Source organism: Sceloporus occidentalis, unplaced genomic scaffold (assembly GCF_023333645.1).
Source record: "Sceloporus occidentalis isolate IW3139 unplaced genomic scaffold, rSceOcc1.0.p SCAF_97, whole genome shotgun sequence".
NCBI classification, from domain to species: Eukaryota; Metazoa; Chordata; class Lepidosauria; order Squamata; family Phrynosomatidae; genus Sceloporus; species Sceloporus occidentalis.
Window position 1 is genome coordinate 3,744,214 of NW_028317077.1, and position 72,089 is coordinate 3,816,302.

Consider the following 72,089-nt stretch of genomic DNA (forward strand, 5'->3'; position numbering starts at 1 on the left):
TCTGTGTTACGCGTTTCCCTGGTCACGAGAGCGGTGCATAAGACAGACGGCCCTTTAGTCCTCTTGAATGCCCCAGATTGGCGAAGTAGAATCAGGTATTCACTGCTGACCATCTGCAATCCTACGTTTTACCCAAATCCAACATCCGACTCAGAGAAAGCTTCACCCGCTAGATGCAAGGAGTACGTCAGAGACTAGATTTGCACCTTTGATGCTTTTTCCGGGACCTCAAACAGCAGGAAGGAGTGAAAAGCTACTATTGTCCAGTGAATCGTTCAGGCAGTTACTGAGCGTGCTCCAGGAGTTCGGTGGGAACGGTTTGGGCAGAAAGAGCAGAGACTGCTCCGGATCAAATTTTGAAGTCAGCTACTTGGAAGAACATAGACACGGTCACCGAGCATTACAGGAGACATGTGCTTTCTTCAGCAGATGCAGCCTTTGGGAGGAAGGTCCTTTAGGCGTCTTTATGTTGACCTTTCCCTTTTTCTTTAATATATACCTATGTTATAGCTGTCAGGGATAGCAAGGAAAAGTTAGAATTCTACTTAGCAATTCTACGTTCCTTGCTCATCCCCTGGCAGTATATTTCCCACCCAATAAATGTTTTCTTTTGCATTATTCCCAGTGTCCACAATTTCACATGGGAAAGGTAGAACACCCCAAAACTGCCCTGTAGCTTCAATAAAAGAGTCAAATGCTCAAAAAATAAAGGTCCAGCCCGACCTCCAAATTTATTGGTTTTGCTACCAACAGCTGGACTAAGCTCTGGGTAACAAATGCTCTTGGGGAAATCTGGAGCTATAAGGATCACCAGGCTCCCTTCCCGTTTCATATTCCGCAAGACTGGATGAGAAAAGCAAGGGTCGAAATGCATAACTCATCCAAGATCCACCGGAGACAGAGCTTCAGAGAGAAGATCCACTTTATTGTTGCATTGGCATTTCCCAAATATTCATTATCTCTAAAAATGGGCATTCCCCACAGCTCTTTATCTCTTAAAAGTTGTCCAAGTAGGCTCTGTCCAAGACAGGCCCTCAGCGGCTGCCACTCTCACAGGAATGTGGCAATTTTCCCCATGGAGGCAACAAACCGATCCTAAACAGTTGGGAGTTGCCACATACGCAGCGGTATCCATGGCAGAGCTTGTCTTGATGAAATCATGAATAGCATTATCACCTTTCTCACATCTGAGCTCCTGTATCAGAGGTTGTCAATCCGACCAAGCTCTGGAATATCCAGCAGGGATGGAATGGACTTAATGCACAGGAGGCATGCAGTCACAGCACCGTACTTGAATTCACTGAGCTATTCAAAACAACCCATTTTTTTTTTTACAAACGTAAATGCAGAGTGCATGGCTGGGTGCTTTGTTTTACACACCTGGAGGTGCGTCCCAATACTTTTGTCAGTATAGCGTACTTGTCTCCTTGAGCATAAATGCCGTATTGCAGTGCGCTCCCAACAATCTGGATCTCTATCATTTTGTTCCAGTAAGCCTTTATCAGCAGTCCCGGGGGCTCCGATTGTCGTCGGTCACGTGATATTTTGGATGACTTTCTCTACTCAAGCACCACGCTTGACCAAGATAATTCCTTATAGCAGTGCTTATGAGGTCTGATAAAGCGTAGCCTTGCGAATTGCCTGGGGTGCCCGAGCCAAAAAGGTTTTAGGTAAGGCGTACAGATACATCATATATAGCAAGTTTCCCAATTAAATGGCAATTTTTTAAAATATATTTTATATAGTGGGCTTAAGACAGTAAACAAACAGATTGCCAACAACTCAGGTTTATTTCACTGCAGTGCTGTGACAACAAATGATCTGTACCAGAGCATACATTAACATTATAATGCAAACTACATTACACCACCGTCTTACCGCGCCTTTAACAGCAAAATAATGGAGGCCAAAACAAAGTATTCACCTGTAGGTTTTAATACTTTAATGTTTGGTTCCTATGATTAGACATCATGGCATTAATGAAATGTGCACTAGAAATTAAAGTGCAGACACACCAGTCAGCTGGTGCCACTTGAGGACACTATTAAATCTATCCAGAAGACATTCATTGTCATCGTTTGTGGTAAGAAAACCCCCAAAAATCATTTACAACAAACAGCAATGTGTTAGAACAAGAACATCTGGTTCTGAAGGTCCAATAACTGCTCCACGAATCCGATGGAGCACTTACTGGCGGCTTATACGATAGATGCCCAGTTTTAACACCGCTGCTTCATAAGGCATAAAAACCTTAAATGTCCAGAACATTATTATATGGAGAATTCTGGACTGGAATACAAGCAGCTATATAACATGCATGGTGTAATATTTGGCGACAGAAGCCGATGGGGACACTAGTGGATCGGTGTGTATATATATTGGCTTAAGTTACAAAAATCTGTCTACAGGAGAGTGACCGGCAAATGTTTTCAGAAAACAGGGAACGCCAGGTATGTTTTAAAAAAAATAAAAAAAAAATTCCACCAGCATCTTGGGGTGGTTACTCCTGCTGTTGAACCTAAAACCTCAATGATGCAAATTAAAAACGGAGTAGAGAACTTAGTAGTGTCTTAAGAGAATTTGAGTAAGTATAAACCTTTTAAGTTCTTATAGCCGGCCGTGTCTATAGAGCAACGCTAGGACACATATAGAGAGCATCGCCTTTAACAAGCCGTTGGTCTCCAGGCTGACCGAGCCACACTGCTCTTCAGAATGGCCTAATGTATCACAACCTCTAATTGTAGAAGGTTTCTGCGCTATAAAGTCTGAAATCTTACCAAGAACCCTGGGAGGATAAACAAGCTCCAAAACTAAAATTCTTAAATAAAAAGGTTTTCATTATTTATCTACAAATCACAGGGACACATCAGCTCTACATTAATGCCTTGTTATAGAAAGTTTGGTAGGTCATCGGAAAAGTGAAATTGTTAACTCACAAATATGATTTAAAATGTATCCACCTTGCTACGGAACGGTTAGCAAATGTAAGTAGAATCGGTGAAAATAAAAGCCATGCGGGGATTACATAGAAAACAATTTTTCAAAGACCATACCATAGTTATATATTAGGTTTTATTCTGTGGCTAGCACAACTAAGCGCAAAAAACATCATAAAAAATATATAACAGAATGTTGCCTTAGCTACATCTATATATTGAAAAGAGACAAATGTCACAACGTTGTGGGGGAAAAAGGCCTGTGTTATAACCTTAACGCATTAATGTACAGAAAAAAAAATATAAAATAAAACAAGGCTCATGCCATATCTAATACAAATTAACTTACAACCAAAGGCTCTCCCTCGTTATAAACAAAAACTGCACACAGAACTAAGATTTTTTTTAAATTTTTTTTTTTTTACTGTTTAGTCAAATTAAATCACAGGGGCGAGCTGGCAATACCGTAGCCTATCATTTTTCCTCTAATATGGAGGACTCCAAGCCAAACCAAAGGACTGACACTTGGGGAAGTAGCACAACCGCCCTCTGGAGAGGGACACCATAGACAATGTTAGTAGTTCTAGGAAGGAGAAGGGAAAGAAATGCCTAACTCAAACAACTATACACATACTAATCTTAACTGGTATGAGGGTCTCTTAGAAGGTCTGTGGCAGGGTTACCGGGGTAGGCCCAAGTGGCAGTTTAGTAAAGATTTGCCCCACAACAGACTCAACTAAAGCCCTACAAGTGGAAATTAGTTTTTTGGGGGAAGAGCCGCATACAAGGTGTCTATCTTTTAGAAGCCCTCGTAATCTTTTTTATCTTTCTTCCCTTCAGCCTCAAAGCTGTCCACTCCGTCGCTGTCACGTCTTCTCTTGCGGTTGTTGTGAACATTGAAGCGCTGGTTCATTTGGGACAGCGGGTCCATGCCGAGTACCTTGTGGATCTGTCTGAATGCAAGCAGCCGGAGTGCAAACTGGCATTGAAGGGGAGGAAAATAAATAAATAAATTCAGGCATTCTACTCATAGTCAAACAGTTTTCAACTATAGAAATCTGCTTCTGTCAATTTAAGAGTCCCCACATTTCTTCAAAAAGCCCTAGTAATGAAAGTCTTAAGATTTAGAATCCCACAAAATCCATATACCTATCTTGGAAGAAAAAAAACAAAACTTGATAGAGAGTTTTCAATATACTGGGCTCGTTCACATTAAGTATTGGATTTGACTTAAGGTTGGAAATCAAAAGTACTTTTTGCAATAGGAATTATACAGAAAGCTACAATGCAGGCCATTCTCCCTTACCTGTGCACTGGAAGTAATATCTTCCCGCTGTTGATCTGTCATTGTAGCCAATGTATCATAAGGATCTTTTTCACATGGGTCCAGTAAACCAGGCCCGCCTGCAAGTCAAACACACAGATCAGCATCTCTATGAAACTGAAGGCGCCCCACTATTTCACTGCGGATAGCAGTTTATATCCGTACGCTGATCACGTTCACACTGACTTCTTACTCAGCACACCTTAGAATTATCTATTGCTTGCCGTGGCTGTGACAGGGCAGACGAGAAGGGCCGTGGAGGCAGGCAGGGTAGGCGAGAAGGGTCATGGAGGCAGGCAAACAGGATGTGCAGACAATCTGCGACCCGTGCTTGCATTGGGAGAACGTTAGAGGCTCTAACAATCCTGTAAATTAACCTATTTGCCTGGGTGAACCCCAAGCAACCACCTTAGCATGTATTCCAACAATCCAGCATGCACAATAATTAGATTTTCTTTGCACTCATATGTAATTAAAGTTTCACCCATAAACACTACTGGACTTTACAAAGGTCGAAAGAGAGATATGCCGAAGGCAATGCTTCACAAGAGCAAGACAGTTTCCTTTTATGAGAAATATATATATATTATATATTATATTATATATCACTTGCCTTTTAAGATTATACCAGACGAAATGCACTCAAAGACTCTTCTTAAAGCATCGCCCGGACTTTGCGGTCCTGAAGAACTGCTGATGGCCTTCTCGACTAGTAACTCCATCGCCTGCAAAATAAACATTTTTAAAAAACAGTGGAATCTTTCAAACCCTAATTAAGGGATACTAAGTGGACAAGCAAAAGATACAAGGGGCTTTTGTATTTTCCCATGTTTTATACCACCGTAATTGTCCTCGCCGTTAAACAAATAAAACGGCTTCCAACGTTGGCTTTTAAGCCTTCAACACAAATTGCAACATTAACCGGAATCCTGCAGGAGTGTTAATTCTCTGAAAATCGTTACAGACACAAAGCAAGGAGCACCTATTTAGCGCAGAAGGTAACGAGATCCTGACACACTTGTACATTAAGTAAATTTGCAAGCTCATACGAGCAGGGCCATCGTCTCCTTGCGCAGCCAGAACGGCTAATGCCATTTTCTATGTTAGTTTGTTTTGGCTCTGCTCTATAATGCATTCTATGGAATATTCTAGCATTATAAAATGTTCTTACGTGCAAAAGCAACCACCATATAACTACTGGGTCACTATTCAGCCCAGAAGAACAAAACTCCATGTCTGTGCACTCTTGTCCGAAGCAGTTTAATTTAATTCAGGTGGCAGTGAGCAAGCTCAAATATCGTGGCCCTCAATGCCTGTTAAACACGACTCGCTGACCGGCAAGCCATTACTTTCATAGCTTATGTTGCCCTCTATAAAACCATTAGTATTTGCTTATTAGACCAAACTGCACTACAGCCAGCTTACCAACGACTGGCATTACATACCCAACTGGGGAAGTCTGACCACGTGGGCACACGCTGGCACAGGTCACGCAGGATACGGATGATTATGACACAGGACTGCAGACCGTTGGCTCTAGCCTTATGTAGGACAATAAAACGATATTAGTTACATCGGCCTGACGTTCACAAAGGACATGTTAAAATACCAAGTCGTTGGAAACCCAACGAACAAGCTTCCAACTACACTGGTATTTCAAAACTTATGCTAGAAAGACGTTGGGTCAATGCGTACAAACTACGTATCGTGAGCTCCTGGAAATGACTGGCAAGAATACATTTGCGAAAAACCTATTAGATAGGTTTAGAAAAACAAAATAAAAAAACAAAACAAAGATATTGCATTGAATGAAACCCGTCGGTAGGGACTGAACGGTTGTCCGAATCTGTTTGGTGCAAATGTTACTTTGCCGTAGCGCAAAGTCACAATATCAAACAGTTTCATTAAACCTTTCACTTCCTACGGTGGAGTTTAAAAAACAGGATAAAAGTTTTAAAAGCTAAAAACATGAAGCAGTTTACGTGTATCCCGTTTATTAAGCAAAGATACTATGCAGCCTTATGGAATATTACAGATCCACAACATGGTATATGATGGGGACAATGGGGGGGGGGGGAATAATGAGCAAGTCTTTACAATTAATGACTACTCAATGACCAGAAAAAATAAAATTAAAAATTAACGAGAAAAGAAATGAAGAAAAATAAATAGAGGACCTAATTTGCATTTAAACAGCACAGAAACGCTAAACATTACATTATTTTTACGTGTAAATTTTTCTGGTCATTTAAATTTAAGAAGGAACATATTACCACGTACAAGCGTGTTAACTATACAACAAATTCACATCGATAGTGCTAATCTCGCATAAGGCTACAATAAGAAAGTAAAATGATGTTGCGAACCTGGAACCACTTAGCGTGGCGTAGAGCAGCCAGAGCGTCAAGGCATTTTTGCCTGTCCAAGACGTCCGGTGGGTCTTTCACCATACCCGAGGTTACATCTAAAATGAATTGAATTGGCAAAGTGCAGTGAGGGACGGGTGTTTGACCAGGCGAGCAAGACACATCTTTTTTATATAGCTTCAGTGTCACACAACCCATTGAAAAGTGTTCAGCCCATTGATGCTGGCATTTAATTAAAAAAAATATATATATAAAAAAAAGAAAAACAAATTGAGGACCCGGGGCACAGAGTGCAGCAAGCTCAAAAAATGAAAATACAAAATAAAAAATTTGCCATTAAGCTGTTTTGTATAATGTATACGAGTCTTATTCTGTCAATGTATTGACAGAACGGAAAACAGAAGGAAGGATGGTTGGCAACAACGCACCAGGACAAAGTACACGAGACAGAGGATGCAGAAATCCACTTTTCGTTATATATGACTCAGTTTAATTACTAACCTGAACTCAGCCATACTACATATATGCACAGAACGGGCAAAACAATTTTGGTAACTTAAACCCCCCTTTATTCCGCCAACATGTCAGTTCGATAGATGACAAAAAGTACCAAGAACAGTGATCTGTGCGGTGGATTTCTGCACCCATTGTATGGATCAACCCCTTAAGTGCAGTTCAAGAACAATTTCAGAAATAAAAACACTTATTAGCTGTAAGCAAGGAGTAATCATTTCTAAAATACCCCAAGGGGTTAATCTCTTCTGCGAAAGAGGAGTGCCCACATTATTTGGTGCGTGAAGCTCACCCTGGTACAAAAACACCAATTATCGGCTTCAATCTCCGGCGCGCGGGTGATGGCTAACCAGAAAATAGTGTGAGCACTGCGTACATTTTAAAGAAAAGATGAGGGGGAGGACCAATAAAAAAAAAGAAAAGAAAAAAAGAAAAGTAGATGTCTGGACTATGCAACCAAACCCCCTCCTCAAACACAATGGCTGGTGTGACACTGAGCTAGAAAGACCTTGGTCAAAAATCCTTCCGATGTCTCGGCAGTAATTCCCGGCAGGAACAAATTCTGTTAAAAAAACGATTTAGAACTTCATAGCTAAGGATGGAGAAACAAAAACAGAGAACAGAATACTTGCTGGTGGTTCGGCAGCAAGGGTTAAACAAATCTCAATAAATCAATCCGAACAGACACGGAGACTGTTAAACGCACAACTATATGAACAGGTTGCGATTAACAGTTCAAATTCAGTTTTTTTTGTGGGTTTTTTTGGTAGGAGCACGCCTCGGCTGAAGAGCTTGCAGATATCCTCGTAGCTGTGCTACCTGTCTGAGTGAAAGCGAGTCACTTTCAGACAGTGGGACACACAATGGGATTGTGGATTAACGAACGGGAATGTTCGCAACAAAGATGTAGATTATAGAAAGAAAATTCTTAAAAATTTGTGTTTTCATTATCGGAAGCATCCGAGATCCAAATCCGCTGCCCAGCTCACTCCAGAGTGCGGCATCGGGACTCCTGATCAAAACCAGGTCAGACAAACGACGGCTTTGTTTCCTTGTTCGGTATTTAGCATGCAAAGTAAACTTAGACCATGTAAGTGTCTTAACGAGCAAATTAATATACAACAGCATAATAGACAGTGAATGGACTCTCGAGTGTCACTGCTGCCCTGATCTAACCATAGCGAGAGGCTGAGCCGGCTTCCAACTCTTAACGTTATCACGGGATAAGTGGTTTCTGGACCAGCTACTGCTCATGACGGACTTTACGGAGTAAGTAGCTTCCTTGATAAACACAGGGTAAGGAAACAAACGTCATTCCATCTGACCTGCGGAGCGACAAACCTGGCTGTATGCAAACGCTGCTCATGCGGTCTTTGGCTTGAAAGCTAGGAAAGCCTTAAAGTTGCAGAACAAACCTTTTCAAGGATGCTGGCAACAAAAGCATTTCATTTAAAAAGATGCAAAATGTTTCCCTCCCCAATTATCAGCTGAAGTACAGCGAGACTAGTCTCTTAAACCTTTCGCAGACAATTCTCACATCGTAATGAGAGTATTAGAAGAAAGGGGAGCGCTGGAGATAAAGCTTCCACGGGGAACGATTAAATAAATCTCGGTTAAATGCAGAATGGAGGAAAAAACCCTGCTTTTCTACACTTTTCATCTCAAATGAATACCCGTGCCAGCACGTTTGCTCAACAGAATATTGTCATCCAAAATTACGTTTCACGCAAACAGCTATGGTATTAAAGATAATGTTATGTTTCTTCCAACCTCCATCTCTCATGTTTTCTTCGCGCATAACAGGAGAGGTCAGTGTTATTGTAACTTGCATTTTGGGCTCCGCACAAGAATTTAAAACAATGGCTGCTTCCTGGAGCGAGCAGATCACCTCAAACTTCTCGGGACTTATTACCTGCAATAAGAAGTGGATATTAGTTAAACGAGAAATCGAAAACTATTTCAAATGGCATAAAAATGACCTTTTGAGTCAAGCTCAGCTTTCAACTACCTAACAGGAAGTAGAATCATTCTGAAGGTCTGAAAACATTACGCAATAATGTTTAATAGTGTTTTTAAGGCAATACTCTTTAGAGTATTAGATATTTAATCTCAAACAGTTAAATCTAGTTATTTAATAGCACTTACTGCCAGCTGCTTGGGCAGGTTTTCAGCTATACGACTCAGCAGAGCTCTAGTTGGTTTCTCGGCACAGAGCAGAACCAAGCTGACGTTCCGGTCCCCGCGTAGCAGCAGTCCTTTAGCGAGGACACCAACGCGCAGAACTCCTTTCAGGGCCCTGTCACAAAACAAGTCACACACATTAGGATCATTTGCCTCAAAAGAGAAACGCAGTATTGCATGAATAATTTAAAATATTTAACACAGATCAATATTAAAATGAAAACGAAAGCAAAAAAGTGACCTTTTAAAAAAAAAAAATCAATGCCATGTAACAGATAAATATGGAGCGACATGAAACACGGGCACAACCCGCGGGGCAGAGAATCCTGACGTATACGCCATGACTGATGCTTTAAATTCTGTGTTTGATACCCAGATTCTTTAAGGGACCTTCAGGGCCCCCTTTAAATATTTACATGAGAGGTTCATCTGAACAGTTTTCCATGCAGGCGATGCTTTTGGTCGAATGCATCTTCTCCGCTGTTGGCTTGCATGGGAGATCCATTGAGCTTAATAAGAGCACCAGCACATACGTCCAGAAAGAGCTCCCATCGATTTAAGTGGAAACTTTCCTACAAGTGACCGGCTGCTACAATCACAAAACTTTAAATCTAAGCCAGACCTTCACATACAGCTGGCTTTTGTGCAGAAACCAAAAAAATAGTTGAACATGCGCAGTCTGGGAAGGGCTAGTGCTTTTCCATTAAACGTCTAACACATAACGAAAAAGATTTAACAAACACATAGCATTACTAAATGAGCTTATATGCCAATTTATGACCATACCTCTCTTTTGTAGGGTCCTTCTTATCATCACTCTCCTTGTTCTTACTCTTGTCTTGGTCAGCCATGGAGTCAGAAACAAGCTTCAGAGCTCTTTCGGTGAGCGACACAATTTTTTGGACAGCCTGTAATTCCTCCTCTGTTGGGTAGATTGTCGCATGTTTGGTCATAACATAACGGTCGTCAGAAGAGTCTGGTCTGCGTAACGGCTGCAAGGATGTTAAAAAAGAATGTTAATGTGCACCTAACATGTAAATCGCATTAATTTATCATGAACCAAAAGCTAGTGGAATTATCTTGTGTTTAGAAGCTATGAAGAGCTCCCGATTTGTTGCAACTATTACACTATACAAGAGGGCTTGTCAGATCATGCTGTGAGCCAGGTGGGGCATAAAGAAAAAAAAATAGAGGAAAAGGTGACTGATAGGAAGAAAAAGGAGCCAAAAGCGATAAAAAAAAATTCTGGCATATATGCTAGTTGGGATAATTTGCTTGCTTTAATTGCAAAGATAAACTGTTTTAACTAAAGACTTTTAATCTTAATGTTATGGCATGACATGTAAATTCTCCATTTAAGCAACTTAATAAAAATTAAATACACGTTTATGAGAGAAACGACACATTCTGAGATATGAACAATCAGCAGAGAGCACTAGGCAAGCAAGCAAGCATTCTTTAACATGCTCTCCAGATCATGACTGAGTCGCTTACTGTAGAACTACTGGGTACCCAGATCATTGGCAAGCAGACAGGACCAGTCTCTGAGAAAGCAACTTAAACATTTTGGTGAAAATAACTGGCTTTCACAAGAAGCCAAATGGTGATTTTACAAAGAAAGTTACAAAGCATTTTAAGAAATATCAGAAAACCAACTTACTGCTGGCCCTTGAGGCTGAGGTGGCATTCCCGGCCTAACACCCAGTAATCCTGGTGGCCCAGGAGGACCATGAGGATAACCTCCATCCGGTACCCTTCGTCTATCATCCCAGTGATGTTGCTCTTCCTCCATCCGCCGCCAATACATATCCTCTTCGTATCGTCTGAAAAATGGAATTGTGATCCTTGTAGTTACTGTAAGGTCTATCACAGTTTATCAAAAGCTGTCGGCTTACATGTTTTACAGTAGCTGCTGATATTTTCAAATATTGTTTTAAAAAACGGGTAGATAATTTGAAATTATATAGCTTGGGAAATAAGTAGTTCAGTGTAAAAATATAAAGATGCTGTAAAAAAACCAAAAAGTGTAACCAGCGTAGCCACAGCCTAGCCATCACTAGATGAGCTCCATTAACCCCTTCAATCGCCTATAGACGTCCGGGACGTCCAAAAAACGCCCACTAAGAAACCCCTATGGACGTCCCGGTACGTCCAGCGTCAGGAACACATCCCTGCCGCTGCACGGGAGACCAGGCTATCGTTTGACAGCCTGGACTCCCCACTGACAGCAGAAGCCGGCTTTCTGCTGTCCGATCGCCTGTAACAGCTTCCGGCATGAAAGCCGGTAAGCTGTTACACTGTAAACTGCCCGATCGCGCAGTTTCAAACACGCGATCAGGCATTCCCTGCGGGGATATCCTGCCCTCCGATGAGGCACAGAGATGCTGCGATCTCTATGCACGTCTGTGAGGACCCGCATAGAGATCACAGTGTGATCGGTGCAGGGGGATCGCGGGGAAACCATCTCTCTCACTCCCCCTCCCGTCCTGAAACAGAAAAGCTGAAAAAAAACAAAAACGGTTAGTCATTTAAAAATATTAAATAAATCATTAAAATATAAATAAATAAAAAATTATAATGTGAGCTGTGATGTCATTGTGACATCACTGGCATGTTCAGGAGGTCCCTAGGAGGACCTCTAACCATTACTGTGTAAAAATAAATATATATAAAAAAAAAAAGAATTAAAAAATTAAAAAACCTTACTTCCCATTGCCGTAGCATAACATCTAGCCAGTATAACCCTCCTGCCCCCGTTCACAACCCCCAAACCCGTTAAGCCATAGGCATAAAAATTATACAAAATTGTACACCTAATAGTATGCTCCCTGGTGCTGGGAAAGTCTGGAAAATCTATATAAATTAGGTGTTTCTGAAATCAGGACACCTGAATTGATAAACTTGGAGGGGATTTTCCATCACTTTACCTAAATTTGTGAGGATTCAGAGGGAAAATGTAAAAAAAAATTAGTTTATTTTTCTAATCTTCGTTAGTTTTTACTAAATTTCTCATTCTAACTTTTCAGCTAATCATCCAACTACGGTATCAAACGAAAGCTCTATCTCTCCTTGAAAAAACAATATATAGTTTATATGGGTACACTATTCACAGGAAAAGAGAATCATCGCTAAACCAACATACTGCAAAAATGGCAAAATTGCTCTGGGCTTTGAGGTACCAAAAATTGAAGGGATTGAAGGGGTTAATACAGTGGGATCGCCGAAGAGAGCAAACAAAATGTGTTGTCGGCCTTTGGTTCTGCAGAGACGCCACAGTTCGGTCGTCTGTTACGATGTGTCTTATTTGTCGTGTATTACCCCAGAAGTTGGAGCGCACCCAGGAAACTGTATTGAGGGATTACACTCTGAAAATGCTACTTTTCCACACAGTTAAATTATAAAGTTTATTTCAAGGATACCTCATTTCCATTCTCCATCGCTCTTCTTCCTCACGCCTTCTCCAGTATTCTTCTTTCTGCATTTGTTTTCGCATTTTCTCCTCCTGAATCTTTCTGGCTCGAATGCTCGGCTTTACTTCCACCTGCAATTCTGGATTCACTTTTTTCTGTCGAAAAGAAACAAGATACCCTTTAGGTTGGCACCTTCCAGTGATGAATACATTTATATTATTTGGACCGCCTAAATATTTCAGAGAGCACGAACACGCGCAAAAAACACATTCAAGAACTCTTTAGAACTAACCTTGTACTGCAGTCTATGTCTCCGTCCTTTCAAATGCATCTCCTTGGCGTTAGGATCATTGAAGCTGCACTCGCAAAGCTTGCAGTGAAAACGGATAACTTTTCCTTCATCGTTTCGAACCTGCGGCGTTACAGAAATAGAACACTAAACGCACGTGTCTGAAATACCCGTCTGCTCTTCTGGTGTCAGTTTTGGAAGTAAAATAAGTTCATATGCATGTCACTCAGTTCTACACTTGCTGGCCTTCCAGTTTTTAATACATCAAGAGTATCTCTACCCATTTCAGTCACGTTTGCATTAGTTTGACCACTGCCATTCAGCTGAGTGCCTACATGTAGAGACTAAAGTAGGCCAGAAAAACGAAAAGTAACTGCTACAAATCATTCTAAATGTGATTCAACATAAAGCCACAACGTGCTACTTACTGAAGTATGAAATACTTTTTTTGGCCTAACATTCCATTTCAAGGATGAGCTTGAGGCTGCCCATGTCTTACACGCACGTTTTGTGGTTAGCACTGATTTTGACTCGGTAAAGGGAGGATGATACTCTTGAAAGCTCATTTTTAAAATAGAATGTCAGTCCAATAAAAGTATTTCATACTGCAATACTCAGAGAGAGACTGAGATCTTTCATTCCTTTCAGCAATGTGAGAACTTAAGATATTTTTGGGGTCCTGGCACAGCACACAAATGTTGCTACCTTTACAAAACTTGATTCAATTGAATTACATGAAGATATTTAGCATACCTCCTCAACGTAATCATGGCCAACAGGCTGCACGTCGCTTTGCAGCGCTGCGAGTGTCTGCGCGGCCTCAGACATTGGGTCAATCTTTGTTTCTTGCGGCTGCACCGTGGCAGTAGTCACCGGCTTTGTGTTATCATTCACCTTGCACTCATCTACTTTATTGCCAGTCGACTGCAGCTTGTTGCCACCTAAAAAAAAAAGTCAAATTTTACTGTCAAAAGAGATTCCAATGACAAATATTGATGAACGGGGAACATTTGCCACAATGATCACATGGTTATCTTCCAGGTGTTTTTTTTTTGTTTATGTGTTTTGGTACACACTGTAGCATGCATTGTGGCACTAAAATGACCGATTTTGATACAAACAAGTTGACTTGCCTACAAACGTAATTTTTGGCGTGGTAACTTTCTTCACGATACTGCTAGAAGACAGAGCGGAGGCCTTGCCACTGCTTGTGCTCAGCGAGGAGCTGGAAGAGGACGAGAGCAGTTTCACAGTAGACGCGGCGACAGAAGAATTCCCGTTAGCGTTTGAACTGCCCAAGGAGGCAGATGGTTTGGAAACAGCTGCTGAGGTTACAGACTGGCTGACAACATTCGGCTCAGTTGATGGAATGGGTTTGCCCAGTTTGGTGTGCAACTTCACAACCTTAAGAGAAAAACAAATTAGGAAGTGGAACAAGAAAACAAATAAAAAGTATGCAAGACAAACTGAACACAAATGTAATTTTATAATTCAGGATAAACAGGACAGAACAAGAAAGTGATATTCAAGCTTATATAAGTAATAGACAAAACACCAATAACTGGGAAATGATAAAAGGCGTATCCATCTGCATTGATGACATTTGCTGTACTAACTAAAAAGTGTCTATAACATTGTTGTAAATAGTTTAACACGGCTAATTTTATGTTAATGTGCCAGTGTGCTCGTGAACTTACTACAATAAAGGAAGGGACATCAAGAAAGTGATGGGTTAATTTTACATGATTACCAAATAAGCTACCGTGTTTGTATGCGTCATCTCCCTGCTGGATTGAATGTACTCCCAACAGCAGTCTAAAGAGAAGTATGTGAAGATAATGCAACACTATGGGTCACTCAGCAATCCAGCAAGTAAAGCTATAACAGGCCTGGATTGTGTACTGCACACCGATAATACAATGGAAATACAAATACATTTGGTGGCAGAAAAAGGGCAGAAGAGCGCTGACAGTAGCCAAGCGGCAGGGAAATGGACTGTCTGTCATGAAGAAATGACATGCAAAGAAACTGTCTTCCGTTGCATAATCCATTCTCCCAGCAATTCACTTTAGCAAACGTGTTCCCCTCGCCTCTGCAATAGGATGCAGAGCCAGTGATCTGGTTTGTAAACAGATGCATGAGAAAGATGAAACGAAACCTAAAGTACTATGTGTTCTGATCACCATAAAACAGCCTGATACAGACAGAAGAATGCGTCATACGGCAGCCCACAGGCTCTGAAGGCTGATCAGCCTACGTAGCAGTTGTTCTAACTAGGAACACACATTGAGTGTTAGCACAATGGCTTAATCATCTAGTTAAAAAGATGAAGCCATCCCCCCCAAAGGTCAAATCTTTCACATAACCACTTTTAAAAAGGGATGGAGATAAAAGCATGATTTCCAGTTACAGTATTCTACATTAACTTACAATGCAGATTACACGTTTCCGAACACACGAACAGCAGATGTACAAACCTTCTGGTGCTTCGCCCCTCTAATGTGAGCCGCATAGGCATCTGCCCCTGTGCAGGAAACATCGCAGAGCTCACAGCGAAGCTGGTTCTGGCTCCCGCGGACAGCCGTGTTACTGCTGGTTGTGTTCTGAGAGGCCTTTAAGGCTGCTTCTTTTTTCTTATGTTTCTGGCCTTCTAAATGCTCTTTGTACGTCTATTAAAATGCAATGAGAAAAAGTAGTCATATACAAATCCGGTATAGTACAAAATGTTTAGAATTGATCTCATAACTCTCGTAATCAGAAGGAAAAATACGCTTTTTACGTTTTTTTTTTACACAGCAATCCGTACAAATGTAGATATGTTGGATACGTATATAATACGGTTTGTGCTGGGTAGTAACAAGCAGTGAAAATGTTTTCTACTGCCTTTTAGTCCACACAGCAGTTTAATTTAGCAAACCTATTCCCCTCACTTCTGCAATGGGGTGCAGAGCCAGTGATCTGGTTTGCAGACAGACGGGGTTAAAACATAGCAAGTAAACAGGACTGGTACCCATGTCTGGAAATGCCCAAGAAACATGTAATTATTATAACAATATCCAATGAAGAAATACATTGCTCATCCGATAAGGGCTAACGCGTTTGAAGTGCGGCTGACCAAAATCTGGCGCATGAGAGTATAGTAAGCAATAGTTGGAACAAATTCTGGCAACGATTCAGATACCGTGTATGTAGCAATGAGCGCAAACTGCCCATTAAGCACACTTGTCTCTCCTGTAGCGAGGAGCGGATTCCAAAGCGGCTTTAGATTATACGGCTGGCATACAAGTCATTACAAGGTGCCGACGACAACAGCTGCTTGGAAACACAAAGGCGAGCTCAGAAGACACTAGATGTTTAACTTTTTGTACAAAAAAACTCACCGACATTTGTACCACCATAAAGCCCGGGCCTCGTTATCTTACATGTCATACATTTGACAATGGGACAGCAGTGGCCATATTTGTTTTTACATGCATGAGTGACACGCGGTTACAAAGAAACACTACTTTATTATTCTACTGACAGGCTGCTGCGTAAAAATAAAACCAACTACACGTTCAGATGCCTATAAAGACGCAACAAGGATTAATCCGCACAGGAGGCTTTAGTGCGAGCCCACTCCGCATTTACTATAATCCTTTGCATATGTACCTGCGGTCCAGCACAGCTGATCTTACACACATCACAGTAGTGGATCTGAGGTGGTTTGGGGGGCTGTTTTGGTTTCAGTTGCTTATTCTGAAATTGAGGCTTTTTCGTAAAGTTGGTCCCGGTCCAGGCGGCGGTGGCTGCTGCTGCAGCAGCTGCGGCCGCTTGCTTCTGTTGTTGCTGCTGCTGCTGGTAGTAAGAGGATGCAGCTGAATACACCGCGGCTTCATAGCCAGAATACGTCGCACCTGGAGATACAAAGTAAATCTTTACCCAACAATGTTACACCAAGCATGGGGCAGGACAATTAAGAATGGGAGGTAAAAACAAAACAGGTTTATAGCCTCATTTTACAAAGCATATCTGCATAATTGAGAAGATATATTTTGCTTTGTCTCCCATATTAGTATACATATACACACACACACAAAAAAAGTACATACATACATTATACATACATACATACATACATATATATATATGATCCATATTTGGAGTCGGGAAGGAATTTTCCCCCTGGTATGGGGCAATTGGCATCTGCTTCATAAGGGTTTTTTGCCTTCCTCAGGATCAACACAGTAGGGACACAATATGTACCGTATTTGCTCGATTATAAGACGAGGTTTTTTTCAGAGCAAATGCTCTGAAAAATACCCCTCGTCTTCTAATCAGACCTCAAATAGAGTCTGATTAGGAGACTAAGATCCAGATCCCCCGCACCGCTGCAGGGGACCTGGATCCTCCTGTCTCCCCCCCCCCACACTTACTTACCGGTGCTTCCTGCTGTATTGCCGGGGCAGCGGGTTGACGTCTACGCGATCCGCGTAGACAACGTCCGCTGCAGCCGGAAGGAGGTGTGGCTAGCAGCGGGGGTTGTCTGCGTCCGTCGCGGATACCTTCCCCGACTGTCAGAAATCAGAGTTCCCCGCACAGGTGCCGGAACTCTGATCTCTGACAGCCGGGAAAGGTATCCGCGACGGACGCAGACAACCCCCCGCTGCCAACTCCACCTCCTTCCGGCTGCAGCGGAAGGAGACGTCAACCCGCTGCCCCGGCAATACAGCAGGAATTTGGAAGCACCGGTAAGTGTGTGTGCGTGTGTGTGTGTGTGTGTGGGGGGGGGTGTTAAATGGGGGACATAGGGCATTTCTGGAATGCCTTATACCCCTATATGCCACTCTGGCACTTAGGGGGTTAAAAGGCATATTATGGGGCAGAGTGGCATATAGGGAGTTATAAGGCATTTCAGGAAGCAGAGTGGCGTTAAGGGGGCATTTAATAGAGCACTCTGCCTCCTGAAATGCCTTATAGAGTGCTCTATACAATGCCTTTTAACTCCCTTAATGCCACTGCCTCCTGGAATGCCTTATACCTCCCTATATGCCACTCTGCCCCATAATATGCATTTTAACCCCCTAAATGCCAGAATGGGATATAGGGGTATAAGGCATTTCTGGAGGCAGAGTGGCACATAGGGGGTCAAAAGGCATACCATGGGGCACAGTGGCATATAGAGGGTTAAAAGGCATATCATGGGCCACAGTGCCATATTGGTGTGGCAAGCCTGGGGGCAGATGTGCGTAACTGGGGGACAGGTTGGAAAATACAAGGAAATAAAAACAAAAAAAATATTTTTCTCAATCATAGCTTTTATTTAAAAAAATAGTTTACATGAATTAACATTTACTGGTAAAACTTTTTTCCTTTAGGGTCGTCTTATATTCAGGCTTTTTCTTTTTTTCCTATATTCAGATTTTGGGGGGTCGTCTTATAATCAGGGTCGTCTTATAATCGAGCAAATACGGTATATAGGTTGAACTCGATGGACTTTGGTCTTTTTTCAACCTTATTAACTATGTTACTATATTAGAGATTTAAACAGAGGAACGTACCGGAATAGGTAACAGCTGTATTACTGTAGGTGGCGCTTTGGGTGTAAGAGGGAACCACGGTGGCTGCAGCCGCGACAGGTTGCACAGTGGAGGAAACGGGATAGATCGAGAACGTCGTGGTGGCCGGACTAGGGTTTGCAGGTTTGATGGCTGTCACTTGCCGAGTCTGTTGCGCTTGAGTGTACTGAGCAGCACCCTGGCTGTAAGCAGCCTTGGGGGCAACTGGAAGAGACAAGGCGAAAGGAGCTGGTACATAGGAGGAAAAAAAAGATGTGTTGCAGAAGAAAACAATGGGATTTAGTTAGAGTTCTGGGTAACAGTTCACTTAATTTATATTCTTAACAGCTTCTACAAATATTCAGGTGGTCCATACTACACCGAAAGCGGTAAAAGAAAAAAAAAAAAAGTTATTTTACAAGAACATTTTTATAAACTCAGCATTATGAAAAACATAGCAAGGATGTATCAAGAACCACATTATATTTTTACATTAAAATGTCAGATTTGTTTCTGGTATTAGAATTAGCTGTTTATCATGTAGAAACGGCACTAATGTATCATGGCTACCAGCACAATGACATGCCAACTTGCCAAGGAGGCTAATATGGTATATCACTAAAAGAGGGGGTGACTTTTTTGTTTCTCTATGAAGCACATTGACATGTATCAAATCTAAACATTAAGAAAAACAACCATTTGTTAAGCTATAGTGTTTCTACCACTGGGTGGCTGCCACTATCTCTTTACAAAGTAAACAAGTTTTCGATCCAGTTGGCAAACGCTCCAAGCTGCTGGCATCCTACTGGGCGCCTCCGCAGCGAGAGAACAGTTTTCATATCGCTACAGAGGACTACGTAAAACAGTAGAGTATTCGATAACAGAATAGCATAGTTTACGTGGGGACCTCTAACCAAAATTCTGAAGGCCCTCATGCCCAACAGATTTACAAGGCGAGCCAATGCTTCATAAAATGAATGTTTAAGGTGAACTATAACGGCAAACCCCTAACTCAGGGCTTGGCAAATTTGTTGTGAATCTCGGCGCCAGCTAAAAAAGTTAGGAGCCAGGATTTTTTTTTAAACTAACAGTTGGTCAGGAGTGATCCGATCATCACCAGCCCACTTACTAAACTCACTTTCAGGTCAGTGCTGTTTTTTTTTTAATTTTTTTGATAATATATATATATATATATTTTAATTTTTTTTAACGCTTTCAACGCTGATGTTCCATTGAAGCACAGCATTGACTGATATTTAGTCCCCACAAGCTTGTGGGGACAAATGTTAACCCCTGCAATGCCACGAATGTGTTATACACAATTGTGGAATTGAAGGGGTTAACGCTGCACTGTCGCTCTCATGGAGCGGTCAGGCAGCAGGGGGGTGTTGGGGCTGGTCTCCACACTCATGTGGAGACCGAAGAACCCTCTCCCCTGTCCCTGAAGCTGCCTCTGGCAGCTGGGACGCAATTGCTGGTCTATAGACCAGCCATGGCAGGGGGAGTCTCTGATGACTGCTGTAGGCTTCCATGCCTACAGGAGACATCAAAGGGCTTGGGGGGGGGGGGGGGGCTCGTTTTTGCTGTTGCTGGCCTGCCTGGGCTTCCAGGCAGACCACCAGCAGCAGAGCCCCGTACAAAACTGGAATTAACCCCTAAAAAATGCCGCATTGAAGGGGTTAACGCTGCCCTGTCGCTCTCATGGAGCGATCAGACAGTAGGGGGATGTTGTGTCAGGTCCCCAGGGACCCAATCAACACTGAACCCCCTTTCCTGAAGCTGCCTCTGGCAGCTGAAAACGCTATTGGAGGTTTTCCTGCAATCGCGGTTTCAGCCTACAGGATCACTCCGTGGGAGGGATCTCAGGCTCGGGGCGGGCTCTGAGTGGCTGTGCTGTCTGCCCAGACTCCTGGGCAGACTGCAGCACCAGCGCCCCCGCATGGTGACGCGTGGGCATTTTTTGTGGATGTAAGAGGCTGACAAACTCCTAGGCGCCAGGACAAAATTCTGAGTCGCCATGGCGACCTGGGATTTGTCGAGCCCTGCCCTAACCGAAACCAGCCGTGAAAGACATATCTCCAGCTATTTTACATCAGGTTAGGTGAAAAATATCAGTTTAATAATCGGTGGCAACCCGGACCGAGATTATATTCCCTTTAATAAATTGGACAAGGTTGTAACTCATAAGACGTGCAGGACATGGCTGTGTAAACAATGGATTGTTTACTAAATATCAAGGGAATATTTTTAATAAATTCCTACAAAAGTCAAACAGGAATAGGTTAATCCTTTATTTTATTGACGTGGGATGTATTCAGTCTGCTTTTATTAATCCATTCCAATCAAGCTGTTCGACGGACACTAAATTAAAGCATGGGCATGGACCCGTGACCTGACATGCGTGTTTCCACAATCCATTTAACAAGTGGGGACACAACATGGTACAGTATCCAAGCATTATATCAACATATTATAGAGCAGCATGAAGCAAGCACATATCCAACAAAATCTCTGCACAGTAAAATGCATATAAAGACTAAAAATACTTAAAATATAACAAAACGACAAAGCGAGCAGGACATACAGAATTACTAAATCCTCTTAATTATACGCCACTATGAAGTGTTCCAAACCAGGCAAAAGGTTTAGAAAGAAACGAAAATAAAATGGATCGCATACCTGTCTGATAGTAGGATTCTGCCACAGATGGTTGTTGCTGTGCAGCTACAGCTGCCGCAGTTGCAGTTGGTTGCTGGTAATATTGTTTGCTGTCGTACGCTACGGCAGGAGCCGTGGATCGGACATAAGAATATGAATCCTAGAGAGGGACGCGGTGCAAACCTTAATTACAGTGTACTGAAACAAGTCAAAACAAAGCTTTGCAATATTTTTATTTTGTCCATCTCGTCATACTAACAATTGGCTGTCTAAAACCACCATTATTAGTTCAATTAAAAAAATAAATAAAAAAGAAAAAGAAAAATGTGTTCGCAGCACAAGGAAAGCCAAACCTATGTGCAAAATCTGAGCATACAAATACAGCAGTATTGTACAAAACGCACAAACCTGGTAATTTTGTGTAGTGACCGGAGGAGGGGGCGGTGGAGCTTCCTGCTGCCTCTGGGTATAGCCGTAGTCTGTTGCCGAATGTGCCGCCGGGTATCCCCCGTAAGCTGCCGTAGCTGCAACCGCCACAGGCGCAGGACGAGCAACAGCAACTGTGGCTGCTGCCGGAGCATAGGCTGCCGTAACCGTGTGAGCAGCTACTGGAGCCTGGTGAACCGTGTAGCTCGCCACTGTAGTCGGATGGGAATAAGCTACACCTGATGCCGGCTGTTGGCTACAAATCAACAAAGCATTGGGAACAGATTCACGGACTGCAAAATCAGATCATATACAAGACATGCAACGGTTGACTGTATATCCCCAACATTTATTGGTAACAACACAAAAGATACTAGGAGTTTTTTTTTTAAAAGAAAAATGTTTTTGCCCATTTGTGTTCTTTAATGAAATTCTAGAACTAAGTGTGTACACCAGATTGAGGATTTGGATAGCCAAGCACACTCAGGGCCAGCAGCAGGAAACATTCACCTGCTCCATAACAAGGTGATCACTGGGTATCTCTACTGAACATCAGGGTAGCCTCCGCTGAGAATCAGCTCCTTTCTTACTACCAACACTTAGTGTTGATAATTGTAAAGATTTCAATGATCATGTACACATGATTTTACATACTGTACATTTAACTTAATAAAATAATTTAAACATATGTGTTGAAGGACCCCTGTGATGTTTAGACATTTATGTTCCTTTAAGACATGATTTCATCATCATCATCACCCACCAACCCCTGTATAGGATTAGTTGTATAAGTTTGTACTGAAACAGAAGTTGCGGTCAAAACAATATGATTTTTTGCCCATACACTTCCATCATCAGAGTTAATTTCGCAAACATGTTCCCCTTGCTTCAGCAATAAAATACTGGGCTAGTGATCTTGTTTGCAAATGCCTTTCCTCCTGGAAATGTTAAACTAACAGTCTTCACATGCATTTTGAAAAATAAAATGACAATACCTATACTGGGCAGCTCCTCCATGGGCAAATCCAAAGTAGTTGCCAGTAGCCATTTTGGCTTCTTCACCCAGCCGGCTGGGCACTGTGTATTTAGAAATAAGAAATGCAAGTTTTAGGTGCAATTACAGGAGACAATCAGCAAGTATAGATTCAATAATGACAATAATACCCATTACCCCCCCCCATCTGGCATTTACTGGATAAATGGCAAATGCACATCGACAGGATCATATAGACAAACATACAGAACACTTACCATAGGTGAAGGAAACCACTGGACATATGGGAATCATGAGTTCTTCCTTACGTTGACCGATAACAGAAAATCAGAACCTGGTCATACCGCACACAGACAGGCGTGTGAATTCAACGTTCCCCTCCGTACCTGCGGAGACATGCACCATTTCCCTTAAAAGCAGAATCACACAATGCCTTTTACACCCACAGTTTAATCAGCGCGGTTACCATGGCATCATAAAAAACAAAGCAAAAAAAAAAAACACGGAGAATGCTGTATTTGCGTCTTTCGTGTTCTCACCCCAGCCCACAAAAGAAAAGTCCCACCGCGCAAGCTGTTTCCAGCAAAGGCACCAAATGTTCAATTCTAAGCCAAGATGTAGATGGAAACCGAGCGAAACACGAGCGCATCTTAAGTCAGATCGTGAATAAAAATTAAATTACTCTCAAAGAGCTTAAGGAACATATGGGCAGGAAAGGTCACGCGAGGAAACCTGGGCTTTAGTCGCCTAATGAACCAGAGTTCTAGGACTGCAATCAGGATCCTTCTAAGTACTGAGATAAAGCTCGTTAAGGTCTGCAAAGGTTATGTTTATATCGACAATCCCCAAAACAAGCCAGAAAGGGCCAAGACGGACGGGGGTGATGGCTACCGAGAAAGACGGTCTTCAGGACTTGTCAATGTAACCGAGTCTTGGGTCGGGTTGGGGGCCAAACAAACACGCTTGTATCCCAGATCCACAGACCCAGTTAGACCGGGGGATTTAATTCATCTCGGCCCCCCAATGAGTATACCACCAAGTCACGATAAGGGTTATAATGAGGCAGCAAAACGTTTAGGCAGAAACGAGCAACGCGAGCAGCCTTTGCATCCGTATGAAGATGTATTAAATGCAGCAACCGCAACAATTACTGAAATCATCGCAGCGGAGAAATTCACTTTAAGGACTATGGCTCCTAAACAGATGAATGGGACGGTTTGTTATCTTTCCCGATGAACCCCTTCTCGGCTCCTTAAATAATTCAGAGCGGCTCTTAAATCCTCCCGAGAATCTGCCCTCATAACGGTGCCTATTGCACCGACACAAACGGAAATGTTTAGAAGGATAGAAACAAGTTACCCACCCACCGGTCTCCATAACGGCGGCAAGAATTGCTTAACATTTCCTTAGATATATACGTTCTTTAGATATACGTGGAGAGACTGGCCGAGTGAAGCACAGGGGAACCTATGCAACTACATGCCCTTCGCTGCCGGCCCGGCACCAACGTACTATCTGAGCATTAAAGAGGGAAAGTGTTTGTTTGGGCATTAAGTACACGGCTGTACACAGTGATGTACAGAACATGTATAGTTTATGGCAAGGCTAATACACAGACCTTCGTTAGCAGATCCTCCCGGGGGTGTCTTATTGGGGGTGTTATATTCACTGAAAGGTCGCACAGAATGAATCTCCTGTGAGGCGAACAGCCCGTGGGGGGCGAAATGGAAAGAGGGGATCCTGATGAACCTCTCGACGTGTTTGCATGGGAGAAAAAAAATCCTTAAAGGTTAAACCTGTCATATATAGTATGAAGGCAGTTATGGAAAATTACTTTTTTTTTTCTCCAGTAAAGGTTGGTTGATCTGTTAATTGTAACTTAAAACTGTAGTTTCATCGGATAAAAAGTATTAAAGCTATACTTGACCGCTCACTAAATGAAGTGCTGGCTCACAGAAAATCTCGGGGTCTAACAAGACCCCGATGTGCATACGTGGATTTGGGAGCACTGTCTAGCGACAGCCGAAACCGACAGAAAGAAGGGGCAAAGCTGACGGGACTTTTTAAATACCACCTGAAAATACGAATTTAAGGATTTCAATATACATTGATGTTTGGCACTATAGTGTCATACCCAATATATATTCTTTGCTGTTATCAAACATTTGCACGCCCCAGAGGAGTAGATTAAAGTACATGGAGATTTCGGAAGCTGTTGAGAAGCTTATCGCCCCAGTTTAAAGCCCGGTTTGAAACCATTTGAGTACCAGAACAGGGCGACGCATCATTACAAGAAAACGTCACTCACGGTACTCGGTGCTGGAAAATTTCAAGAGTCTCAAACAGGTTCTGCACGCGGATCTTCAACGGCCGATGAATTGAGATCAATACGTTATTAGCGATTATTTCACAAAGAAATTGCGACGGCGGTCAAACGGCATTTTCTGGGTCGTACACTAGACATGCCTATAAAACTGAGTACTTGTATCGCTTTACGCTCGTCCCTTACAGCCGAAGCGAAGTACACCAGGCGTTTCCAGGGGGCAATAATGGGATACATCAGGAGACACAATCACCATACCATGGCCAACAAAAGCATTGATGCATTCGGCAAATCCCCCGAAACATATAACCAGACCTCCCTTGGATCGGTAAATGTGATGAATGGGGTCTGTTGGGCTGGGGGGGATGGGTTTGAAGCTCTGGCCACTGAGTTGTAGGTGGGAAAAACAAAACATGTAAAAATAAATATGGGATGATAGGACTATGAAGAGTCTGCCGCAGGCGCTGCTCCTTTGTGAAGAGTTTAAATTGATTACGTTAAAAAAAAATAAAAAAAATAAAAATATTTGCACATTTTCTTCCACCAATTACAGAAGAAACACACGATTTACAGAGCGAGATATAAGGGGACGCTTTATGCAGTTGCACACACCTAACGGCTACATTATACATAAACCAGAATATCAGGCCATCTAGTCAGCCTGGTATACCAGCTGTAATGCCCCTAATCAGTATTTGGTTAGATTCAGGACCTTATACCATGCATTATTTAAACTCCTTCACTGTATTAACCTCTACCACCTCTGTTGGGAGGCTGCTGCTGTCGTTGTTAGTTAGCCCAATGCACAGCACCGGTGAATCTGTTTACCTTTATAATTCATCTATGTTTAGTAAAGTTACAGCATTAGAGCTACTGATGACTGTAGGACAGATGAGCGCCATTTTACCCCCTGCAGCCCCTCATACTCTATGCTGGAGGTGACCGGTGATACAGTGCAGGGCCCGAGTAGGCCAGGGATATAGAGGGGGGAGGGGCAGGCTGTCGGTATGAGGGGGTTATCGGTATCCTCGCGCGGGGGAGATTTACCTCTCCGTGACACTGAACGCTAAGGGCCTGTTTGGTTGCACGAAGGGTTAAATGGCAGCGCGCAGGAAGGAAGGGCACATTGCTGGCAAACGGAACCTCTAATCCACCTCCTTCCAGAGTAGCGGAGGACAAGTGCAGGCCCCGGCCCTCTGCATCCCGCCCGCTTCATCACCCCCAGCCTCCGCGTCAGCCCAACTCCTTAAAGGCCGTTATCGCCATTACAGAATAAAATGAAGCCGGCTAACGCGCTTATAGCAACAGCATAATCACCACTCACACCCGTGTCCGGCTCTAAGGTCTTCTCCAGCAGGAACTGACGTAACCTAGACCACGCACGATGGTGGGAAAAGGGCGGGGGGGGGATTAATGGCGTCACATAACAGCAGCACGCACCTGATATTGCCACATTACGGTTGGCAACATTCACAATAAGAACTCGTGACGCGTAGGAGGACCTTAACCCGTACGTGCCATCCAGTGACGTCAGTGCGTAAGGTGGCATCGGCTTACGCTCTTTGGAATGTTCCAGAAGGAACACAATGCAGCCCAAGAAAGAGGCTGAAATGATTACTGTTAGAGCACATAGATGTTTATTATTTCATTATTTTCCTTAATTCATAAAATATATGTTTTACCAATATAAATGTTGCAGCAAAATTGTACATAAAGCAACAGTCTACTACAGGGATGGAATCGGGATGACTAAGTGGCCGTGGCACTTTAAGGCCAGGTGTCAGGTGCCTGCAAGCTGCCGGCAGAAAGTATGGGGCACTGTTTACCAGCATCCCACTGGGATCCTGGAACATTCTAAAAGAGAACCCTGAGACTCTTGAAATATTTACCCTTTAATAGCCCATCAGGAACATTCTATGTAATGAATGTCTTTCCGCTCCATGAGAGCAGTTGTACAGCGTTAATCCCTGAAATTGCTGCAATGAAGGGGTTAACGGTGGCATCTTTAGTTCCCACAGGAACGTGTGAGGACCTATCAATGCTGTGCACAATATGGGAGATCAAACTAATATACCGTTTTAATACCCTACTTACTGGGACAGAGAATTCATCTCCCATTATAACATTACCAACCATTAATCCCTTTAAATTCAAATTAACTACAAACAATTTATTCCTGGGAACATTTGACACCTTCATGGATCTGGCATATGTCTAATGGTTTTATGGCCCCTCTAACCAGGGAGTGAACTGACCAACGATGCTTTGATGGAACCATATCTGTCCATTGGATCTCTGCTAGTCCAACTAATTTACTGCTGAACAATTCCCCAATACCTCTGTGTTTATCTAAAGTCTTTGTTAACGTGTGAATTGTGCTTTTGTATTTAGAAAAGTCTGTGTTAGCTTCGTTAATGCCTGAGGAAGGGACCTAACAACTTGGTCTCGAAAGCTCGCAATCAAACTCTCAGTTAGCTAATAAATGGTATCATTTTAACTATACTTTTCTCAAATTAGTCATAAACATCATTTTTACTATTATTACCCGATTACTGATGTCACTAATTATTGATCTGATTATTTTTAATTTAAAAATAGTTATTTGAGTTTTAACAATCAAGCTAATAAATTGCTATGCGATTACTGAATAATGACTCTATACACAATACAGTAACTTTAACCCTAGCCCCATACCTAACCACGTCTAACGCTGCCACTATCCACTAGCAGTACCCCAGTACTATCCCTTGGGCTATTCCCTTAACTGCTAGATTTAATCACTGAGACACAAAATAAAGAAAAGTCCCCAAACCCATTGAAGGAACTTTGGCAAAAACCATGAAATGTGCCCAAGAAAAAAAGTTAGGAGTCACATGTGTAGCATTTATTCTGATATGTGCAAAAATGTGAGGAAGAAAAAAAGCATCAATTATCCTGTGTTCCGTTACATTCATGTTTATGGCAGTTCACATAGAACTAGGGTGTCTTTGAAATCCTCAAGTGATGTGCTTTCAGGGAATATATAGTTTATGGGGGTTATTTTGTTTAGTTGCATTTTACTCCAAAAGCATTGGGGTCTCTTGTGACTGTGTAACGCTGACATACCACAGATATGTGGTATACCCCCCAGCTCATGGCATGCTTGAGAAAAGGAAGTAAATCGGTTGAGAATTTCTGAAGATTTTAAGAGCTAAGGTTTCTGGTTAGAAGAGGTTGTTTGGAGGAAACGGAGTGAGTAAGAGGTAAGGTGAGAGAGCAAGGTAGGACGTTGTGATCAAAGAGGGGGGAAGGGGGTTATAGAAGTTAGTAAGTAAGCACATGCTAGAAAAAAATAAGGCCCAGGGTGTGACCATCTTAGTGAATAGGGTTAGTATGCTGAGATAACTAACTGAGATGACTATGAGATAAAAAAGAGGAGGTAATGGAAAGGATTTTTGAAGCCATAGGACTCAAAGGTGTGTCTAATGGGATGTTGAAGTCTCCCAAGGATGACAGAGGGGGGGGGGGGCAGAGCAGAAGAAGTGGGGAACCCACGAGGATAGTTGATCAAGAAAGATATTAGCAATAAGGGGTCAAATAACTGGATAGCATAAACCCTTCATTGGTTGATGCCAGAGAAGGCCCCTACCAGGGACCAATAGAATCTCTCGTATGGCCCTTTAACTTCTGGAGCCTTCCCAGGCAAAGTTTACTTCTGGAGTTAAAGATCTGTATCTGCGAGTCTATTGGTCCCGGCAGGGGCCTCCTCTGGCATCAACCAATAAAGATCAACGGCCCTTCATTGGTTGATGACAGAGGAGGCCCCTGCCGACGACCAGCAGAGCCGCTCTTACAGACTTTTATCTCCCAGAGCCGGGAGACCAATGGTCTCCCCATGCCAAATTTCGGAGTCAGGAGTTAAAGGTCCGTACGAGGGACTCTATTGGTCACCGGCACTGAGTTTCTCTGGCATCAATCAAAGAAGGGCAGCTCTAGAGAGAGCCTAAATTTATTCACGAAGGGAAGATTTGCCAGGAGAATTGGATGTTTCTCCAACAAGTAGGGCTTAGCTGGCCCTGTATTATGCATAAGTCAATGGGTGGGGAGACATCAACGAAATGTATCTGATTTAATTATATTTTTTATAGGACCAGCCAAGATTTGTCTTAGTGGACATTTACTTTGGTTGTACCTTCATAATGCATAGTGAACTTAAGAAGTTAAAAACATAACTCTTTATTCACTAAAGGGAAACTCAACTTTCCCTTTAGTGAATAAACCGCAGCGGTGTATTTACTTTGGAAGATGCCTGACCCCCCTACTTACCAGTCCATTAAGCCTGGTTTGATTTTCTTATTGTACTAGATATTCCAACAATGTTAAGGTGTGAAAACGAGATTGTTAGAGTAAAATGTTTGAAGACCACAAAAAACAATCAGACGTTATTTTAGCCAGCGCTTCCTAATGTATATCTAGCTAATGTAGGTCATTGCCTTCAGGCTGATGTCGGCACACAAAGTTCCAATGCCATATAATGCAATATTCAAAAACATTACTAAAAAAAAACACTGGAAAATGAGGTTAATGTAGAAAAGGTTATACAGGTTTGGGACAGTATTGAATCTTCTCGGGAATGAACATCCAGCCAAAATATCATTTATAACAAAATAATCCAAGACATAATAAATGTCTCTACAACAACATCCAGGGATCTGCAGGCCTCTCTAGCCTCAGATCAGGCCAGCGTTTGCCATCAGAAAAAAACAAAACACTAAGTAAACATGAGGTTTACGGCAAAGTAGCAAGATGGAAGCTGCTGATCTCTTACGAGCATGAATGTTCTTCTAGAGTTTGACAAAAAGAGCCTGGATGCTCCTCAAGAATTCTGAAACAATATTCGGACAAAATAATCAAAACTAGTTTTTTTTGGGGTGACACAGGCCCTTCTATAGCGGACGAAAAAGCAAATACTGCCTGCCGCAATAAGAACTGCATGTTGGTGATAGCGTCATATGGAATGCTTTACTACATCAGGACCGAGATAATTTGGCGCCTCAAGGTACCATGAATTATGTTTTTATTAGATAATTCGACAGATGATACTCAATTGGGGTTTGCAGCAAAGCAATCATTTAAGCAGGCGCTTCTACATGAGAATTGCTGAAAAACAAGAAAATTTCAGAAAAAGCCTAGTCAAAGGCTATAAATTAATTACCTAAGTATCAAAATGATGTGATGTTTCTTCAATCTGATTATAGGCTTTGGTTGACAATCTAAGAAGCCATATTGAAATAGAAAAACTAATAAGATTAAAATGTAATTCAGGACATAATTAATCTCTCCTATGTGGCGGGAAGCCAGAAATACGCCCACATAAACAAATTAATCATGAATGGGCTATATAGTATCACAAAGTATCCCTGTATACGCGAGAAATAACCATTTCATTCCAAACGACTTTGTAATAATATATATAAATATATATACAATATATATATATAATCTGTTCGGTGGTATCATGATCGAAGAAGAGAGAGAGAGAAGGGGTCATCCAAGTCATAAAGCAAAGAAAAACAGACACATATTATAAATTAAAAAATATATATTTTATTATTTTTTCCATTTTTATTAGATAACTGATTACTATCTGATCAGTCAGTGATCAATATGAGTGGACTAAATACATCACTTACAAGTGGTTTTATACCAGTTACAGTTTTTGTTATTTTACAATGTTTTATTTTTAACAGATATTTTTATCTGATCAATAATTAATAACTCATTAAGGCACTGAACAATGATCGGCCTCACCTGGTGGGTGCACATTATACACAAATACTTTTTTCACATACAAAATAAATAAATGGCATCTGATATTTTATTGTATCTCTCTATCTTTTCCCTGCTGGTCCGGACATGCAGAATTCAGAATAATGGTTTAAAAACCACAGGACAGTGTCGCGAGTCACTTTACAACCTGAAATCCAGCATGAACCCAGAGCGTAGAGGTCTGTATATACAAAGACACTGATCTTCCTACTCATGTAGTAGGCACACGCTGGAGTGATGTTTCTGAGGGCCCACCTTAATGGGGCGGTGGTGAGGAGATCTCCTTTATAACCAACTCATTTGCACTGCAGAGATCTGTACTTTAGGCGGCACAAACTTCTATCATGCAGGTCTGGACTGGTCATCTGGAAAACGCCCGGTGTGCTGGTGGCCGATACAGTCCTATACTTACAGATAAAGATCTGGGACATGCAGAGTGTAACTGCGTAACGTGTGGCTGCGCATAAACAGCCGGGAGCTGCACTTTCATAATTTGGCAACTACAGGCTTTAAAGCCCCACGGCCACTTATTCATCCCCAGCTCAAACTTGCCATGGTATTCCCCATGATGAAGAGCCTTGTGATACATGATGTTCACCAGAACACATATAACTATCACATATTACTGAGCATGACACGCGGCAGTTAACTATGCAATTGGTTAGATGAGATTATACATTGTGTGCTGCAGGGGGAAGCACTTGTTAAAATTATACGTGTCCATGAAAACATGGCCTATGTGGTCACCCTATTGAGATATGACATCAGAGATGCCCTAATGGTAAGGCCTAGGGCTGCGCCCCTAATACATGCAACATTGGGCTCTACAGCCACCTGTGATGTCATGCGCGATGCTAATGAGTGTATCGCGTACAACGAATGGGAGAGTTTCAAACCACCTTGGACAAGGCTTTGTGGTTCTGAATTACATACACTGCAATCAAACCCCACTGAAACTAAATATAGGGGTTCTATACTTCCAGGTTTAGCTGAATGCAAAAAAACAGAATGTTGCAGAATCTTGTAATACCTTTTTTATTGGACTAACAGTATTTAAAATAATAGACGAGCTTTCGGGAGTCCTCCCTTTATCAAGTCAAAAGCATTTGACTTGATAAAGGGAGGACTCCCGAAAGCTCGTCTATTATTTTAAATACTGTTAGTCCAATAAAAAAGGTATTACAAGATTCTGCAACATTCTGTTTTTTTGCATTCTTATACACTGGACTAATACGGCTACCCCAAACTACAGGTTTAGCTGACAAAGGCTACGGTATCTGCCATTAAAGAATAGGACAGAGCCTTATGAAGTCTGACGTACTACCACTAGTGCTTAAGATCAGATTCAGCCCGCTCTTTGCACGTTAGGCTACAGAAAGCTTCTAAATGCCAAATCTGATCGGGTTTCCTCTTGCCAATCACAAGATGGCGCCACACATCTTCGGCCTATTCGCGTTCTAGATCGTACGCGACGCCGCTTTGTTTCATCTGTCATTGCGTCTCAACTCGCCCCCTTTGTATCCTGCGTGCTCTGCTGACGTCAGTTCCTGTCGGAAAGCATCCTTACATTCGGACGCGGGTTTAAATTGACAGGTGTGTAGCGCTCGCTGCTCCTTGGTGGTTTTTGTTTGATGTTGTGTCTGGAAAAAGGGGGTGGCGGCTGAAATGTTCGCCCGGGCATTCTGTAGAGACGTCTGTCGGGGGAAAAGATACACGGAGGGGGGAAAAAAAAGTTCCCCGGACAGCTGGTTCTTCGTCTCATAAAAGGAGGCGGGAATAGTGGTCCCTCTTGTTACCGCCATGCGGTCCGTTGCTGGCAGTGAATGAGTTAATCCCGCTCCATGCGCGTGGAGACCGAGTGGCGGCGCGAGACAATGAGATGACGAGTCTATTGGTCCCGTGTCGTTCTCGTGCCGATGCTCGCGCTCCTACCTGGGATGGGATTAACCCTTCATCTGCCAGTGCAACAGAGAATAGAGGGAACACACTGCAGCGAAATATATAACCTTAAAGGAAAAAAAAACACCTCACTATAGCTTCAAAGGATACCCTGCTGCGCTGTGGGAATGGGGAGGATGCCATATTGGGATACCGTTAGCATAATAAAATGGCGCTTGGATAACAAAGGAGGCTCGGGGGGAGGAATCTGCGCAGTTAGGGCATTAAAATGGGGTGTTGCGATGGTTACCCGTGTATGTTGACGCTGTTACACACAGCAGACTGCAGACCCATGCCATCAGATAGCCTGGGGCCCAGAACAAACCTAAAGGCAGGAGCCCTCTGCCCCATTCCACCCCATGCTACTCTTATTGCCCTGCCTAATGCTTGCAATAGGGCCACTGGGCCCCAAGGTTCCTAAAGCCTCACATGAGCCATAAAAGAGGGCCTGGGACAGACAAGAGAGGTCAGACCTCCCTCCTGCTTGCCCGGGCCAGATATGTGGCTACTGGATTCATGGCGGCCTCTGGTCCCGCTATAAATTGAGTTTAGTTTAGTTTCTGCTCTTAAGAAAAATGTGTGAACCTTCATTACGTTAAAAGTATGGTTTGCCCGTATTGTTGTGTTTTGTATCAAAAGGTCAGATGGGTTTATTTATGTGCTGGAGCTCACCTCCTCCTGCGCGTCTCCTTAAGCGCCTTGGCCGGTCTCAGACAATATGGCAGCCAGCCATGTCCATATTGTGCTGTCTGGCCCTTCACTGCTGAGTTAATGCTTTTAAAATAAATGATCATTGCGTTACGTTTATTGAACATTAGAGAAACTCCAGGGCATGGTGTTTTATTTAAACGTGTATCTCTAAGCAATTTCAGTTAAGTCTGTCGCTGACATTCTGTTTGGATTGTGCAAAGCAACGCCACCAAACAGTACTGTGCAAAAGTTTTAGGCAGGTGTGGAAAAAATGCTGTAAGGTACAAATATTCATTTTTATAATTCAACAAATTGTGAAGCAAGGGTGGCCAACCTTCGCCTTCAAAACAGCATTAATTCTTCAATGTAGACTTGAGCAAAGTCAGGGGTTTTGTAGGCATCTAGTTAGGTGTATGATTAAACAATTGTACCACACAGGTGCTAATGATCATCAATTTAATGTGTAGGTTGAAACCCAATCATAAACAGAAACAGCTGTGTAGAAGGAATAAAACTGGGTGAGGAAAAGCCAAACTCACTCACAAGGTGAGGTTGCTGAAGCCATACGCCATGCCAAGACTGAGCACAGCAACACGACTCAAGGTAGTTATACTGCATAAGCAAGGTCTCTCCCAGGCAGAGGTTTCCAGGCAGACAGGGGTCTCCAGATGCGCTGTCCAAGCCCTCTTGAAGAAGCACAAAGAAACGGGCGATGTTGAGGACCGTGGACGCAGCGGTCGGCCAAGGAAACTTAGTGCAGCAGATGAAAGACACATCATGCTTACTTCCCTTTGCAATTGGAAACTGTCCAGCAGCGCCATCAGCTCAGCGTTGGCAGAAAACAGTGGGACCCTGGTGCACCCATCTACTGTCCGGAGAAGTCTGGTCAGAAGTGTTCTTCATGGAAGACTTGCGGCCGAAAAGTATGTAACTCCCATGGTGCTCTGCTCTTGCTGCATCAGAAAGGTTTTGTATAGTAGCTGGGAGGACACGTGATGTTCAGCCCCATATGGTAATTACATATCTCCGATCGGAAGACACACCGAGTGGGACACGCATTTCGTACCTGGTGCCTATTTATAGGCTTATGCACACGCATCTGGTGTGAAATGCGTTAAATGTCTCGTTATGCGTGTAAAATAAAGACTTTTATTATGGATTTTATTTGATAGGAGATATGTAACTACCATAGCGGATCAAAATAAGCTGTCGTTTCTTCCAAGGGTTTTAAAGCGCAGCATGGTGTTAAGAATTATGTTGAATATGCGTTGGTGGTTGACGTTATAGCTTGCATGAGCATAACCATTGGGAGTTACTCACTAAGAGGGTTGTGTTTTAGCTCCTTGACTTCACTATACGTTACGAAGGTCCAAACCCAGTGAGCTTTCCTGCAGGAAATAACATTGAATTATGCATTATACAGGGCCAGGAGACATGCTTTACGCTGGAGACATGTGCCGTTGTTGGCCCTTCGTGATGTATAATGATTTGGGAGCTAACCACAACTACTCCTTTAGTGAAGCAAGTAAACTTGTGCATTCAAACCTCCGAAAATGAGGCAAGCCCCCCACAAAACGAAGCAAAAAGCTCAGAATTTTTGTTTGAATTTCGCAGGCTTATTCTCCAACACTCTCGTTCTTATTTACTCTCTCTCACGCTCTTTGTCTCCCTACCTTCTCCTCTGACCACTTCTGTGTCTCACAGCTCCGTTTATTCTCTAGCATCTTTTTTTTTTTCTTCTCGCTTCTGCCTCCTTTTTTCGTCTGCATCAGCAGAGACGTGACATCTCTGTGACCTTCTGATAACATCCTCTCCCACCCCCGATGTGAGGATCGTGGTGGAGAGGTTGCCCATAAGCTCCACTTTGCCCAAAGATAACCTCCCCTGAACCTCCACAAAAATGGTCGAGCTTCTGGTGACCTCCTCTCCCCCAATTGGAGCGTGTCACGGGAAGCGCAGGCATTTTTGCGGAAGTTCACCGGATGGTCCTGTCTGCGGTGATGCGGGCGAAGAAGGAAGAGAGAAGAACAAGAAGATGAAGCGGATCTGCGAGACACGGAAGCAGTCGGCAGAGAGTGTAAGGAGACATTCAGTGAGTGTGGGTGAGAGTCAATATAGGCTTTGAGCAACAAATTTTTGTTAAAGGTTTTAAAAAGTCCCCCGATTTTCATCCGTACCCTATTCGCAGGAAACAGATTTGTTGGGCTATGGGTGTTCCAGTGTCTGCCTTAGATTTTTTTCATGTTTATGTTCATACAGAATTTATTTTAAACCTCCTAATCTTTGGTTTTTCTTATTTTAAGCCCTTATGGTCAATTTTTTTTTCTTTCTTCATTCCAGGGAATCACAATTTCTTACTGTTCTCTGTCTTTCTCCAGCTCCTGATTACAGCGAGAAGGAGGGAGGCAGAGAACGAAGTAAAAGGCAGCGCTTAACTCTTCTGAGCTTTTCCCTCCTGGTTTATGCCGGGTGTTTGTAAATCCACCCGTGCCCATACGCCCTAACGTCCGTTTAGGTTACAGCGAGTCACAATCCATGAGCCGGTCTCCAGATTTTGATTTGTAGGGATTTTAAATTTTTACTGATTTTGAAATTGCTGAAAGCAATATTTTAATGCTTTAATTAGGAAGGCAAATATTTACTTTAACGTTATGCATAAATTAACCAAAGTTTGTGTTTCCCCCCCTCTGTTTAGCATGCCAAAATCAAAGGAACTTGTTTCGTCCAGCACATCTGGCAGTGACTCTGATAGCGAGGTTGACCAAAAGGTGAGCTTTAGTTGTAGCTTGGGTGCCAGGGTCAGGGCAAGTTGATCTGACATTGGCTGACTTCTCTTTCAAAGGGAACATTTTCCTGCCACAGATCTGCAGTGGCAAAAATAATCTGCCTATGATGAGGGAGATCTACAGGGATAAATTGCCTGTATATTAAACTCCCGATCGATTTTATATATATATATAACAGATTGAATAAGTATCTTGTGATTGGACTAACAGAATTTAGGAATGACAAACTTTAAAGGTTTCACTAATTCAAGCAATTAACATAATAATATTATATATGTCTATAAAAAAATGGAGTCAGTAGTAGAAGGAAACTATCATCTCTTCTATCTTTGTAAATACAGTACAGGGTGTTTTTTCTGAGTGCGAGCAACCTTGTTTTATGGTCTGCCTACTTGTTTCATTGTCTATTTTTCTTATTGCACGTTGGTGGTAATATATATACAATAGCATACTGTTAGGAAAACAGTATAGACAGCCATACCTTGGCATAAGTGCACCTAAGTAGCACAGAATACTTAATCCCAGGTATAAGCCCATGACGTGAGTTCTTCATTGGCTCTGGGTCTGTTTCAGGTATAGAAGATATTTATTTTTCTTAAATGTTGTTCATTTTTGTTTTGTTTTTCAGCCTAAAAGAAAAAGCCAACCCCCTCCAGAGAAAGAAAAACCTGCAAAGAAACAAAAAACAGGTGAAAGTTCTAAAGGAGCCGCATCCTCCAAACAAAGCGGCGGCAACAAAGATGATAACATGTTCCAGGTAATGCTGAACTCCTGCAGTTTCGCTGGGATTTATCAAAATTTTTTTCTAGTTATTGGAGTTGGAAGCAAATCAGTATGCTGTGGTTATAATGGCAAAAGTCACTTTTTTGTAAAAGTGAAACATTTATATTATGCTAACCACAATTCAGAGTGGAAGGGCTAAAACTCACTTTTTGTTGTAGCAAAATAAGGTGGTGATAATATTCCACTATAAATATTCTGTTAATATACTGTATTAGAATGCTTATATGTATAGTAAATGATTTAGGCTCTAGTCACTGGATATTCAATGGGCTCTGCAACGCTCACAAATCAAACTTACGGTACAGGAGGCTACTGCCTTTTCTCTGTTTCGTGTGTATTAAATAATACCAGAGTTTGTCCTGCGTAGGCGTTGGATACCTTTGTGTGTTCCTAACAGTCTTCCCACCACTCTCTAAAAAGATCATTATATAAAGGGTTTTTTTTCCTTTTTTTTTCTTATGATCAGATTGGAAAAATGAGGTACGTCAATGTTCGAGACTTTAAAGGGAAGGTCCTAATTGACATCAGAGAATACTGGATGAATCCAGAAGGAGATATGAAGCCAGGAAAGAAAGGTAATTTTATTCAATACATTACATTTAACAGCAGATTCCGTAGGGCTTTTACACTAAGGGGCAATGAAAATATTTGACAATAATGGCTGTAGTGAGGATGTATATTATATTCTACTCAGTTAAGTGAAAGTCTGATTTATGAGTTCAGTGACCTTCCAGCTGTTAACTTTCCCCAATAGAAGAAATTATCTAAATAAAACAAAAGTATAGACCTTAAAGTGCCACAAGTCTGGCTCTGTTTGGTAGTGTTGGTTGTATTGTTTCTGATTACTGTTGTAGTTGAAGGATTAGAGTGTTTTTCTACATTGGTATAAGTCTTCACATATAGGTTTCCGGTTTAAAATGATATCCTCTCCAGGTGAACAGGTCTGCAGGGATTAGAACAGTACAGGCTGAGCCGTAGTTAATGGATCCTTCCTATTGGTTGGTGTTAAATAAGGATTACTAAGAGTTTTATGATCGTAGCGTTTGCAGCAGGTTCTGCCTTTGGAGCTTTATTATATTCCTTTCTCGGAGACTGGTCAATTTAACAAAACTGTGTTAAGGACTCGGGACTGAATTTGTGCGCACACTCTCTCATATGCCGCGCACACACACACACACACACACTCATATGCCGCGCGCACACTCTCTCATATGCCTGCTCGCACACCAACAGACACGCACACCATTAAAAAAAATAGAAGTGACACCTTGGAGGATCCAATTCTGTCTCTGGAAATAAAACTTGTGCACCATTCATCTACTGTAAAGGTGATTGATTTCAAATGAATATTACTATTCCATATTGCAAAAATGTATTTTGTATTGTAATTTATTAGTTTTGGTAAAAAATAAAGAAGTCTTGAATCCCTGTACTATGAAGCTTTTCTGGAGTTTATTTTTCTCTAGTTATTCAAGTAAACACATTTCGCTGCCTTGTCTTTAATACAAAAGTTTTAATATTGTCACAGTACGTATTTTATATACTTTTTTTGTATAACTTGAGCTGTTGCGGGCAACACTTTATTTTGCCCCTCTTTTGAAATTATAACTCCTAAAGTTTAAACAGGAACTTTTGTGTATTTTAGGTATTTCTTTAAATCCTGAACAGTGGAACCAGCTGAAGGAGCAGATGTCTGATATCGATGATGCAATAAGAAGACTGTAAAAGACCCTTGAATGCAGTGAAATCTCATGCTTTAGTTTTAAGCACTCTTTTTACGTTTTGCAATGGTTTTCTACTCCCCCCCCCCCCCCCTCCATTTTACCAACTATTGTACGTTTTGGTTAGCAAAACAATTTGACACATGAATCATTTATGTGCATTTCAGTGTACACTGGTTTAATTGAAATCTTGTCATTAAACTTATTTTTTTTTCCGAAAACACTAATAAATTTGTCCCAGTTAATGCAAAGATGGCTTACAATTTAAAGCCGCTGAATGCGGCCGATTATCCGGTGGTTTTGCTTTGTCTATTCGTTTTGGAAATAACTACGCATAATGTGACAAAAATGTGGTTGACGCTATGGATCCGTGGAGCTCCACGGACGATGGCTGTTGAGTTGGATAGAAGGCTGTCCATCTGTGTGAGTGGATAGTGGTTCCAATAAGGGATACAGAACTGTAATGACTTGGATATCTTTATAAAAAAAATCTGTTTTGCAGCATCTGTCACTTCAATATAACCTGCAGTGTGTATTTATAATAAGCAGCCTTTAACTCCTTGCTGGACTGATCATACATTGGGGAACAGTATTTATAGCACGTTAATATTACTGTAAAGTGCTTGAATAATACTAAAACACCCTCTTGTTTAATTGGGCTGCCATTGTCTTGGGTACTAGACTGAATGTTGGTTAGTAGTTTTAACCTTAAAGTCTCCTCCAAACTTGTATTTTATTTTATTAATGCCTTTAGCGCTTGTATGTTGGCGCATGCATTGTTTAGTTATTGGTGTTAAAATTAAATTTCTCTCTTATCTTATTCTTTTCCTGGATGCCTCTACTGAAACCAGGGAGAATAGGCACTTAAACTTCTTGCACGTTTTTAGTAGCAATGCCAGAGATGCAGCAGCCAATCACGTGTGGCACAAAACGTCGGTGTTCAGGTTGAATGCATATGATTGGCTGCTACCACTCCCGTTGATATCCGTGGGAGTTGTTTTTCAGCATGTGTAAGAGGCATACCGCGGTATGCTCATTGCTCTTGGTACAGGCAGCTCAGGAGTTAAATGGAACAGAACTCCAATAACTAAAGAATGCCTGTAATCTCAATTTGGATGCAGTCTTTAAAAAAGGATTCAAGAGCTTCTTTACCAATTAACCTTTAAGGAGCATCCAGTATAGAAGCTATCTATATTACACTTTTTGACTCGTTTGTGTTCTTTTTGAAGCCATGTTTGAGCAGCCTGACCTCCTTAGCATGTGTGAAGATTTGCAAAACTACAGCAGGCGATTGCTTTTGTATTTGCTAGAACTTAAATGTCTTTAAGTTAAGTCCTTTACAATGCATAAAGTAACTCTTGGTGTATTTTGTACATATTTGTGTGTGTATATATATATATATATATATATATATATATATATAATATAAAAAAATCAGTGGTGTGAGATGTAAGAGTACACAAGTTTTTCTCCATGAAGTGAATTCATCTTTGGACTGACTTCCCACTGCACTGTGTCAAGAAAGACTGACAGGTCAGATCTTAGTCTTTTGTATTTTTTTTTGTTATTTGGAGAATTACAATAGAAACATGAAACAGTTATGTAGTAAGGGACATATACCCCCCCCCCCCCGCCACCTAACCCACAAGGATGTTCTATAGTGTATGTATGAAGAAAGTAATTTGTGTTGATGTCTAACAGGTGACTGTTCAATAACAATATCTCGATTAAATTGTTTTCGTATCCAATTGGGTAAAAACCTGTTTTTGTGCTGATCGGGGCAAAGTTTTTTTTTTTTTTTTCGCATACTAGTTGGTTCAAAAAATGTTTACGTAGGCACACCGAAATAGAAAAGAAAAGAAAAAAAAAGCGTTTAAGCTGCGTTAATCGTCAACGTGAAAGAAAGGTCTTTTCCATCCAGTTGAGGAGGACCTGTATGGATGGGGAGTAGTTGGGAAGATTCTCCCACCAGGGGGGGGGCTTGTTGGCCTGGGCAGCTTGACCAAGGGCTGTCTGTTATAGTATCGAGAGAGCCTCATCTGTGTGCAGCTTTTCCAAGTTCAAAAATATCTATGATCCATCCACAAAGTAATTTTTTTCTGCTAAAAACACTACATTGCACAATAACCATAGAAAGAAAACAATTTCATTGTATTCCCAGACTACAGACAATTGAAGATGTGAATCATTAAGGCAATTCCATGTTGAATGTTGGTCAGGTGTACTATGGGTTCGGGGGAGATGGGCTACAGGAGACGAGTAGAACTAGTACCTTTTCCCATAGTAACACACAGTTTCATGGAAGGTCATCATCAGAGTAGGGGTATCAGGCGCTCCCTTGTGAGGATTAGCGTCCTTTGTGTTGCGCTTTACTTTGTCCGTTTTGGAGTACCATGTAAAGAAGTATATAATTCAGCACTAGACGGACATAAATGTATAGGCATAAAGTGTCAGGTGTACTCCATGTTCTATTTGCTTTTCTTGTAGAAATTCTCGAACTGCTTCAACATTGAGGCTCTTTCCATTGCCAGCTATGGGGATCCAGTGGGGAGACAAGGCCATGGATTACTTAAGCATTAAATTACTCTAACAGATTAAATACTAATATAACTGAAATAGCAGTCGGGAGTTATTCAAACAATTTTAATCTTTTTTTTTTATTTTTTTTTGTTGGGCATGGTTAATAGTCAATCATTCTGTTTGTTTTCCAAGGTTCCTTTACCTATCGAAGGTAGAAACTCTCCCTCATACTTTGTCCGCAGAACAACCGAGGTTATGCTAACAATTGCGAATATTTTTGGAATAAATAAGACTAGGAATATCCTTCTAAAAACAATTTTCACCAGACGTGCTAAAGCCCAATCTGTTCCGTGTACAGACCATGGAAATCCATGATCAAAGTAGTGAGAATCGACTTCTTTATTCCACTGTTTGGAAAATAATCGTGGCTTAGAATAGGCATTCGGTGGCAAGTCTTACATTTATTGCTTCTGAACAACACACCTTCATCAGTCGTCTTAGATTCAGGATAGTGTTCTACCTACCTCATGCATGTTTAAGTCGCCTCACTGTATTACCCTTTACCACTTCTGATGGGAGGCTCTTCCATTTATTTTCCACCCTCTTGTTAAAGTAAATTCTCCTTACGTTACATCTAAACGTCTGACCCTCCAATTTTAGCGTATGACCTCTTGTTCTAACGTTCCTTCTCTGAAATGCTTTGGATGGTCAACTTTAAAAGAAGTTCCCCAAAATGAACATTATATTTTTTTTCTCCCCTGTGAACAAACCCATGCCTGTGCTTGATTCGTTGTTCCAAGGCATATCGGGGTAGGCTGCATTATTACCTTAGTTGTCTGTCCTAGACATGCAAAATCTGTAAATATTTATAAATATAATAAGATTTTGCCTGTTGCTTATATGAAATATACTTCGACAATGTATTTTCAACTAAGGCTATAGAACAGTCTCCCCCTTCGGGATATTATTACCACTTCAAATATGATGAGAAAATATTGAATGGCGGAACAGAGACTGCCCCGCAACTTCATTAATAAAATCGCACTCACAGGGGAGGCTCAGTACAATTATCCGGATTGATTCTAGACCAAGTGCGTCCAACCTGCGGCCCTCCAGCTGCTGCAGGACTACATCTCCCATACTCCTCAGCCAGCCCCTTAGCTGAAAGCGCGTTGTGGGAGATGTAGTCCTGCAGAAGCTGGAGGGCCGCAGGTTGGACACCCTTGTTCTAGATGGTGTCAAGTAAAGGCTGGAAATTTAGGAGGGTTTGACTTCTACAAGATGCTATTTGTTCTCAAGGAGTCGTACTGCAATGTCTGCGGGTCGGTTAAATATATCAGTAAGTGTGTCTAAATATAGAGTGGTTTGGTGTTAGAATGGTCCCTTTCAATGAAACACTTTTTTCCCTGACCTTTTAAATGTTATTTCGAGGCCATTGGGAATTTAAGGTAAGATAAACTTTATTTTTTATTTTTTGGGCGGTGAATTGTTATCAAATGTGTGAATGTAAAATGAAATATAGAATGCTTTGAAGTTCTTCCTGGAGTTTAGGACTGTTTAAACAAATGTGATTGGACTCACGGCGATCTGCTGTTTAGTCTGTAGCTAAATGTTAATATTTAGTCCATCTGGTCTACACTTGCATAAATATTAAAATTAGCGGGAGTTTATAGTAATCATATCTTTGAGGCCCGCTATTATAAGCAGCACCGCACCTGGAGATCTACAGTCACCCCTGGTACCTTAAGGCCAGCAGATGATAAAACCAATTGTGAGCGCATGTGGCCAAAGGTAGGTGGGAGCTGCCCTTCATTGGTGTGTGATGGCCACTCCGGGCCCCATGCTAAGGTTTCCTGTGCCTGGGTTATGAATGAACAGTTGGTATACACCGCTTGGGTTATGTTTTGAGTTAGGGGAGATGGTACAACTCCTTTTCCTGATCTCAAATCACCATCCCTTGAATCCTTGGTCTTTTAATCATAGTGGACCATGGGGCACGACTGTCCCTTGTGTCGAAGATAAACTTTGCTCATCAGGAGACTTAGAAGACCTTATTAAATTAGGTTTCCAAAGGAGATCTAGGAAAGAGGTGCCGGGAAGCACTTGGGGCTCTAAGTGGTTGTGCTCTAAGTGGTAGTTGCATTTTTCAATGGATGACCAAACTCTTTGCCAGGGGGGTTACGTGGACAACATCTTGCCCTGGTTATTTAACCAGAAAAATTCCAGTGAAAATAAAGCATATTCTGGGGCTAAAACCAAAACCATTGCATTGAAAACTTTGTAACTATGGAAATTTTCCATGATGACAGCAGCTAATGGCCAATACTATGTTCTGTCTGAGGTTGCCTGCTCTGACCCAAGGACTTTCCCAAAAATAATGGTCTCAAGTGTGCAGGAAAACACACAAAGTCAAGTAGTCCAAGTTCAGGGCTGGCAGCAAAGCCTCAGAATCCGACAGACGGTAACTCAGTTCTACATTTGAACGTTCACGCCGCCTTGCAGACCATGTGTTTATGGTATGAGGAGATGTAGCGTGCACTTATCATCGCAGTGTTGAAGACAAGTGACATCATCTTCACAGATCAAACTATAGAAAATGAGTCCTCAATAAACACTCATCTATGAAATATGCCTTTTACGTTAATATTCTGATTATGTATGCAAAACATTCCAGAACTTGACATGTGTGTGGTTTCTTCTGGAGGAAATTAATGACTTTTTCTGTATGACTGTGTAGGGGGTCTGTATTACTACATGTCTAGGAAATATAAGCCACATGTATGATCACATCAATCCAGGTGGGGGAAAGAATCACTTTTTTACCACAGGCTTCTAACACTCAATAATTCTGTTCAGCCTGAAGTTCTGAGCAATAAGATGGAGATGGGAAAGCTTCACGGTGTCACCGTGTCTTGTTTCCAACCACTAAATACTATATTTGGGATTCTCCTCTCGGTGTATCTCACTTTCCATGGATACCATTAAGTCTTACATCTTTGAGGTTCAATTAATTTAAAGACGTAGCTAAAATATTAACTGGGTGCTCGATAGTTCACAAAACTGAAGTTCTGCTGCTATGGCAACAAAACCTTTGTAACCTAACTGTGCCTTTTATCTAATGGGAAAGATGAATCGCTCCCAAAGAAAATAAATGAATACGTAATAGTGAGTTATGTTCTTTATTCCACATTAAGTGATAATGGTGATTAGATGGATGACTTTTAAGTTCTTTAAAAGGCTAATAAGAGCTCTAGGCTGTGGATATCAGGGCAATGGATATTTTAGGCGTCAATTATACCCCCGCTTGGATCCTGTGCTTATTTTAAAGGTATATAGAAAAAAACTGCTATATTTTTATTATTTACTTCTGTTTCTTCTGTGAGTACTCACCTACCCCTGATGATCTGCTATTTAAGAAGGTAGTTCTGGTGACCTGGAAGCCTCTTGGAGATCAGAACATGGCACTGACTGCATTGCATGCGCCGCAGCATGGTAAATAGTCACATCAATATTTATGTCGCAAATGGAGTCAAACGTAATTCCGCTTAGGCTAGTACTGTTCCTTGGTGTCTTACTCCGAAAAGCAACACAACCGTAGCTAAGACTGGATGTAAGTCACACTTACCCTACTTACCCTACTAGCCACGTTCACAAAATAAATACAGTTGGTTCTTAGTTAACTGTTCATAGTGTAGTCATTTGTTCAGTGTGGTCTGTATTGAGGGCATAAGTATAAGGGCGCAAATGAGTTAATTTTGTCAAAATGTTAGTCTAGCAAATACTTTTTTTTTTTTTTTTGCATCTCAGTAGATGTCCCTGGGAGCCTCAACAAAGAAGAAATCATGTTGGAAGTAGTAGTTTATGAGCACTTTAATATGCATTCTATTTAGGTAACCTTAAGAAGAAGCTGCAGCTCCCTGTCGCCTCCATGGTCAGGTGATTCTTGCCACCGATTGGTTGTTTGAAGCAATGCAATCAATGGGAGTTCTTTCTGCGCATGGACACTGGGGTTTAAATTAACCCCTCGTCTGCAGTATTTGCCGTGGTGGTGACTGGTGGTGAGTGTATTACGTCAGGGGAGGAAAAGTGACACCGTAGAAGTTTAAAGGGAGCTATCAGCATTAAAGTACACGCGATGGCTGAAACGTCCCTTAACCTACTAAGGATCGCTCAGAGATACCGGGTGGAGGCAAAACAAATTCCACTAATTAACGGTAGGACAGCTCTCCCGTTAAAATAATTGGGATTGCTTTCTACCCATCGTGGCGACCAGGACTGGAGCATACCGTGGTAATAAGTATATCACGTGGCACATGCGTGTCAAATAGCTGGGCGGTGGGCAAAGGGGGAAATGTATATTTTGTGTGCATTTACAAGAGGGGGATCGTGTACATTTAAAGGGGTCTCAGGCTATCAGATGCATTAGCTGGGGTGTCCCTTAAATGGTTAATTTTTAGCTGCCCAAGCTAAATGCCGTGTATCCACATTTTGGGTCTGTTTTTGCAGCTGTACGTATGTGATACTTTATAACTTTGAAGTGACAGTATGGTTACACTGACTGGGAGCCAAACCATCGGCCTCGCTCGTAGCCTTCCTCCCACCAAAGATGCTGCACAAAAAAATACAAGCAATGAAATCACTTGGGTCAGGAAGAAGTTTGGCTTTTTGGACCCAACGCAGACGTCCGCGTCTCTGTCATAAATCTGAAGCATCTCAATATTTGTGTGTCTGGTTTCCAATCAAGTCATTTACTTGCATAGGTTAGAATTACTGGAAATTAGGATTTCTGTCCTCTGTCCGTTTCTTTATTTTTTTTATTTTATTTTTTTGCTTTCATAAATGACGAGGTGTATTTGTAAAACAGCCTAACGACACCGCATGGTTCAAATACACAAGACCTTGGAAAAATATTTTAGTCTGAATTCTTCAGGGTACAAATGTAAATGTTCCAAAATAAATTCTTTTTTTTTTTTTTTTTTTTAATACATATTGACGTAGCAGTCGACGTGAAATTTGGAATATGGACTAAAATATCAGAAATGGTGCATAGAACAGAATATTTTCTGAGGTTTTAAGAGAATTTCACCCGGTTACCTTATTAAATCCCTTTAACCTGCGGCTTTGCATTTGATTTTCTAATGGAAATATTAGGATTGTCTTCCATCCTTAAACTATTTTATTTATGTGACTTATGTTCTAAATGCCCATCTAGTCTGCCCATTGTTCTTGATGTAAAGAGTCGGACCTTAACCAGTTCTTTGACTCGTCTTAGATTTAGGGTAGCTTTACAAATATTCCATTTATGTTTAAATATTCCCTCACTGTATTAGCCTTTTACCAATTCTGATTGGCGGTTGTTCCGTTTATCTACCGCCCTGTCGTTAAAGTAAGACTTCCTTCCATTACATCTGAGCCTCGGACCCTGTGGTTTTAGATTATGATCTCTTTGTTCATCAGCTCCCCTCCTGCACTTTGTTGAGGCTGTCAGGGATATTACACGAGGCAATATTTGGAAGGGAATGTAGTGTTCAAGTGAGGCAAGAAAGAACGGCTTGCACTCGGCTTGAACTTAGACCGCGGGATTCATAATGGTAACCATTACATCATGGAACCACAGAAAAGAGAGTACCGTGACCCAGCAATCTATACTTCATAGCAACATGTAACCTCACTAGATGGTTTCCATATGGAGGACACTTGCACTGGAAGTAATTGTATTGGGCCAACCCAAAGCTGAAGCAAAGGTGCACTAACTGCCTGATGAGCAGCTGCAGGACCGATTGACGTAACTCACAACGTTATCCCACGGCGAATGGGGATGGTGGCAGGGGTGGGGTGGACTTGAGAGGTATTTGCTATTGTGCGAGTGTGCAGTAGCCCTTACCACTCAAGCTCTAGCCCTGCTGTTGGGGGAGAAATGAGGGCTGTCCGGCACAAAGCAGGACAGTTGGGAGATATGGGTTGGGGAGATCACAGATCTCTCCCTCTAACCGGCCCAGCAGGGAGCGCGAAGTCTGTCATGTCAGACCTTGGCTTCCATGCCCCCTATCACTGTGCGCGGGTAATTGATGCAGAGTGCCAAAACATGACGTCATATCCCGGCGCTCAGCTTCAGTAGATGTGCGCACTGCCAGAGAGTATCAAAGGAAAGGTCTGAAGCCACAGGCGCAGACCTCACGCTCCTACAACTAGACATTAGAAGGAGAAGAAAGGAAGAGGAGAAACGTAAGTGATGGGGAGAAAGGGGGTAGAGGATTGATTATACGCCTCTTTGGGCCATTCAGGAGAGATAAGAGGCCCATAATTCCCACTGGGACAGTTGGGCCGCTAAGTGTGACAGTCCCCCCCAAAAAAACACGATACTTGTGAGGATGTGGATTTCGACAAGTACATATAGTTAAAGCAAAGGTCCTAACATGGCCCTTCTGTCTTGGTGGCATGGCATCAGAATCAGACTGCACCAGCTTGGTGAGCAGCACCAAATAAGAAAAATCAATAAATAAAAACAAAATATATATATATATGTCTGCATATATATATATATATGTGTGTGTGTGTATATATATATATATATATATATATATGTATATATATATTTGTCTGCTCAATTAATACAACTTTTAACTAGTTAAAATAACATTGTTTTTGGACTCTCCTTAGCCAGCATTGAAATTGTAATTACCTAGCACAGCCTGTTGGTGTCACTGTTGCACCAAGAAAATAAGAACAAAGTATTAGGTAACCTGCCTGCTGGTCTGTCTCAAGAAGAGGCAAAAAGCAGCCATGGGACAAAACTTTTTAAGGGATCTGTTTGTAATAGGTGGCTATATGACATAGAAGAGTAGATATTATATATATATATAGATATTATATAACTACTCAGCTGTGTGTGACTGTTGGTGATACAAACATAGTTTATGAAACGAACTATTGAATAAAAGAAAGACTGCATTTTCAAATGCTAATATAATTTGCTATTATTCAATACATATATATATATATATATATATATATATGTATACAGCACTGCTGAATATGATGGCGATATATATAACAATAAATTATATATATATATATATATATAAATTATATTGTATATATATATAAATATAATTTTGATTTTCATCTACTCAATTGCAAAGCAGTGAAGCCACTTTTATGCACGGTATTATTTAGAGGAGTTTTATTATGTTCTGTTTAAGATATTGAACTATTTTAACCCATAACATGTAGTTTTTTTCTCAATTTAAAATGTGCATCCTTAAAGAGACAGTATAATGTCCCATAGAAACCCACCAACAAAGAATGCAGTTTAAAGTACCTTGTAAGTATTTAAATATGCATTCATGAAACCTGTAAAAAAAAACAAACAATAAATCACTCGCCTTTAGGAGAGGCTGCAGCACTATACACCCCCTGTGGTCCTGGAACATCTACCGAAAGCTGAGGGGCTAAGGGTGAGGAACGAGGCAAATAAATTTGCAATGAGAACCACAATGCTGAAGTGTCCCTTTAAGTCATCTTCTTTGGAAGTCTAGTGGGATATAGAACTTTGATAACATTTTTGGTAGACAATTGGTAATTGCCCAAGTAGGGTTTTTTTGCCTTCTTTTGAACTTTAGAACTTTAGAAGTGGGTATGTGTGAAAGGTTGAACTCGATGGACTGAAGTCTTTTTTTCAACCTACTACTATAGTATACTAAATACTGAACATGATGTTACTCATTTTTTATGCGAAAGTAAGGCACAGAACTGCAAACTGAAGTTTTTGAAGAAACGGACAAGATAGCATATAGGAATGTATTGGATAACATTTGATTAGATGACATCATGTTTTCTGTTTAAATGTGATGTCTTTAAAAACAGCTACTGAAGTATATATATCAATAACTATAGTAATCTCATTTATTTCCACTTTGGTCACTAGGCCGCCCTGTCTACCCAGCTAAGTGATTATACCTGCTTGTTTGGGAACTCTCCAGGTTTTTCCCAGAGTCTCCGTGTGAGGCGCTGCTTCTCCGGTTCTCCTGATCATCGTGTCTGCAGGACGTGGGAGTGGTTTATAGGCATTCCCGCCCCCTCATTCTCTTCCCCTCCCATTTGCATACACATTTATGCTATGTGGGACTATCCCCGCCCTTATGGAAACCCAGGCCCATCCCTCACTAAACCCTTCGCCAAAGAGAGAAGACTACGGGTAGCCAAGAGTTCCCGGGTGCGCCAATTAGTCGCCTTCTCACATAATGTATCAACCTATTTTGGTTCTTAATCGGAGTTAATGAAAAGTTATTGTGTTATCCTTAAGTATCTTGCAATGTATGTTTTTTGCTTTAATGGTCCCACCCCAGGGTCCAGGCTATTGATCTGTCCATATCCCGTGGACTCCATGCCATCACTGGCGCTTTTGTGGCTTATCTATAGTAGAAACCTCAAGATTTTTTTTTAAACAGATCCAAAAAATGCATACTGTGTTATTTATAATGTATGCATTATTAGTATTGCCACCTTCACTATATCCAATGCATGGTGTTGGGTCATGGAGGGTCTGTTCTGGCATATAGCCAACAATAAAGAATTGTATCTGTGTGATTATGGCTGCCTAATCACATTTTCCACAACCACCATAAGCCTGCAGCGTCCCTCAAAGTGGCTCTGGACCAAATGGTGACCTCGGTCGATTATTTTAAGGGGATTCTGCAATAATTTTGGAAATAATTTCCTGTCCGTTTTAGGCCACGTCATTGAACGGATTCATCGGTGCGTTTCAGCAGCGCAAGGCTTGGCCGACAACCCTGTTCCCTTTTGGGACAACCTGTCAAGAGTTGAAGGACTTCATTGTCATTCCCTGGAGTCCTAGTAGATGACCCAACGCATTTTCTAATTTGATACATTCATTATTTTGTCTTGTAAATCAAAGACTCTACTTTATCTCCAAAAAACCCTCTTATAACCAAATCCCCAAATGTAATAAAAAGACACAGCACAGATTCACTAGTATTTTACCTCCGTTTTATTTGTAGAATAGAAAGTTACTACTCCAGAGAATTTAGATCGTCACAAACTCTTTCTGGACAGTTAACCTTTTATAAGGTTGTAAGCATTCATTTTATTGCTCTTATATAAAACAATAAACCAGCTGATTACATTCTGGTGTCTGAGAAATCATACAACCCTTTGACGGCAACCCGATCACCCTGCTTAAGGTCGTGGCCTTGAAGGATTTCTTCATGGGATTGCAATGACTTGAAAAAGTCAGAGGAGTATTTAGTTGAGACATAGAAAACAACTCGCACAGCAAAGATCGTGTCTGCCTTGAGTTATTTAACCAGCATGCATATCTTTCTCTTACATGGATGCTTGGTCCTTGACTTTGGGTTTCGCTCCGAGACAGGACTGTCTCCCGTTTCATACCTAAGGTCTTATGCGCAGGGTGGATGGGACTATGAGAATTACTGGAATGTTGTATCAAGAACTCTCTATTAACACTCTGAAGATAGTCACTTAAATAATATCCTACCATGTAATCCTTTTCACGCCTACGTAACACGAAACAATTCCATCCTTGCTTGCCATTTGAAAAGTATGCTGGCAAATAAGACAAGGCTGAGTCCCAAAACCTTGAAAGATTGTAATGAATGATATACTGGGAGGTAAAATAAGGAGAACATATAATATAATGTAATAGTTATTGAAGGAAATCATGCTGTCCACAGAATGTAAGTTCTATGGACCAGTAGGGACGGACACCAACATAAAAAAACCAATCTATATATAAATGTATATTTTGAAACCTAAATTCAATATTCCTTCCCTTTTTTATGGTAGGAAAACTAGGTTAAATATGAAACATATAGCACTATTATTGTTGTTTCTAAGAGTTTTTGTACTGAATACAAGGACTTTTTTTTCTCCCGCCATAATATATGATTGCTCTTAGAATATCGTTTTACAAATGAGTGCAGAAAGAAAAAACAGAAAAAGTGATGTTAATATGGAAATCACTCAAGGCAAGGTCACTGATTTCTTCTGCTCTTGCTTATTTGTCACATTTAAATGTTTCTGATCATCCAACTAATTTTAATTTACTGTAAGAAAAAAAAATGTCAATAATCGCAAAATGTAGCTTTTAAATGATAATTTAACCCAAACCTATATAACCCATGTGAAAAAATAATTGTTCCCTAAACCTAGTAACCCTTTGCGCCAACAACTGCAATCAAATGTGATAACCGGCAATGAGCCTTTTATGATGCTGCGGAGGAAATGTGGCCGCTCTTCTTGGCAGAATCGTTTTATTTTGCCCACATTAGAGGGTTCTTGCGCATGAACTGTACCAAGACTCCCAGGTCCTGAAGCAGCAAAGCAGCCCCAGACCATCACACCACCACCACCCTGTTTGACTTTTTGACCACAAGATGTAACGGAATTCATGTCTTCCAAAAAGTTCCACCTTTGACTCATCCAGATGATTTTTGGCAAATATGAGATTTTTTTTTGGTTATTTTTGGTCAGCAGTGGTTACAAGTGGTTGCAGCTCTCCCATGGATTGCAGTCTCTTTCTTATTGTGGAATTGTGAATACTGACCTTAACTGCATATTAGTCTGGATTCATTTGTGGTCTCCTGGGTGAGTCGTTGATGCTCTCTTGGAGGAATTTATGTCGGCCGGCAACTCCTGGGTAGGTTCACCGCTGTTCCAGGTCTTCTCCACTTGTATATAATGGCTCTCACATGATTCACTGGAGTCCCAGAGCCTTAGAAAGGGCTTTGTATCCCTTTCCAGACTGATAGATGTCAATGACTTAGATTGCAGCATCATGTGCTGTTCTTTTGAGACCTATTTACATGATGTTCAAATCTAACTGGGCTGGAAGTAATAATGCCTGGCTGTGTCTAGTGAACTAGAACCCAATTATCAATTAAATTTGGTTAATTGGTTGTTTTAGTAACTAAGTGAGCAATTACCTTTTCACATAGTGCCAGATAGGAATGGATAGCTTGTTTCCTGCTATACTTGAAATCATCATTTAAAAACTACATTTTGTGTTTACTCGGGTTATCTTTGTCTAATGATACAATTAGTTGGATGATCTGAATCATTAAAGCGTCACAAATATGCAAAAATAGAAGAAATCAGGAACGGGGCAAATACTTTTTCTGTAAATACTATCTCTTGTTCTGAATTCCTTTCCTTCTAAAAGGGGAGAACCAACAATTATGATATTATTAATAACAAATGAAGAGCCATGGGTGGCCACAGAGCATCTTGAGGTGGCCGCATGGGACCTACAGCTGAAAATGATGATCACAGGAGATCACAGGAGCTTCCAACTGGACCATGATCCCCACTTCCCACAAAGGGTTTCAGTGGGCAACTAATTGGGACACTTGAACCAGACCAGGCCTTAGGTGTTCTGGCGCCCCCCATCCCAAAAAAAAGAAAGGAAAAAAATATTGTCACTATCCCCCCCTTTATTACTATCTACCACCTCTGCCCTTTCTCACTGCCTTTTCTCCTCTGCCCCTTCTCACTATCTACCACCTCTGCCCCTTCTTACTGCGTTCCCCCCCTCTGCCCCTTCTCACTATCTACCACCTCTGCCCCTTCTCACTGCCTTCCCCCCTCTGCCCCTTCTCACTATCTACTACCTCTGCCCCTTCTCACTGCCTTCCCCTCTCTGCCCCTTCTCACTGCCCCTCCCACTGCCCCTTCTCACTTCCCCCGCCCCTTTCCACTGCCTCCCCCCTTTTGCCCCTTCTTATTATCCTTACTTAGTTTGTTGAGTCCTGCAGTGGGAGCGGGAGGTGTCCGTCTTCCCGTTCTGCTGCGGTGCGCGCTTCACAGCTGAGCGTGAAACGCCGGCACCGCGATAGAGTCACGGAGAATGAGGGGCGCCCGCTCGGCGACCCTGCCCAGGACTTAAATTAAAACATCGGGGTTTTTTTTGTTTGTTTTAACTTTATTTAACATCCTCCATGTTAAATAAAGTTAAAAAAAACTTTATTTAACATGGAGGATGTTAAATAAAGTTAAAAAAAAAATAATGTTTTAATTTATGTTCCGGGCAGGCGCCCCTGTTGCCATGGCGCCCTGTGCGGCCGCACAGGTCGCACACTCCTAAGGCCGGCCCTGACTTAAACTAATACTTATTAATGAATTATTTTTACAAAACAAAGCAGATTATGGTTTTTCATTTAAATTAATTTGAATTCAAAGTTAGGAAAGTATTCTTTGTGTTGTTCTCCTCCTCCAAAGCCACCACCATGTTTATACATCTAATCTGGACAGTCTACTGATGTGCACTTGCGCGTAACATGATTTCACAGGTGTACACGCGCGGCCCACATACATTACTTGCATAGTGAGTGCATGAGCGCTGAGGCACGTAATGTACGCACTTAGTGAAAAATACATTAGTGACAGTTGTCTTCAACAGGTGTTATTTCTTTGCCCTTTATCACTTAGCTGTCATTTTCCAGAAGTGATAACATTTTCTTTGTATATGTACATATAACTCTCTCTCTCTCTCTATATATGTGTTGCACGTTCCTGTGCGGAAAGGGCTTGTATCCCAACGATGGGTTTATAGACCAGATCAGAATCTTAATTGTTTGATTATATGTTAATTTTAGAACTGGCCCTTGATGATCCGGTTTCAAAGATCTGATACAGATAAAGTGTCGGAATTCCAATAAAGAAAAGTTCATAATAGAATCGTATAGCTTTTATGTATTAACTGACCTCTGTTTCACTTATCTTTATTTCCGCCACATTCTAAAGCATTTTTTATTTTTTTGCTTTGTGATTCCTCTGTCTTTCCTGTGCTGGGGGGGGGGGGGGGGGATGAAATTAAACCCTTAACGTCTGCAAACTTGTTTGCCTACAATTTAATGAAACAATGAGAAGTATGTAGACTTATTACCGTAGTTAAATTCTATACTCCCACTAGTTCAAATGTATTTTGCCAAACTGTTATATTTCATCTAATTAACAAAAATGCTGACCAAATAGCAAAGGGATTTTAAACCAATCATTGTAGCAGCAAAAATGTTTCAATTCTCTCATGTATTTCTTTGTTTTTTTTCTTTAATTTTTATTCTGCGTCTCCAGATCTTCAAACAGATGCAAGTAATTTTTTATTGTTGTTTTTCTTTTTCTTTGTAACAGATATTTCCTGGATGTTTCTTGTTTATATTTTCCTATTTCCTTTCTAACATTAGTTTTAAAACAGCTGCTGTTGTGTCTAAATTCTTAAAATTTCTGGTTCTTTCCTTGGGAGTTTTAATGAATCTCTCTTGTGGCAGACTCTACATGATAAGTGCTGCTAACTCTATAATGGAAGGGTTAAATGGATTGTATGCACTTGGAAATCTTAAAGAAAGTAATATACCTGTGTCAACGCAATTTTTTTATTGTCATAACGATGGTAATAGTGGGCAAAAAACATAACTTTTGTGTGCATTTAATGAATATTCTAGAGTAACACAACAAGCAGTAGGCTTTTAATCAAGTGAGTATGGCTTATAACGGCTTATTTCACCACTGGCTGAGGATTTGGCTCATGTCATTATGTTGTGGGGTGTTTGTGACATGTTCATGAAGCCCCCCAGGTTACCAGAGGTTAAACCCAGAAGACACAATTCTAAGAGCAATAGTGATGGTAGCCCCAGCTGTGATGGGAGGTGATCCTATCCTGATCCCAGGCAGTCTGTCTGAGCCATGCCCTCCCGTTACATAGGTCCCATCGAGTTTTTTTTTGCAAATGTGTGTGATGACCAAATTACAGAAGAAAAGAAAAACTTTAACCACTTCTCCCTTCTGAATCAGCACAGGGTCACCTTTCTCCATTGTTGAAGAACCAAGCCCATACTCTCCATGGAGTATTCCATTTCTAGTCATTGACAAACGTTTTTTTATGACATTCATATACTTTAAGATTAAACATTAATTTTGCATATAATGAGTTGGATTTTCTTCCAGTTCCTCCTGAGAGTCCAAAGAGGAGCCCCATACTACATCCAAGTGATACGAGGACCTTCATACCACATTCCCAAAGAATAAGTCGAGTTGTCCTTCGGTATAAGATTAAGTCTGTAACATAAGGACTGAAATAGATCTGTTTAGTGTAAAAAAAATAATAATCAGGTGAATTAGACTTTCTTTAAAACTGTAGATGAATGGCAGACAAGCCATTTCCCTCTTCCTCCATGAAATCGGGCCTTTTCTTTTGAATTTATGTATTAATATAAGATATGATCTGCTAAAGTAATGCAGGCAGAGCCCAGGAATCATTTTACAACTTGCTTCTTGGGCTAACAGCAGGATTCCAATGGAATCATAGGATCATCGGAAACAAAAGAAAACTTTTGTGGCATCAGAGATGGAAAATCTGACCCTATTATTATTATTATAAATATTATTATTATTATTATTATTATTAATGATTAAGTGATGGATGTTTTCCAGTTATACATAGAGGGAATGATGAATCATTTTTTCTCTATGTTCCTTTTTAAGTAGACAGAATCTGATGGCTACTAATAGAGAGAGATATAGCCAAATAACTATTAGTATAGACCTCTACAATAAGCTGAGCTTCTGCGTCTTGGGTAATATAACATTTGTGCTGTGTGGCCACTTATAATGTTAAAGCACAAGTGACATTTGAGGAAATGCTGGAAAGTAGGTGAAAAGCTGATATTTTTTAAAACTTTCCCAGCTGTAATCAAAACATTTGGATAGAACCTGAAACTTTCATTGTTTCAACAAAAAGAAGTCTTAAACTGACAAATACTGTTGAATTCACTTTTTTTCCCCCTTGCTGAGGATAATGTGATTTATCGTTATAACTTATTGTCTACAGTTTCCTTGCCAGCAAACATAGTATGCTATATATGTGTGTATATAAAATGTTTAAATTGTGTTCACAGTCCATTGTGTCGCACCCCCAGCGAGCTGAAGCACCATTAAGGTTGCCAGCCATTTGTTCTTTTTTTTCAATTTAAAAACCTGTTGGGAGTCTAGAGTTATTACCGCAGGAACCATAAAAATCTTGTTCTGTAAACCTGCAATTGTTCAAGGCCAGACAGGTTGCATTGTCGAATGTCAATGGAGACAGAGCCATTACTAAGCAGCCGCTGACCTATACATATAAAGTGGGCTATTACGACTTGCACCTAAACAAATACCCCGAAGAGGCACGGATCCTGCCAGGATTCTGTTTAGAATTCCAGTATCCAGGAGTTATCTGCTTTGACTTTAAGGGACCTAAGCAAGTCTGGGGCAAAGCTGTAAAAATGCAGAGTTTCCTTATCACCATACTCCTCGGTATAATATTTCTGTTGATCGGACAATTCCATTTCCATCGCTTGCTGTAATGATGAAATCAGTTTTCAAGCTTTGCACTATGATTTTTTTGTACACAATGCATATTATTGTCTTTATACAGTGTTTGGTTTAGTAGCTTTCACGCTAAACACAATAATTTGAGAAAACTTATCATGAGCAGGCGCAGACTGGCACAACGGGCCAAATGGCCGTTGGTCACCAGTCCCCCATACTCTGACCTAGTGGCAGATCGGGTGCTGCAGTGTGCGGCCACCGTCTGGATATGCCCAGCCACATGCTACATGAGCATAAAAGCGTAACGCGCGGCTGCGCATATCCAGTCGGCGACCAAGTTTACATCATCAGGCGTTTTACGTCATGCCAGCTTAAAGTTGCCAGGGCTGCCGCAGTCCCCCCCAGTCTGGCATCTTTTTAGTACATTATATTTCTTTATATAGCCTTAGCAGGTTCCGTAGCGCTGTTACAATAGGGGAAAGTGAAAATTAACATCGTTAAATTTGACAATATACATTTTTTATTTGACAGACTGTTCTGTACTAGATGTATTTGTCGGGTGGAAATGATGTAGTGTTACCATATTTATACCACTGAATTTTATTTTTCTGTTTTATTTATTCCGGTGGAATTCTGATTAGACAGCCCCAAATGAATTGCTTGGGAGTAATACCAATCACATAGTTCATATCAGTGTATATTCTATTAAAATCTCTACCGCATACGTCTTCAGGCTTGTTGTTTACAGAATTGTGTTTTGACGTCTTGTTTGTACTTCTGTTTGTGGGGTCAGCTTTAGGTTATACTGCCATCATTTATTACAAATCTTTGCTGTATTTGAGCACTATTTCCTGTAGAAAGCTTATCAGTGGGTAGCTTAAGATTTTAACTATTTCCCTTTTTCCGTGAGATTTTTGTGTTCTGTTTTTTTTTTGGTTTTGTTCTGGATAATTTTAACACACATCCAGAGTAGCCTTTTTTAGGATTAAACTTGTTTGTGTTAAGTTAAACTTGTGCACCTCCACGTAATCTCCTGTCTTGAAGTTGACAGTCACAGAGTTGCTAATCAGATGATGAGGATGGGAATATTTAGGAATTCTTCCCTAATAGTCTATTTCCTTACTATTTATAGAAACTACATGGCTTGATACCAGCATTAGGCTACTTTAGTAACTGAATTCAGTTCTTATCGTAAATGTTGTTCCCTACACTACCATGATCCGCTATCCTCTGTGTATTTGTAAGCTCGTTTGACCAGGGCCCTCCTCGCCTGTTGTTCTGTAAGTCAATTTGTTATGTTACATGCTACTTGTTATGTCCTGTCTACCCATTGTACAGCGCTACGGAATTTGATGGCGCTATATAAAACAATAAATAATAATAATACACCTACAGTGCCTATACACCAAAGCCTTATTGAACCATAGGGGAAATGGTCGAACCACATCTGTAGTGTGTAATTCTTCACTGCCCCTCAGGCCAGCCCACCCCTGGGTACATGTAAACTGGGCATATTCACACGCCATGCCTCTCAGCCACCTTATTATTGCTTCTTATTCCTACTCTTGATACTCTGTAACCATCCTCGGGCTTGTTACTTCGCTAGACTATCATTGCTCGTTTGATTCTTTACTCCTGCTACTCATGAATGTTCTCGAGCTTGTTCTTCTTGTTACGCGATTATTGTCCTAGCCGTGTGCTCATCATTTCAGATTTTACACCTGTCATTTGTGATACATTGTACAAATCTAAACGCCAACAGTAAATGATCTGCTTGCACTAACTTTACCCTTACTTTCTAAAGCAAGATGTAAAGTATTTTGTAAAGAAACCCCGAGCCATTCAAGCCTGAGATCACCGCCATTGTATCATTCTTTCGTTGCGGAAAAGCACCTAATTTGGGAAAGCTATCCAAATAAACGTATAATTAGTGAAGAATTAGCCAGTATAGAAACAAATTATTCTAAAAAAGAACGGCCAAGAATATGTTAAGAATTTACTATTAAATTCAATATAGTAAGGAAACTGAAACATGAATGGGATAGGCATAGGGCTCCTGATGATACCAATGACTGATAAGAGTCTTTACAAGAGTAAAAAGCGGTGACTCGATGAGCCGAATGGGATCTACGATCAAATTCTACGTTTATATGTTTCAAGTGAATTTGAACAGGTCATGAAAATGAAAACCAGCAATTAGGGTGGGAAGGATGAAGAAATGAAAAAAGGAGCAGGAGATGTACAAATAGTACGCATACGGCTGAAATAGGAAGTTATCTCGGAGAGGGGACGGTTGGATGCCTCTATGTAGAGAAAGTTCTGTAGTGGCAGCCTGAAATATGCCATGTGAAGTCGTTAAATATTTGAAAAATACAAATCTCTTCCTTTTAAAAACATACGTCTCTCTGTTTTAACAATTTTTTTTTTTCACTTACTGAAGCATTCCAATCCCAGCAGAACCATGTGCGAATTTTTTTGATGATCTATAATTGTGGTCTCGGTGACAAATAGGTTTGGCAAGCAGATTGCTTAAATAAATGAGCAGTTTTCTAGAAATCGAAATGCGGGTGTTTACATACCTAAAAAGCTATACATGGATACATGGAATGGAGTGGTGTGATCCGGTCCTCAGGAATTATAAGCATCTGTGCATGGTTGGAATCCCTTTGTGGAAATGCGGAACACCATGAATTCTGTTCGATAATATCCACATGGGCTCTGCTGCTTCACAATTAGTCTTCTATCACCTCAAAACCATTGGCATCAAACGCAATCAGTAATACTGATTGAGACTAAAAAGATTCCATGTAAAGAGCCTGCTAAAGTTAAGAAATGAATGTGTGCCATAGACAGATCTCTAGAAGAACCATGAGGGAACACTGAACAGGTCTGCAATCTCGGGAGCATGTCAAGGCCGATACACAGGACCACCAAGGTTACCCTGCCCCTCCATGAACAGGTAGAGAGGATGGATAGAGGTTCCCTCAGGTTTTAACTTACCTTATTTGTTTTTAATATATGCAGATAAATATTGTTTTTATAGGCTAATTGCTGTCTGATGTTTTTTTTGTGAGAAGGAAACACAAAAACAGAAACCTTCACATCCTTGTCTACTTATTTATGTTAAGGTGGATGGTCCTTCACGCCAGTTGCACAAATGTCTAACTACATACGCTCACCGAATCCCATCGCTGTAAGATGGTGATTTAATGAGATATTTCAGATATCTTGAGTTGGACTGGGATTATTACCCCTCTGACACTTGGCACTGACCATAGGAACAGCTTCCCAACTTAAGCCTATGGGAGTTGAATTTTGGGGTAGGTCCCCTCAAATAACTACCCTTGCCAAGTCTAAAATTAATTTGGTACGGTAGCCAAAGAAGAGGAAGTGATGTGAACACATTCTCTAAAGGTGGTATAACTATATAATACAAGCAGTATAAGATGCTGTATAGGGGTCCCCATTTATCTATGTCCAATACAGATTGATTATTACATGTGATCTCTTACACTTCCCAACATTTCAAATGGCCAAAGACGGCCACTGTTGTTTCCAGAATATGTTTACCATTTATTTTTAACGGCGTAACCTATAGCTGTATATATAACTAAGCACAGCGTTTATTGAATTTCGAGTTTGATCTATAAACACACTTTCTGATGTTTATTTATTAAGGTATGCCAATACCACGTTATGTTAGGAGTAACTGTACACATTAAATAATACAGGCCTAGTGGAAAATATATACACTTGGATAGATTGCTGGCTGAAGTGCGTTATTATTTATAGAATCTTTCCAGTTGGAAGTGGTGTTTCGCAGTCTCCTGGCCTGGATTCAGTCCCTTTTAATTTGTTTATTAATGACCTTGTGGTGGATATTGCAGCCAAAAGAGAGACATTATATGAAGTAACACATTAATCCTGTAAATGACAGTCTGTATTGAAGTTTGTCATAAGATGTTTGGTCTCTGCAGGGCCGTGCTGCTAAATAAGGTTATGAATGAGATTAAAATTAAGAGAAATTCAACATAGATAAATATAAGGTTATGCATTTGCAAAATCAAGATAAGCAGCGGCGTATACATCAAATAGAACTTGGCGAGGTAACAACAAAATAAAACTCCTTTGCAGTCATCTTTGCTGCTTTACAGTTCTGCTTTACAGTTGTCGTCCTACCACCATACAAACCGAAATGAGAAATTATGGAGAATCTTTAGCTTTTTGACCTGATTCCTGATATTCTCATGGGAAATCTTTAGGAAGTGGGATTTCCGTTTTGTTAGCCGATCATATGTCACAAAACTACAAATAGCAGAGTATCCAAACTGTTTTTTGTAATACTTATTTAATAAAGGACGATGATATGTGGTTCCTTTATTAAAAAGAATTTTGAATGTCATTTTATACAAGATATTTTTCAACCGTACTCAATGCCAGTTAACAGCTGCTTAATGGGACCAAATTATATCAAGTTTGATGAGTAGAATGTATGAAATAATTTTTTGTCACACTATGTAGAATTACTAAACTTTGTTGTAAATGATATAATACCGCAATTTAAAACAGTATCGTTCCTTTTGGGTGGATTGAGGTTATGTGCTTTTTGAATCATACAATTTTATTACTATTAATTTCGCCACGTGTAATGTTGTTTGAAGGGAAAGAATGTTTTACCCATCCAGCCAAGGAAGATTAATATGTTTTTTTTTTATACCTATGGATCAACAAGCGCAGGTACCCTTTAATGTGATAGGCATATCAACTAATTAACTATGTGCAACCATGGAAAAAAAATCAACGAACACGCATACAAATTATATTCAGATTTTAGCAGCAAATTCTGAAGATGTGAGCTCACAGCCGTATCAGATTTTCCTGTATTCCTGGTAGCGGTGCCAGTCATTTCTGATATGTAAAGCTCTATCATCACTAATGAGTGAAGCGGTAAACAGCTAACGCATGATGTCACCATTGCCTGCTATTTTAGTACAGGTCAACGTGTGGTCATTCAGAGTAAAAAAAAAAAAGAATAGATTCTTATGATGTAAACGCTGGATAATGCTAACAAGTCTTGGGTCCTCTTCTTAAAGCTTTTGACTTTCTTTCTTCACTGAATTTGCTATACATGTAGACCTTTGAATCATTTTTTGGCACGTACAGAGTGATTTGGGTACTAGCACATACCAGAATGAAGAAAATATAAGCTGGCATAATGATATGTTTATTTATGTGTTCACATGGATCGATATGGCAGGATAAATAAATATGTATTTAAGACAGTATTGATACTTTATCTACAGTATTGCTGCTTTAGGATGTGGTTTTAAATTATTTGTTATGTCGAACTTTTTTATGTTATTCGTGTTGCTTTCATTGATATCATACCTAAAGAGATACTTTTATGGACGTATACGGTGGAGCCGGCTTTTCTTTTCTTCGTTCTGTTGATCGCTAATTGTCAGCTCTGGGACACTGAGGTTCTGATTCATTTCTCTGTATCTCCTGCACATAGGTCCTCCGTAAGTTTACCAGCACACACCACCCAAAATTGGAAGAGATGGCCAAAGTGGGACATTTTTGCTGTAGGTGGTCAGATGTATGGCTAGGAGGCCGTGCGGAGACAAGTGCCTTTGTGACTTATTGATGACTATTCATGTAATTATGTGATTAAGGCTTTTCCAAAACAAACAATGTACTTTCTTACAACCAGTTTTGTGCTGTTTTCATGCACATTACCATCACTTTCGGGACTGAAATACACTCATTTCCAGTAAACATTATGAACTCCTGAGGGACATCAGGGGAGGAAAGAAGGATAGAGGGATTTGGGCTTCAAAGTGGCTCTGGCCTGCACAGGGACACTTGGTAGGTATGTCAGCCTCTATAACATGATTTATAGCTTGTTACAGATCATGGAGTTTTATTTGTATTATTTGATATATTATATAGTTTATATCATTTATATTTTTTAACATTATATATATGTATACTGTATATGTATATCTACCAGAGGCCTGGGAGTTTGAGGGTCCTGTGCCGTATCGTAGCTGTTCCTAGCTCTGCGCTCTTCTGGACACGGTGTTCTTACGCCGTTCCTGGAATCTGTTGGAGCCGCTCTCCCAGCTTAGGAGTCACAGCCCTGAGAGCTCATATGACCACTGGGACCACTTTCCCATTCACTCTCCACGTCTTCTCTAGATCTTCTTTCAGGCCCTGGTACTTCTCCAGCTTCTCATACACCTTCTTCATGATGTTTTTGTTACTTCCTGTCCTACCACCACGATACCGGGTTGATTGGCCAGTACGTGCTCGTCCAACTGGATCCGGAAGTCCCACAGGATCTGTATATATATATATATATATATATCATACCTTGTGTTTCACCGTTGCCATGCTTTGTAAGATTGGGGGTAGAACCCTACTTATTGGTTTTACTTAGTCAGTTTAAGATTGCCAAACCACATGTACTGTGTAAAGTGTTACATAAATTACTGGTGCTATGTAAATAAATGATAATAATAATAAGAGTAATCAGAGAACAGACACATTTAATGTGATTTAACAAACTTGCCATGATCGGAAGCAGAATTTTTTTTATTCTCTTTAGATGAACCATTCCATCTCAGGAGCGGGTCAAACCCCGAGTCAATGCTTCTCTTGCAAGCAATTCGCTTTCCCCATTGTCAGCCGGCCTCGGCATAACAAGCATTGTAGTCCAGGAACATCTGGAGATGGACCTCCACCTCCTCTTTGTCTTGTAACGCTAGCACCAATAATTAGAAAGATGTATCCAGCACGGTTTGTACTTTTATCATATTGAGTATTTGAAAGCTACATCTGGACATTAGACAAACCATCCAGTACAAAATATTGTTAACAAGAGCATTCTTCCGTGTCGAGCTGTTTATTTTATCCGGTGATTGATAGTCATTTGCCAGAACAAATGAAGCACCTTGTAAATAGCACCTTTCCACTTTTAAACCTCAGTGTTTAACCAAACATTCCTTCTCTGGGACAGAATTATTTGGGTTTTTTTTCAGGAATGTAATCTCAATTGATATATCATGTTTGCAGACCATTCCCTTGCTATTTAGTTTCCTCTGACATCTGTAGGCTTTTTTTTTATTGTCCCGTTAAACGTAACCCCCCCCCAAAAAAACTTTGGCTATTTCTTGTAATACTGTCACCCATCTGTCTGAATGTTTAATTAAGTTGTGCTACTTAAACAAGACTCGACACGACTAAATGATTTTCTTCTTGCTTTATGGAGCCCCGGACCTCCTGTAACTGATCGTTTTTTGGAAAGAAGACAATGTGCAATAACGATTTGTCTTGCATAGAAAACCATGGTGACAATGCGGGGATAGAACTGGCCTTTAATGGTTGTGGAAGGCATTATGTGGCAGATGATTCACGTTGCGTGTGAAATGATGTTTGGTTGATTTTATAGGATAGCGTGTATTAATAGTTTGGAAACGAACATCATTTCGGTCAGAAGACAATTCTTTCCACTCCCAATAAGCTTTCATTTATTCATTTAGGGGCTTCAGCAAAGATTCCACTGCTTATACATAGAATGTTCTTACATAGAATGCTCTTACATACTGTAGCTCTCAAGCGGGGCCCTCAAAAGCCCACCATTCCTGCCAGGAACTTTGTATCAAAGCACCATAAGGCTAGATGGAAGCTTACGGGCCGGGTTCTCATCACCTGTTGTATCTCTATGTATTAATGTATATTTGTCATGTGTTTGATAACAGCCCCACTTAAATTGTACAGCGCTGTGTAATTTGTTAGCGCTTAATAAATAAAAGGTGATAATAATAATAATAATAATAAAGCAAATGAGTAAGACGATACAGATAAGGAGGACCGCTCAACGTCCAGGGAAGTTACACCGGCTCAGTTAGTCAATAAATTCCCAAACCGTCTTGGCTACTCGTGAACAATAGTGACAAATCTCAGCCAGAATGTCTGAACGATAGGAAGCCCGGCTGCATCAAATATTAGAGGTGGCTCCTGGATTTGTATTTCACGTGCCAGTTTGATGCTATAGAGTAGTGGTTATCTACCCTGGCCTTAAGACACAGCCAATGCTCAGGGGGTTTTGAATCTCCTTGTTGGAGTGGATTGCACTGATAATGTGGGTTGGGGACCGTTATTTACACTATATTTACATTTTATACAAAAAATTTATATTCCACTTCAAAATTCTTTATTTTGCTGAGCTACAGTCCAGCGTAGTATCTTGGCCACCATACTGTCTTCTGGCTGTGTTTAAGCAGAGAGGAAAACACACAAGACAAGGACGTTGACTTGTCAAGACCAGCTATGTTCGGAATGGCACCGCAGCAATGTTTTTAACATTCATCATGTGTCATGTCTTAAAAGAGATACTGAAGGAATTTATAACCAAATAAAATGATTACAGATACTATCTATAGTTCTGAGTTAATGTATTACATCGTTGTGCTTGCCTGCTGAACATATTTGATGGACAGTTCTCTAATTCAATCATTTTTTCCATATTTTGATTATAACATTTGATGGCAGATAAAAAAAACATTCTGCTCAGTCTGTCCATTTTTCCTCATGTAAGGGACTCAAATCCCTATCAGTCCTTGGTCCCATAGTAAGGATAGCTTAACTATATCTCTTGCATGTTAAAATGCCCTCAATGTATTCGCTTCCACCACTTCTGCAGAGAGACTGTTCCATTTATCTACTACTCTCTAAGTAAAGTAGAACTTCCTTACATTACCTCTAACCCACTGACCCTCTAGTTTTAGATTATGGCCTCTTGTTCTAACATTTCTCCACCTTTCAAAAAAGCTTGCCTCCTGTACTCCTGTTAAACCCCTGTTTTTAAATGTTCATATCACATCTTCCCTCTCTCTTCTTTCCTCCAACCTGCATATTTTAAGGTCCCTTAGTCTTTCCTTTAAATCCTCAGAAATAATTACTCCCCAGCCCCTCTCTTCTGTTGTCAGAGCAGTTTTCCAAATGCCATATTTTGCATAGTGATGTTTTTGTCCCAAGTGCCTTATTTTACATTTATCACCATTAAACTGCAGCTGCCAAGCTCTTGACCGTTCTTCTAATTTACTTTCATTTGCCATTTGAAATGCTCCACTCGGGAGGTCTACCTGGTTGCAGAGCTTTGTATCACCTGTAAAAAGACACACCTTACCATTAACACCTTCTTTAATATTACTAATACATACAGGGCCGGCCTTTGGGGTGTGCGACCTGTGCGACCGCACAGGGCGCCACACTCCAGGGGGCGCCGCTGCCGCCAGCAGCGTACCTAGCGGTGGGGGGGGGCGCTCATCAGGGGGGCGAGCGGCACCCGGTGCCGCTCATCAGGGGGGCACCCGGCACCCCTCCAGAGACGGACAGTAATGTCCGCCGCTGGAGGAGCAGGCTCGCAAGGGAGCGATATCGGAGGTCTTTAACAGACCTCCGGCTCCCTTGAGTGACTTTAAGCCGGTTCAAGGATCTCCCTTGAACCCGGCTTAACATCACTCAAGGGAGCCGGAGGTCTGTTAAAGACCTCCGATACCGCTCCCTTGTGATCCGCGCGGCAACAGCTACTGTGCGCCGGGGTTTGTTGTCAGATCCCGGCGCACAACACTGAAGCCACGCCCACCGCTGTCCGTGCCCTCTGAACCGGAAGAAGACAGAAGAACTGAAGAAGAAGAAGAAGAACGAAGAGGAGGAAAAGGAGCTGTAAGGAGAAAAGAGGAAAGGTAGGAAAGCATTCAGTGAGAGTGGATTGGTATGTGTGTGGATTGGTATATATGTGTGGATTGGTATATATGTGTGGATTAGTGTATATGTGTGGATTGGTGTATACGTGTGGATTGGTATATACGTGTGGATTGGTATACGTGTGGATTGGTATACGTGTGGATTGGTATACGTGTGGATTGGTATATATGTGTGGATTGGTATATATGTGTGGATTGGTATATATGTGTGGATTAGTGTATACGTGTGGATTGGTATGCGTGTGGATTGGTATGCGTGTGGATTGGTATGCGTGTGGATTGGTAAATGTGTGAGAGTGATGGGTGTTATGCTGTACCATTTCTAATGTCTTTTTCATGATCTAATTATGCTCTAAAAGTACATCATAACTCCCATCATTCTATACTGTTCCATACAGTGGCAGAGCTGGGAGGCAGAGGCCTTGCACCCCCACCGCAGGACTCCTGAAAGGTAAGTGAACTTCAAAGAGGGAGAGGGTAGATAGTTAGGAGGGGGTAGATAGTTAGGAGGGCGTATATAGGGAGAAGGGAGTGAGACAGGGGAAAGGGGGTAGATAGGGAGAAGGGAGTGAGAAGGGGTAGATAGGGCAAATCATACTCCTATCATGCCAAGTCTGCGAGTAAATCCTGGAATCTGGGTATGCCTGGGCATGATAGGAATGTGATTGCTGTTAATCATATATATATATATGATATATATAGACTTGAAAACCGAAGTTGTTTGTGTGGTTATTTGGAAAGTCCCTGGAGTGCCGGTAACTATTTTTGGACTTTATATATATATATATATATATATATATATATAATATTATTTAATTGTTTTCTCCTATTTTGGTGTGTTACTTACTTTAAATAAAAGTGTTAGATTTTTTATGGTGTTGGGGGGGGTCATATTCGGTTTCGGACAGGTAAATGCTGCACTTTCGGTTTCAGTCCAGAATTCGTTTCGGTGCATCCCTACTACTAAGCCAGACAATTATGTGGTAGGCCTAGACCACATCAATGTTTGGCGTAGTATATGGTGATTGGGGTTTTGTTACAAGTTTTGTTACAAGTTTTTATTCCTTTCTTTTTTTGGGATGGGGGGGCGCCAGAGGAGTAGTCCGCACAGGGCGCCAGAACACCTAAGGCCGGCTCTGAATACATATATTAAAAAGTACGGGTCCCAATACTGATCCCTGAGGAACCCCACTAGTGACAAATCTTTCCTCTAAATGTACCCCGTTATCTACAACCTTTTGCTACATCTGTATATTCCTTTTACAAGCTCTTCATATTAGTTTCCTTGTTAGGAGACTATTTTTGGCCGGTTACAACACATCGAGCAAAGAGATCATAAGTGGGTGATGAAAAAGTTGCAACAATGGGATTGGTCTTTAAGTAGATGACATGACGGCATTAGCTACTAACACTCCACGTGAATTGCTTGTGAACGTAATTTAATAGCAAACCAATGTAGTGAAAGGGACATCGAGTGAAGGTCCACGGGAGCGTACAGCCCGGGGGCAGAAAGAATGCTAACATCATTAAGCGCAAATTAGAAAATAATGCCGCTGCATTCCTCTCTCGCGTTGTCTGTATTTATGTCTGGAGCTCTTACCCTTCTCACGACATTGCACTTGACTATACTATATTTCCATTCCGACATTTGGTAGCATCTAAGCGTAATTCTGTAACTCAATTATATTGGTGCACTTGAGTCGACCTATGAAACTGTTAAAAAAAACAAAACAATGTATTGGCATTCACAAATAGTATTAATTTTTGAAAACATACACTGGAGTTGGGGAAATTTAGTGCAAATAAAGGCTTTAGTCTACTCGCCGGGCCGATGCAAAAGCTAGGGATTGGTGAAATAGAGCAAGAGGCTAGTGTACCGCCTTAATAAATGTGGTGGTGGATGTACGGTATCGACCCTCAAGCCCAATGAAGAACTTATCAACCAGCCCTGGAGTGACCCTCAGACAAATGGCTAGACACTATATGAGCCTAAAAATGTAAAGTGAGGCCATTCATTTCTGGCCGTTGGCCCCACTTATGCCATTAGGTGGCTGATGGCCTCAAAGCACCATGGCCGGCTCCTTATTGTCAGTCCGGCCCTGCAAACTGGGTCTTGCCGTTTTCAAAACTATCTCATGTGATTGACTCATAACAGAGGTTGGCAGTTCCCAGTCCCTTCGTCACAATGTCATTTTACCGTTATGTTTGGGAGAAGTCATAATAGATTTGGATGTACCAAGTGTCATCAGCTCATGGTTATCATCATTGGGTTTCTCATTGCCTCATCCAGAGCAATTTGTAATCCAAACAGACCAATGGCAGAAGACGCTGTAGCAACCGAGGGGGTAATTCATAATTATGTCTCGTTATAGACACTAATGCTGCTATAATTATCGCATGTAATAGAGTATCACGCACGTTGGCAGTAAAGTAAGAACTGCATGGAAATAGCCAGGGGGTGGGGAAAAGCATTCTTCAGAATCTCCCTATGTCTTTACAAATGGCACCCCATGTAAATTTAGAGGGACCTCTTCCTTGTACAGCTTTCCAGCTACTTTTCGTGCTATTCCAATACATATTAGGAGGTTAACAAATATATGATGTGTTTGCCTCTATGAAATTGATAAATAATGGTAGAATCACATTAATTCCATGTAAATGTTTTGCATTGAAATCTGGCCAGCTTATCTGTTTCTGTTAAGCATCTCTCGTAGGAGTCAAAGATTATGGGACGCAAGGCGAAATTTAATAAGGGTAAATTAAAATGTTTCTGGATCTGTTTACATTACGTACCTCTGGTTCGGCCAGAGAACATGAGTTGAAACTGGATAAGAAGGCATTTCAAATGGATAGATCTTAAGAAGCACAGGAATTCAGGGAATGCATGATTGTAATAACCGGCTAAACTCTATCTCTCTTTTATGAATAGGTTACAATTATTTTTCTAGCAGTTATGGATTATTATAATCATTTTGGGCACATGGAAGAAAAGCACTTGGATTCGGATATTCTATGGATTTATGAAATGTTATAGTTAAAGAAAAGCAAGTTTTTTTCTATAGTACTCAGCCTTTCCATGAGACTGCAAATTGAGTAAAACTATATGAAAGTTAAAAATCCTTTTTTTAAATACATGTCAGTTTTGTCCTAGAAGGCTAGAAAATATCCTTCATATTTAAAAAGCTAGTGTGATCAAATTTTACGTCCCATAGAGACAACATATCTTTGCTGTTCAGGATAATTTTACTATTTACAATGATTTGTTTCAGAACCAACAGATAAATCATTGTTACATTTTTGGAATTACATGGTATCTACTAGACTTGTGCATTCGTATTCGGGTGAACATGACAACGAACACGAATATGGCAGCGGCAAAATGTATACGATGACGAAGACACACAACACGAAGAATCTTCATGTTCGTCTTTGTTTACTAATCTCCCTGGTCCCTTCCCCATCTAGCCTTCCTTATCTACGCAGCATCGCAGGGGTTAACGGGAGCGGTAATCTGTAGGTTCGCCATCAGAAGTTAAAGGGCCATACAAGCGACTCTATTGGTCACCTGCAGGGGCCTCCTCTGGCATCAACCAAATGCTTGATGCTAGAGGAGGTCCCTGCCTATTGGTTGATGCCAGAGGAGGCCCCTGCAGGTGACCAATAGAGTCGCTTGTATGGCCCTTTAACTCCTGAAGGCGGGACAGGGCCTGGGGAGTTAAAGGTCTATTGGTCATTCGTACGGACCTTAAACTCTTGGAGCGGGGAGACCAGTGGTTTCCCCCGGCCAAGTTGCGGCACCAGGATTCTAAAAGTCTGTACGAGCGACTCTATTGGTCACCAGCAGGGGGCTTGTCTGCCATTAACCAATGAAGTGCACTTGCACGAAGACGAACATGAAGACGAACACAAAGAGTTGGCCGGCTCCCAAGTCTAGTATCTACACGAGTGAGACCTGATCCCATCAAAGTGTCTTCCGTCCTAGTTTACCGTACTTATTCACCTGTCTGCCTCTTCCTCCCCAAGGCTCCCTTTTCCCATAGGCCACATTTACTCCCTATCCCTTAAAATACAATATTATTTTTTATTGTTTTATATATATATAGCACTAAGTATGGTTGATATTTGTTTTAAAATTAGGTACAAACTCCACCTTCCAAAATCAAACTCATCATGCATCCCTCCTACCAAATCAGACTCATCAGAGCCCCTAAATCAGCCCCCCACCAATTCATCAAGCAGCAACAATTACTAATATAATATATCATATTGTATTATAATTATACATTATTGTGAGAATAGCCAGTCAGCTGCTATACAGACGAGGGACTCTTGCGAGTCAGTCCCAGCCCGATACGTCCCTTTACACCTATGCCCCGGGCACAGACAGCTGCTCTGTACAGGCTGCTGGTTAGTATGGGCGCCTAACCCCTGGACTTACTCTCTTATGCCTGAAATGACAAAATAAGTCCCAGTGTTGTGTGTTACCAACTAAACAACCTAAATAAATGGCAGATTGCATTATTATCTATCCAGTGATGGATACAGATTTTGGTAAATGGAAACATTGTTTCTGGCATATTTTTTGAGTGACTTCAATTTTGCTTAGTTTTAACTTTAAGGGACACTCCAGCCATCATATTCATTTTATTGCATAAGGTAGTTGAATGTCGCTTTAAATTAATGTTTTTGTTTCTGTGTACAAGTGCATACAGGAGATCCATGAGCACCTCTAAAGGCATCTGCTGGAGTTCTGTTCATCCAACGCACCTACTCACCAGTGGCCAGCTTCAGGTGACCAAGGGGTCTGACGGAGTGCATGCATGTGCAGAAAATGATCGGATTAATGTCAAGAAAACAGCAAATTAGAGTAAAAGCCTCTGTTTTCTTTTTGTAGAAGACAGTACATGCTGCAGACTATCAACTGATTCAGTAGGTTCCAAAAGGAACATTAAAATTCAGCTGGCTCCTTCATGATGAATATATCCAACTAGCAGAGAACATTCCTGTGTGACAGAGACAGTGCTGTGTAATTATGAATACCCTGGTGAGAGATTCCGTGGCAAAGAAGAAATCTCCCCTGTCCGACGTTTAGTCCTATTCATTACAGAACATTCAGAGCATTGGGACTTTTAACTGTAACGGGATGTTGGCAGATGAAAATTCCAATGCTTCATAAGCTATCTTAACGCAAAATGCATTTTATTAAATAAGAAGGGATTGTTAAAACGTTAAAGTTCAAAAGGTTTCAGAAATCATTAAATGAGAGGGACTTTGATAGTAATTGTAGACATAGAAACTAGCAACAGTGTCCAGATATTGTCATGTATAAAAACAGATGGAGGGGAAAAGTATTTTTGCATCTGTATAAGTATGAGGCAACCTGTGAAGCTGCAGATTAAGGTGAATGCTCGTTGTCCTGCTGCATAACCCAACTTTAGGTCACAAACTGATGGCGGGGCATTCTCCTTTAGGAATTTCTGGTAGAGAGCAGAATTCATGGTTCCGTCAATTAAGGCACCCAGGTCCTAAAGCAGTCCCCGACCATCACACCACCACCACCACCGTGTTTGACTGTTGGTATGATGTTCTTATAGTGGAATGTTGGGTTAGCTTTATACCAGATGTACAGGGGACCCGAGACTCATCAGTCCACGGAATATTATCCCAAAAGCCTTGGGAGTCATCAAGATGTTTTTTTGCCAAATGTGAGATGAGCCTTTGTGTTCTTTTGGGTCAGCAGTGGTTTTCGCCTTGCAAGCCTCCCATGGATG

The 72,089-nt window shown here is 41.1% G+C and overlaps 2 protein-coding genes and 3 non-coding genes across 9 annotated transcripts; 1 reads left to right on the top strand and 4 right to left on the bottom strand.

The window, feature by feature from the left end:
- Positions 1 to 3,735: 3,735 nt before the first annotated feature.
- On the bottom strand, positions 3,736 to 22,928 carry LOC149284244 (zinc finger RNA-binding protein). 2 transcript variants are annotated; one of them, XM_089496988.1, is made up of 20 exons: positions 22,892 to 22,928; positions 22,636 to 22,717; positions 21,623 to 21,896; positions 21,236 to 21,374; positions 18,560 to 18,781; positions 16,671 to 16,915; positions 15,497 to 15,688; positions 14,153 to 14,423; positions 13,773 to 13,960; positions 13,023 to 13,142; positions 12,740 to 12,885; positions 10,981 to 11,143; positions 10,107 to 10,312; positions 9,285 to 9,435; positions 8,910 to 9,051; positions 6,627 to 6,724; positions 5,706 to 5,801; positions 4,874 to 4,985; positions 4,243 to 4,340; positions 3,736 to 3,915 (listed from the first exon to the last, which is right to left on the bottom strand). In XM_089496988.1, exons 1-20 carry the CDS (start codon positions 22,926 to 22,928, stop codon positions 3,736 to 3,738), a joined length of 3,162 nt encoding a protein of 1,053 aa, XP_089353114.1. The 2 variants fall into 2 exon arrangements, with proteins under 2 accessions (XP_089353114.1, XP_089353113.1); XM_089496987.1 differs by having other exon boundaries at positions 14,141 to 14,423.
- On the bottom strand, positions 15,017 to 15,148 carry LOC149284245 (small nucleolar RNA SNORA66). Its single transcript, XR_016277861.1, has one exon. It is a non-coding gene; the product is annotated as a small nucleolar RNA SNORA66 (small nucleolar RNA).
- Positions 15,859 to 15,988, bottom strand: LOC149284246 (small nucleolar RNA SNORA66). The gene has a single exon (XR_016277862.1). It is a non-coding gene; the product is annotated as a small nucleolar RNA SNORA66 (small nucleolar RNA).
- On the bottom strand, positions 22,432 to 22,566 carry LOC149284247 (small nucleolar RNA SNORA66). The gene has a single exon (XR_016277860.1). It is a non-coding gene; the product is annotated as a small nucleolar RNA SNORA66 (small nucleolar RNA).
- Positions 22,929 to 28,626: 5,698 nt separating the features above from the next.
- Positions 28,627 to 38,687, top strand: LOC149284248 (activated RNA polymerase II transcriptional coactivator p15-like). 4 transcript variants are annotated; one of them, XM_089497036.1, is made up of 5 exons: positions 28,627 to 28,643; positions 36,089 to 36,161; positions 36,808 to 36,936; positions 37,429 to 37,537; positions 38,608 to 38,687. In XM_089497036.1, the coding sequence occupies exons 2-5, from the start codon at positions 36,090 to 36,092 to the stop codon at positions 38,685 to 38,687; spliced, it is 390 nt and encodes a 129-aa protein (XP_089353162.1). In that variant the 5' UTR covers positions 28,627 to 28,643; position 36,089. The 4 variants fall into 4 exon arrangements, with proteins under 4 accessions (XP_089353162.1, XP_089353159.1, XP_089353160.1 ...); XM_089497033.1 differs by lacking the exon at positions 28,627 to 28,643 and having other exon boundaries at positions 36,090 to 36,191; XM_089497034.1 differs by lacking the exon at positions 28,627 to 28,643 and having other exon boundaries at positions 36,090 to 36,185.
- Positions 38,688 to 72,089: the final 33,402 nt, after the last annotated feature.

What these genes read in the sequence shown, in the direction of transcription:
- LOC149284244 (XM_089496987.1), bottom strand. Translation starts at nt 22,928, where the DNA reads ATGATTCCCATATGTCCAGTGGTTTCCTTCACCTATG. An exon ending in GTTTGTAGGCAAGTCAACTT is followed by an intron (nt 13,961 to 14,140) that starts GTTTGTATCAAA and finishes TTTTTTTTTTAG; the next exon opens with GTGGCAACAAGCTGCAGTCG. An exon ending in GCCATGATTACGTTGAGGAG is followed by an intron (nt 13,143 to 13,772) that starts GTATGCTAAATA and finishes GTAACGCCGCAG; the next exon opens with GTTCGAAACGATGAAGGAAA.
- LOC149284248 (XM_089497033.1), top strand. Translation starts at nt 36,090, where the DNA reads ATGCCAAAATCAAAGGAACTTGTTTCGTCCAGCACATCTGGCAGTGAC. An exon ending in GTTGTAGCTTGGGTGCCAGG is followed by an intron (nt 36,192 to 36,807) that starts GTCAGGGCAAGT and finishes TTTGTTTTTCAG; the next exon opens with CCTAAAAGAAAAAGCCAACC. An exon ending in AAGATGATAACATGTTCCAG is followed by an intron (nt 36,937 to 37,428) that starts GTAATGCTGAAC and finishes TCTTATGATCAG; the next exon opens with ATTGGAAAAATGAGGTACGT.